General features: G+C 39.6%; 3 protein-coding genes across 5 annotated transcripts in view; all 3 read left to right on the forward strand.

Moving 5' to 3' along the window:
- The first annotated feature begins 512 nt into the window (after nt 1-512).
- On the forward strand, nt 513-29,441 carry ttll4 (tubulin tyrosine ligase-like family, member 4). Its single transcript, XM_022219245.2, has 21 exons — nt 513-656; nt 4,040-4,643; nt 5,789-6,152; nt 7,234-7,372; nt 8,249-8,307; nt 8,392-8,455; nt 13,051-13,169; nt 14,143-14,253; nt 15,198-15,274; nt 15,354-15,548; nt 16,675-16,757; nt 16,837-16,965; nt 18,268-18,390; nt 18,478-18,576; nt 21,102-21,236; nt 22,613-22,750; nt 22,831-22,927; nt 23,023-23,233; nt 23,732-23,799; nt 23,883-23,953; nt 24,797-29,441. The coding sequence occupies exons 2-21, from the start codon at nt 4,347-4,349 to the stop codon at nt 24,978-24,980; spliced, it is 2,763 nt and encodes a 920-aa protein (XP_022074937.2). The 5' UTR covers nt 513-656; nt 4,040-4,346; the 3' UTR covers nt 24,981-29,441.
- A 3,029-nt stretch (nt 29,442-32,470) lies between these two features.
- On the forward strand, nt 32,471-46,973 carry prkag3b (protein kinase, AMP-activated, gamma 3b non-catalytic subunit). 3 transcript variants are annotated; one of them, XR_007946817.1, is made up of 13 exons: nt 32,471-32,770; nt 35,999-36,068; nt 37,709-37,848; nt 37,953-38,034; nt 41,116-41,174; nt 41,310-41,355; nt 41,460-41,514; nt 41,602-41,728; nt 41,814-41,979; nt 43,033-43,070; nt 43,326-43,472; nt 44,105-45,337; nt 46,549-46,973. XR_007946817.1 is itself a non-coding variant. In XM_051959205.1 (13 exons), exons 1-13 carry the CDS (start codon nt 32,687-32,689, stop codon nt 46,578-46,580), a joined length of 1,137 nt encoding a protein of 378 aa, XP_051815165.1. In that variant the 5' UTR covers nt 32,472-32,686; the 3' UTR covers nt 46,581-46,973. The 3 variants fall into 3 exon arrangements, 2 of the variants coding, with proteins under 2 accessions (XP_051815165.1, XP_051815164.1); XM_051959205.1 differs by having other exon boundaries at nt 32,472-32,770; nt 37,712-37,848; nt 44,105-44,198; XM_051959204.1 differs by having other exon boundaries at nt 32,474-32,770; nt 44,105-44,198.
- Nucleotides 46,974-53,461: 6,488 nt separating this feature from the next.
- The window catches only part of fer1l6 (fer-1 like family member 6), a 37,205-nt gene continuing 22,331 nt past the window's right edge, over nt 53,462-68,335 (forward strand). Inside the window, 22 exon segments of the mRNA XM_051959394.1 lie at nt 53,462-53,540; nt 53,834-53,945; nt 54,044-54,098; nt 57,047-57,178; nt 57,261-57,323; nt 57,440-57,518; nt 58,236-58,392; nt 59,848-60,034; nt 60,121-60,222; nt 60,329-60,419; nt 60,502-60,619; nt 60,706-60,943; nt 61,039-61,168; nt 61,261-61,359; nt 61,362-61,470; nt 62,623-62,743; nt 62,854-62,954; nt 63,794-63,896; nt 64,704-64,823; nt 64,897-65,049; nt 66,235-66,406; nt 66,606-66,730. Of these exon segments, the coding sequence (XP_051815354.1) occupies nt 53,462-53,540; nt 53,834-53,945; nt 54,044-54,098; nt 57,047-57,178; nt 57,261-57,323; nt 57,440-57,518; nt 58,236-58,392; nt 59,848-60,034; nt 60,121-60,222; nt 60,329-60,419; nt 60,502-60,619; nt 60,706-60,943; nt 61,039-61,168; nt 61,261-61,359; nt 61,362-61,470; nt 62,623-62,743; nt 62,854-62,954; nt 63,794-63,896; nt 64,704-64,823; nt 64,897-65,049; nt 66,235-66,406; nt 66,606-66,730 (2,646 nt within the window).

Raw genomic sequence — 68,335 nt, forward strand, 5'->3', positions numbered from 1 at the left:
CCAAAACGACTTAAAATCTGCAAAAATGACTCGAAGCTCGTCCTAAACAACTCAAAACTCGTCACTAAAAACACGAAAGTTGTCCTAAACGCCGTGAAACTAAAGTGAAAATGAGCCCCAAGTATTAATAAATCCTACAAAATTTGTCTAAAAGTTTTTGTCTAAAATTTGCCAAAACCGAAACAACAAAAGACGCACAAAACACTAAAGATTCCTCCAATGACAAAAAATATGTATTTGGAAATAGTGGTAGTTATAGTACTGGTAAACTGGGAGAGTATAATAAAAAAATGGTAACAATACCACTACTACTACTAATAATAATAATAATAATAATATTTAATATAAGAATATTAAGAATTATTATTATTATTAACATTATTGTTATTATTTTATTTCATAACAATACTACTACTACTGCTGACAATAATAAATAGTGATGATGCAATGTTCCTGTCTGACCTGTGGAGGGCAGCTCCTCGTCTCTCTTTCATTGAATCTGCCTCAAATTGAGCCGCAGAAGAAGAATCAGCATCAATAGACGATCTTCGACGGGGATGTGTCACTCGGACCGTTTAGTGGTAAGAAGTGAGGAACTCTGTCGACTCGTTAAACCACCGGGGCTCAAAGTCCCCGACATTAACGGCACCGAGCAGGTACGAAAATGTTTGATGAACTGTCACAACGCCTGGTTTCACCATTTATCCTCCCGGTTTACCGATTTAAAAGCAGCCGACGGTTTGGCGTGGAACTGGTGGCTGTTGCTAAGCTAACCGAAGCGGTAAATAGAAACGGTCATTAAGCTAGCAGGAGCTAAAAGAGGCTTTTTTACTGGATGGTGGTGGTTTCAGGACAGGTGAGGCTCGTGTTCAGGTGAAATTACCTGCAGGAGACACTTAGCTGAAGCTAGCATGAAGCTAACAGCGTGTCTCTGTCAGAACACGTGAAAGTCCTCCATCAGCATCTGTGACAGAAAACCACCAACACCTGCCAACATCTGGGGAAAAACCTGTTAGATTCAGGTTAGTTAGCTCATCTAGCTCAGTGTTCAGGGTTCAGTTTACATCAGAGGGTAAAGAAGCATCCGAACAGCAGTTAAAAGCGAGTTACAGCCAGTCTGGACTGTTGTCAGCTTTAAATGTTGTTGTTGTTTGTTTTTTTTATTAAAATTAATCTTTTCTGGGATTAGAGATGTTGTTAGAATCAGCCAACCCTACTGTGTGGATTTTCCAGATCCAAACCAGTCTAAAAACAGTCTACAACTATCTCTAAAAGTAGCTAGAAAAACAATCTAAAAACTGTCTAAAACCAGGTCCAGTACTCGCCACCCAAGTCCAGGATTATGAGGACAGCTGAGGATGTTGTTCAGGTTAAACTAGCTGCATGTGACGGAGCTGATGTGAAGCTGAAAGTCTGACAAACCTGGAGAAAAATGACCAACGGCTGCCAACTTCTAAACCCTGGTCCATATTTCAAAACTAGTCTGAAAACACATTCCACACCAGTCCAAACCCAGATAAAATACAGCCCAAAACAAGCCTAAAGTCAGTCAAAACCAGGTCCAGTACTCACCACCTGAGTCCAGGATTATGAGGACAGGTGAGGATGTTGTTCAGGTTAAATGATCTGCATGTATATGTGACAGCTCCGACAACAGTGGAGGAAAACCACCAAGTGATGTCAACATCTGTGGACAAAATGTGTGAGTCAGGTTAGCTACCTTAGTTAGCTCAGTGTTCAAAGCTTCTATCAGAAAGCAAAGGAGCATCTGAACAGCAGTTAAAAATGAGTTACGTCGGTCTGGACTGTTTTCAGCTTCAAATGTTGTTGTTTTGTTCTTTACATTAAAATGAGTTTTATCTGAGATCAGAGGTGTTGTTAGGATCTGCCAAACCACAAATCCGTAGATTTTGGTGATCTAAAACTTATTTAAAGACAGCCAATAAACCATCGAACACCAGTTGAAATCCCGTCCAACTGTCCAACACCTAAATCCCGTTCTACACCAAGTCATGAACCAGCTCAAACAAAGTTTTCAGTCGATTTAAAACAAGCCTGAAATCAGTCCAAATCCTGTCCAAATCATTTCACATTCAAGTTCAAAACCAGGTCCAAAATGGAGTTCAATCCCAAGTCCAAACTAGTCTAAAACCAGCTGAAGAGACGGTCCGAAACTTGCCCAAAATGAGCATGAAATCAGTCCAAACAAAGTCTAAAGCATTTTTATCACCACCTGAGTCCAAAAAGGGCTGAAACAAATAGACCAAAACCAGTCTGAACTCCTTCAACACCAGCAGGAAAACCTAAACCAAGTCATACACCAGGCCAAGACCAAGTTTTGTTCCAGTCTAAAGCAAGCCTTGAACAATCTGTGTGAAAGAACGGAGAGGTTTTCTAAAATATCACCTTCTGTGTTTGGACTTCTGTTCACTTTTAGCTTCAATTTCTGTTCTGAAGACAGGATTATTTATTTTGATGGAAACACTGACCCTTATCTGCTGACTCTTCTTCTGTCTCTTCTCTTCTGCTTCTGACTCTTCTTCTGTCTCTTCTCTTCTCCTTCTGACTCTTCTTCTTCTGCTTCTGACTCTTCTTCTGACTCTTCTTCTGCTTCTGACTCTTCTTCTCCTTCTTCTGACTCTTCTTCTTCTGCTTCTGACTCTTCTTCTCCTTCTTCTGACTCTTCTTCTTCTGCTTCTGACTCTTCTTCTGCTTCTGACTCTTCTTCTGACTCTTCTCCTTCTTCTGACTCTTCTTCTGACTCTTCTTCTTCTGCTTCTGACTCTTCTTCTTCTGCGTCTGACGCTTCTTCTTCTGACTCTTCTTCTTCTGACTCTTCTTCTGTCTCTTCTCTTCTCCTTCTGCCTCTTCTTCTTCTGCTTCTGACTCTTCTTCTGACTCTTCTTCTGACTCTTCTTCTCCTTCTTCTGACTCTTCTTCTGACTCTTCTTCTCCTTCTTCTGACTCTTCTTCTGACTCTTCTTCTCCTTCTTCTGACTCTTCTTCTTCTGCTTCTGACTCTTCTTCTGACTCTTCTTCTTCTGCTTCTGACTCTTCTTCTTCTGCGTCTGACGCTTCTTCTTCTGACTCTTCTCCTTCTTCTGACTCTTCTTCTTCTGACTCTTCTTCTTCTGACTCTTCTTCTGACTCTTCTTCTTCTGACTCTTCTTCTTCTGACTCTTCTTCTTCTGACTCTTCTTCTGACTCTTCTTCTGCTTCTGACTCTTCTTCTGACTCTTCTCCTTCTGACCCTTCTTCTCCTTCTTCTGACCCTTCTTCTCCTTCTTCTGACTCTTCTTCTTCTGCTTCTGACTCTTCTTCTGACTCTTCTCCTTCTTCTGACTCTTCTTCTGACTCTTCTTCTTCTGCTTCTGACTCTTCTTCTTCTGCGTCTGACGCTTCTTCTTCTGACTCTTCTTCTGTCTCTTCTCTTCTCCTTCTGCCTCTTCTTCTTCTGCTTCTGACTCTTCTTCTGACTCTTCTTCTGACTCTTCTTCTGACTCTTCTTCTCCTTCTTCTGACTCTTCTTCTGACTCTTCTTCTGACTCTTCTTCTCCTTCTTCTGACTCTTCTTCTGACTCTTCTTCTCCTTCTTCTGACTCTTCTTCTTCTGCTTCTGACTCTTCTTCTGACTCTTCTTCTTCTGCTTCTGACTCTTCTTCTTCTGCGTCTGACGCTTCTTCTGCGTCTGACGCTTCTTCTTCTGACTCTTCTCCTTCTTCTGACTCTTCTTCTTCTGACTCTTCTTCTTCTGACTCTTCTTCTTCTGACTCTTCTTCTGACTCTTCTTCTGCTTCTGACTCTTCTTCTGACTCTTCTCCTTCTGACCCTTCTTCTCCTTCTTCTGACCCTTCTTTTCCTTCTTCTGACTCTTCTTCTCCTTCTTCTGACTCTTCTTCTGCTTCTGGCTCTCCTTCTTCTGGCTCTCCTTCTTCTGACTCTTCTTCTTCTGACTCTTCTTCTGCTTCTGGCTCTCCTTCTTCTGGCTCTCCTTCTTCTGACTCTTCTTCTTCTGACTCTTCTTCTTGAACGTTTACAGTTGATCTCCTGTGAAGAAGATTTAACCTCTAAGATCTCCAGAAGTTCACGTTTCATCCCGCTGTGTTTGAGAAGACGAGGGAGCTTCTTCATCAGCTGATGTTCTCGATCCTCCAGGACTTCATCTGGTATCTAAGCCCGGTTCTGGCTGGTCCTCATGTGGCTGTAGACCTGCTGCAGAGTCCGGCTGCAGGGATGAGTCCAGCTCAGGGTTTGTGGAGAACTTGTTGTTGGAGCTGACGTCTCGAAGTCCCTCCTGCCAAAGAAGCTGCCACCAGAACCCTCAGAGAGAAGAACCCAGGAGCACCATGCCCACCAACCAGTCGTCCCCCTGGGGAGACGGTCCGTCCTCCGAGTCCTCCGGAGAACCTGGAACCACCAAAGTGCCTTTCAGCCCCACGAAGGACGACACCGACGCCCGGACGTCCAACGGCGCCTCGGAAGACGACGGAGGAACCACCTGGAGCCGGATCACCGCCGTGCCTCACCTGGACGTCCCGGAGCCGACAGGAAGCTGCTCACCTGGAGGACGGAGTCAGCAGGCGGCAGCAGGCAACGCACCAATCAGAGGACGGCGCCCCCTGCAGATCGCCAACCAGCCGAAGGTGAGAGTTCAGTTCTGTCTTAAACCAATCAGCAGCCGTCTTAAATAATCAGTTAACGGGTTTGAACAGTTTTTTTTCATTAAAACCTCTTAAGTTCTGTGATTTTAGCTTCTTAGATGTGAATATTTTCTGGTTTCTTTCCTCCTCTATGACAGTAAACTGATCATCTTTGGACAAAACACGACATTTGAGGAACCTCTGATCCACATTTTTAATATTTTCTGACATTTTAGAGACCAAACATCTGATTGTAAGTTCATGTATAAGTAGTACATGGCGTTTTATTAATCTTTCTACTAAAAATCCAGTCTTTGGTCGACATTTCATCAATTTTTTTTAACATCAGTAGAATTAGATGTGTGGAAAGTTTGACAACGTTGTAGTTTTTAGATCTTTTGATGTATTAAAATGTTTTTCTGGACAGTTTTGGTAAACACGGACAGGTTTGAAGTTCTTTTAGTGTATTTTTGAGTCATTTTTGACTATTTTTGTGTCAATTTAGGGTTTTTTTTTTTTCATTTGGAATAATTTTTGCGTAGTTTTTGACAGATTCTGTGCGATTTTTAGGGTGGTTTTAAAATAATTATGGAAAATTTTAAAGTTGTTTTGGTCAAATATGCAGTCCTTGGTTGACATTTCACCAACTTTTGAGGCTCAAACATCAGTAGAATCTGATGTGTGGTAACTATAGCCAAACAAGGTTCCAGTTTTAGATATTATGATGTATTAAATTGTTGTTCTGGACAATTTGGGTAATTTTAGACAGGTTTAAAAATGTTTTGGATGATATTTGGTAATATTTTGAGTCGTTTTTGACCATTTTTGTGTCATTTTGTAGTTTATGACAGATTTTGGACGATTTTAAAGTTATTTTGGATGTAAATATGCAGTCTTTGGTCAACTTTTCACAACTTTTAAGGCCTCCTGACATCAGTAGAATCTGATGTTTGGCAAGACAAGGTTCTAATGTTTTAGATATTTTGACAAACTGTTGACCTGAACTCATTGGTAGGACGTAGTTTCTGACTTCTGTCTGAATTAAATGGTCTGACTGGACAGTTTCTGCTTTTGTAATCTGATTTGATGGAGTTTCCAGAATCTTCTAACTGTCCCCTCTTTTACGTTTTCCTTGTTTTGTCCTGAAGCTGGAGGCTGCCGACTCTTCGTCTCCTCCTCTGTGCCTTAGTAAAAAAGACTCCTCCAGCCTCAGCTCTAAAAAACCTGAAATAAGAAGCACAAGAACGAGAACGAAACGGAGGAACCACTCGGCCAAACTCACCACTAAACGCTGTCAGGCTCAGAACGGCAGCTCGATGGGAAGCAGAAGCTCCCAGCTGCTGGCCAGAGGTGGACCTCCGGCTGGTCTACCTGCTAGCAGAACCAGCAGAACCAAACAGGACAGTCGGCGTTGTCTGGGAGGACGGTTCGGTCCAAACGGCCTCACGCCAACTGGGATCAGTGCCGGAGTCGGTGGCAGTCAGGAGGAGACGCCAGCAGCTGTTACTGCAGGTAAACTGGTTTATTTAACATATTTAATGGGAGGTTAAACCCAGAATGTAAGAACATCAGGTTACAGGAACAGACGAGCTGCTGAGAAATGGACAGAAAGACAGGAAAGTTAACAATGTGAGACACAAAATGTGACACAAAACAACCTAAATAGGACACAAACAGCCGTTCTAAATGACCACAAAGAGATCAAATTAACAATGTGAGGCAGAAAATGACCTAAAATAGAAATAGTGGTTACAAAAAGATGCAAAATGATCAAGAAATGGGGGGGAAAACGACCACAAAGAGACAAAATCATAACATAGAGATGCAAAATGGCAAAAGTCAGACAAAAATGTTCCAAATAAAAAATAAGATGTCAAAAATATGGAAAAAAATGAACACAAACTTACAAAACAGAACATACAAAGTGAATAAAATGGAAAGAATGGTTAGAGAGATGCAAAACAAGCATTAAACTGGAACAAATGCAGCCAAAAAGAGACGCAAGACGACCGCAAAGAGACGCAAGACGACCGCAGAGAGACGCAAAAAGAGCATAAAGAGACGCAAGATGACCGAAATGGAGCAAAGAAATAATTACAAAGAGCAAAAAATGACTAGAAGTTGTTGCCATTTTGTGGTCATGTTGCACTTTTTGTTCCATTCTTAAAACCTTGTGTGCATCTCTTTGTTGGTATTTTGTCTGGTTGTTTCTTTTGGTCTCATTTTGCATCTTTTTACGGTCGTTTTTGTTTCTGTTCGGCACATCTTTGTTGTTTTCTGTTTTTGGTCATTTTTTTGTGTTGGGTTAGCAGTACGGTTGGAGCAGTTCAAAGTAGTGAAAACATGGGGGGTTCAAAAATAATGGATTATTCCTGCAAGTGCTGATGTAGAACTTTCCTCCTCGGTTTTCTGATGAGTAAGAATTTGGTCTGCAGCTCTCTGGTGAGGTGAAATGAAATACTTTGTGTTTGTGACAGACTTAGGGGCAGAATAGTTTAAAGGAATCAGTTTTAAATATTGCAGTGAGCTAAAAACGGGTTGCGTCAAACCTCCAACATGTAAATTCTGCCTGATTCTGTCCTGCTGCCTCCAGATGTGACCTCCAGCTGTGCAGCAGAACCTCTGGGCTCCGTCACCTCCCAGATCTCTGCCATCCATCTGACCAGGAAGGACCAGCCTCCATCCCCGACCCCAGAGGACGGTCTGCAGGCCCAGAATCAGCCTTCTGCTGGGTGAGGAAACGGACTTCAGCAACCAGAGACAATAACAGGAAAATTACGCAAAAATGACCAAAAAGAGAAAAAAAATGTTCCAAATGAGACTTAAGCAACTTTGAAAAGATCCAAAAATGACAAAAAAATGACGTGAAATTTCCAAAATGAGACAAAAAATGTTCCAAATGAAACAAAAACAACCTTGAAAAGATCCAAAAAGTGACACGAAATGACCAAAATCAGACAAAAAAGATTTCAAATGAGACATAAACAACGTCAAAAAAATGCAAAAATGACCAACAAGTCACACAAAACGACCAAAATCGGACAAAATTGTGCCAAAAGAAACAAAAACAGCTTCGAAAAGATACAAAATAATCATAAAACGACCAAAACGTGACGCAAAAAAATAAAATTTAGACAAAAATTATTCCAAATGAGACTTAAGCAACCTTGAAAAAGTGGCACAACATGACCAAAATTTTCCCAAAAGACACAAAAACAACCTTAAAAAGATCCCAACAATGACACAAAATGACCAAAATCAGACGAATTATTTTCCAAGTCAGACGAACTACGTTGAAAAGATGCAAAAATGACGCAAAATAACCAAAATCAGACAAAACAATTTCAAAATGGGAAAAGTCACCTTGAAAAGATACAAAAATGATGCAAGTTTTCCAAAATCAGACAAAAAAAGTTCCAAATGAAACAAATACAACTTTGAAAAGGTGCAAAAATGACCAATAGGTGACACAAAATGACCAAAATCAGATTAAAACATGTCCTTAATGAGACAAAACAACCTTGAAATGACCAGAAAGTGATCAAATGGCTTCAGCTTCTTTCACTGGACTGATTAAACCATTTTTTCTCCTGGTTGGTTCCTTTCAGTCTGGACTCGGTGGAGGAGGAACTTCCTGATGAGCTGGAGAACGCCTGCAGTGACGACGGTAAAACGTTGAAACACCAGATCAGACTCTGAGCTGCTGTTGATCGCTTTAATGTGTTGATTCCATCGATTGGTTTGTTTCCAGATGGTTCCTACTGTTCGTCCATCATCGGCTCCTCGTCCACGGCTTCAGTCGCTCAGCTGTCGAGGTGAGAAACCAGCCAGACGCTGTATTTGTCTTTATTTACTTTCTATCTAGACATAATCTTCGTCTGATTAATGGAGATAAAAATGATTTGAATCCAGAAAAACAAAATGCTTCAATCTTTGGCTTTGTTGAAATTAATCACTGTCTGTCATCGAAAACATCTAAAGAGCCGACAGAACGATAAAAAATGACTCAAAATAACTAAACTTTGGATAAAAAATTATGAAAATGTGTCCAAACTGGCTAAAAATTCGGCAGAAATGAAGTTTCTTTTGGACAGTTTGGATGCGTTTTTGTCATTTTTGGTGAGTTTTCTGTTGTTTTATCCAAGGTGTGGTTATTTATGTCAACTTTTCAGTCATTTTAGGCAAATTTTTTTGTTGTTTTGGGTGATTTCTGAGATGTATTTGAAAAGGTTTTTGGACACATTGCGGTGAAGTTTCTGTAGCAGTTTGGACACGTTTTGTGATTTAGCAAGTTTTGGACAAATTTTTGTGAAGTTTTGAGTCACTTTGGCAAATTAGTTTTTTTATTTTTGGTTATTGTTGAGACATATTCGACCAGTTTTTAGGCAGTTTGGGCACATTTCTGTCATTTTTGGTGTGTTGGACAGATTTTGTGTGTTTTGGTCCAGTTTTTGTCTTTTTGGAGTCAGTTGGGGCAGTTTTTGAACCGACTGGACTTTTTATTTCCCCTCATGTTGACAGGTTTCAAGTCATTCCAGATTGTGTCATTTTATTTGAGTTTATATGTAGTTTAGACATTTTTTTGGCAATTTTTTGTTTTGTTTTAGACAAATTTATGTTATTTTGGCAAAATTTCAGGTCATTTTGGGCAATTTTTAAAGCACATCCAGCACGATTTCAGGCAGTTTCAACGCATTTGTCATTTTCTCTTGTCAGGTAGGAAAATTTTTCTTCTCAGCAGGTTTTAGTCATTTTGGTGAAGTTTCTGTAGCAGTTGGGATTTTTGTAATTTGTCAAGTTTTGGACAAAGTCAGATTATTTTAGTGAAATTTGGAGTCACTTTGGAATTTTTTTATTTTGGGTGATTTTTGGGACGTATTTGCCAAGTTTTAGGCTGTTTGGACACATTTTTGTCTTTTGTTGTGTTGTTGGACAAATTTTGTGTGTTTTGACCACTTGTTTGTTTCTACAGGAGTTTAGACACTTTTTTTTAAGTCGACAAGTTCTGGACAAATCTGGTTATTTTAGTGAAGTTTTGAGTCACGTTGGGCAAAGTTTTTGCCATTTCGGGTGTTTTTTTTTTCAAACGTGTTTGACAACTTTTTAGGCTGCTTGGACACATTTGTCTCTTTGTGTTGTTGGCCAAGTTTTGAATCAGTTGGGGGCAATTTCAGAGTCAAAGTTTCTTAATTCAGGCTCGTTTCCAAGTCATTCAAGGGAAGGTTGGAGTCACATCAGGTCGTTTTTGGTGATGTTTGAGACATATTTGTTGTTTTTTTTTCATGTTTATTGGACAAATTTGGGTTGTTTTGTCCACTTTTTTTGTCATTTTGGACATTCATTCTGATGAAGTTTCTGTAGCAGTCTGGACATGTTTTGCACTGATTTAGTTTCGAGTCTCTTTCGGTTATATGTGGTGATTTTTGAGATGTATTCTACAAAGTTTTATTCAGTTTGAATGTGTTGATTTTTGTCATTTGTTGGAAGTTGGACAAAAATCTGTCCAGGACAACTTGAAAGTCGGCCACAGCTTCTTGAAATTTGTAGGGCTGGACCCGAATATCCAAACATTCGTTCGCTACGGCGGTATCCGGATATTATTTTTGGTATCCGAATATTCGCGCTCCCCCCCCCCCCCCCCCGGATGTTACCGTGCGGAAAGAATATGCGGCGTTAGTCTTCCCTCCGCCTTCGGCCCACATCTGTTTGGGAATTCTTCAGTTTAACTGAAGACAAAATGAAGGCAAAATTTGGACCCGGGAGACCAGACGAACGGATCCGACTATTCAGGCTGTCTCCACCACAAGCGCCCCCCCCCCCCCCCCCCCTGTCGGACGTTACGGGCAGAACAAATATTCCGTTATTCGTCTTCAGTAGGGCCTGAATATTCGGAGGGCAGAAACCAGTACTCGGGCCAGCCCTACCGTAAACCTTCCTCTGGGTAGCGTCGCTGGGCTTCCTGCTCGTCCTCCCACTCATCCTCCTGCTCGTCCTCCTGCGTTTCCATTCTGTCGGCTGCTTTGTTGAAGCGGCTGAAAGCAGCAGACTGTGGTGGAAAGCTCTGCTGCTTTGTGCGTCCACATTGTTGTGGCGCTGCGATGGCCTCACCGGTAGAACTCCCCACTAAAGGTGGAGAACGGGCCGTCCACGCAGCAGTGAGCAGCTGGAGAACATCTGGAAACATCAGCCCTCCATCCAGCAGACATGACGGTCATGTGAGTGTTTGAAGGCTCATCTCCAGCCAGGATTCAGCTTTTAACCACCGCTTTTTACTCTTAATTACGTTATTCCACCTTAAATAATCTGCGACCGTCTGCTCGATCGTCTCTCTTCTGATTTTATCAAACTGTAGAGATTTAAAATGGTGTTTGTGACGTTTTAGATTGAAGATTGTCATTAAAAACTGCCTCTGGACCAACTTTAGCAGCTTTTCTCACTTTAAATCTGAGTCTGTTTGAACGACATCATCTGAGGAATTAACGATAAAAACCTGAAATTTTCTCTGTTTCTCATCATGACATTTATTCAGAGTCTGTAATGTTGGACAATTAGATCAAATAATCTCTGATTATGGCTGAGCTGAAGAATGAAAGTATTTTTATACAACTTTGAATCCTTGTGGACGAGTTTTGAGTAATTTATGGCAAATTTTGTCCCATTTTTATGTACAAATTTACTCTGATTTTGGGCGCTTTTTGATTAATTGCAGGTCAGTAAGGACAAGAAACACTTAATTTTCCTGATTTATATCATAAAATATGGATATTTGTAAAGATTTTTTTTCTTTCACTGAAATCTGAGTCTGTTTGAACGACAACATCTGAGGAACTTTTAAAGATAAAAACCTGAAATTTTCTGTTATTTCTCATCATGACATTCATTCAGAATCTGGATCTTTAACCCTCGTTTTAAAGTTTGAAAATGTGAGAAAAATGTATAATTTCACAGTGAAACTTCTGATGTCCACATTTTCAACATTTTTGGTGAATCTTTGAACATTGTTTGGTAGGGAGAAAATGTTCAAAATGTTTAAGAACATTCACATAAAAATCAACCAACATCCAGTGAACTTTGCTGGATTTTGGTTGATTTTTAAGTGAATGTTCTTATGGAAAATTTTAGAATTTTTACTGACGCATGGAATCACTTTAGAGATTTTTAGGATTTTTTTGGGAATATTTTTAAATCATTTTTAAAAATTTTTATAAGAATTTTATTGTCAAATTTGGGGGATTTTTTAAAATACGACTTTTAAGGGAAACTTTTAAGGAATCATTTGAATTTTCTTCCTGAAGGTTTTGCAAATTTGGGAAGTTTTTTTGCTGAATTTTTGGATTTTTTTTCAGACAAGGAAACAATATGTTTTGTGTGACTTGTGTCATTTGTCTTACGTTTTTGTTATTTGTGCTTCCTTTTTATCTCGCTTGTGTTTTTTGTCTATTTTTTTGTCATTTTGTTATTGTTTGTCTCCTCTATGTAATATTTTTGTCTTTTTTGTCTGACTTTTGTCGTTTCTCATGTTTTTCTTGTTTTTGTTGTTTTGTGTTTTTTGTCTAGCTTGTGTTGTTTCCTTTTTGTTTTGTTTTTTCCTTTTTATCACTGACATTTTTTGTAATTTTTTTGTTTCATGTCATTTGTCTCATTTTTTTCTCTCATTTTGTGTCTCATTTTTGTAATGCTTTGTCTTGTTTTTGTTGGCGTTTTTGTCTCGTTTTGCTCATAAAGTAAAATCCTCTGTGGTTCAGCTCCAGATGACTAAATGTTGTGTTTCTTTGTAGACACTCTCTGATCTGGAAGCTGTAATGTGGAAATGATAAACTGAGGCTGAATGTTGCTGAAACTGAATCTATTTTTCTTCATAAATTTCAAGTTAAAATATTTTGTAAAAAGATAATTCCTTAAATGTGAACATTTTCAGAATGGACTTATTTGCAGTAAAACAAAGGAAGCATGTGGAGCTGTGGTTATTTGTCGGTCATTCTGCTCTGATTCTACTGATCCAGAACTTCAGATCAAACCGGGCTGACTGTGGAACCTGAACTAGAATGAGTTTAACTCCTCTGTTGTTTATTGTTCTCGTCACGTGTTTGGTTTAACGCCTCACAGAAGCCTTTTTAAACGTCTGTTTAATTCTGAGGTGACTGGAGCAGAAGCTGACGTTAAACGAGGATTAAGATCCGCTCAGAGCTCCTCTTTCCTCTCAGCGTCGCGTTAATGGTTGAACTGGAAACCGGAGCAGCTTCCGGACGTTTCCGTTAAAGTGTCGCCGCCGCATTACTTTTTAATCCTGTTGTCAGATCCCAATTTGTTGGGTTTAATCGTGCCAAAGTGAAGCTGAGCGTTCGTAGTGGAAGCAGACACTCAGCAGGTTCCTTTAGCTTTCTTCTGCTCTTTGTTGCTTTTGTTCCAGCGTCGAGGAGCCGATGCTTCTGGAGGCTGAAGACGATCGAGAAGAACGAGCGGCGCTGGTTCCCAGTTTGTTCCCTCTCATCCCTCCAACGCTCTACTTCAGCACCGCCCAGGAGAAAGGTCAGGACCAAAACATTCAGTCTGAGCTCTGAGTGCAGCTTCTTACATGTGAACAATTCTGCTAAAACTGAACATTGATGCACAGTTTAAGTTAGATTTAACTTTACTGATGACATGAGATACTAAGAAGATGTAAAAAATGAACAGAAAGGGATGGAGAAGTAACAAAGTAATGCCAGTTAAACAGGAAGTGATGCATAATACACAGAAAGATGTGAAATGAACAGAAAATGATGTCAGATGAACAAACACTGACTTAAAATGAACATACAGTATTGCAAAATGAACAGTGATATAAAATGAACAAATATGTGATGCACATTAAACGAGAAGTTATGCAGAATTAACAAAAAAAATGACCTAAATTGACAAAAAAGTGAAGAAAAATGAACAAAAAGTGAAGAAAATGAACAAAAAGTGAAGAAAAATGAACAAAAAGTCAAGAAAAATTAATAAAAAGTCAAGAAAAATGAACAAAAAGTGATACAGAAAAGCCCCAGCTGATGTGCAAAAAAACTTAATATGTGTAAAGGGAGATGCAAAATGAGCAGAAAGTGACACAAAACAGCCCCAACAGATCATGTGAGATGCAGAAAAACACGAAGACGGTGAAAACTGGATGCAAAATGGCAGAAAATGAACAGGAAGTGACACAAAACGGCCACAACGAGATGCAAGAAACTACAAAGACGAGGGAAATGAAACGCAAAATGAGCAGAGATCAGAATAAATCCAACTAAATGTTGTTTTACCAAAGATAGTTTATGAGCTGAAGATGTGTCACTCTGTGTCGTTGCTGAGTGTTTCTGTAGTTCTCACACATTTTCTACAGAAAAAACAAAACCTGCCCAGAATAATTAAAGACTGTCGCTTCATTTAACCGTAATTTAGTCACCGTACAGTGTGTTAATGTTGTGTTCCAGTGTGTGTTAATGTTGTGTTTTTGTGTTAACGTTGTGTTGTTGTGTTCCAGTGGAGCTCCTTCCTGCAGACCAGCGCCGGCAGCTGAAGTGGAAAATGAGCAGCGTCACTCCGAACGTCGTCAAACACACCGTCGGCAGGTCGCACTTTAAAACCACCAAGAGTGAGTCACACACAGACACACAATCAGGTTTTAGTTACACAACAACATGTTGAAGTGTTTGTGCAGAAACACTGATGACTTCTTTGACATCACTGAGTTTGGACTCCACATTTGTGTCTCTTTCTGTGTGTTTGTTTTCAGCGATTTATTTATTTTTTTGTATATGTTGTTGTTGTGTCTCTGTTTTCATTGGTTTTTCACAGGTTTGTGTTGATTTTGTGTCTCTCTTAGTCATTTTTAATCTTTCTCTGGTTGTTTTGTGTCTTTGCGGTCATTTTGCATCTTGTTTTTCTTTTTTTTTTTTCCTCTTTCTGCTGTTTTCGTGTCTCTTTGTCATCGTTTGTGGCTCTTGGTGTTTGTTTTGAATAATTGCGTGTGTGTTCGTGTTAATTTTGTGTGTCTTTTAGTCATTTTTAACCTCTTCCCGGTCATTTTGCGTCTGTGTTTTTATTATTTTCAGTCTTTTTCACTGCTTTCTGCCTCTTGGTGTCCATTCTGTGGCTGTTTTTTTTTTTTTATCCATTTTTGATCTCTTCCTGGTCATTTTGTGTGTTTTTGTTGTTGTGTCTCTGCATTGGTTTTGCATGTGTGTGTGTTCTTTTTGTGTGTCTTCAGTCCTTTTCAATCCCGTCGTGGTGTTTTTGTGAGCGTTTTGCTTCTGTTTTCGTGTTGGTTTGTGTTTGTTTTGTGTCTCTTCTCGTCATTTTCAATCTCTTTCTGGTTGTTTTGTGTGTTTTTGCTGTGTCTTTGTCCCAGTTTTCTGGCTGCTGCTGTTTGTTTTGAGCAGCTTTGTGTCTGTTTGTTGTTGTTGTGTCTTTGTTTGTCTTCTTTGTGTTAACTTTGCGTCTCTTTGCAGTCGTTCATTTCCGCTCTCAGGATCATTTCAGTGTAAAACAAAGAATCTGAGCTGGTCCTGGCTGATAAAAATGTGTTTGTTGGTGCAGAAAGCCACGACTGGCTGGGCTGCTGGGGTCACCACATGAAGTCTCCGAGCTTCAGGACTCTGGGAGAACATCAGAAGGTGAGGATCTGCTTTTAGACGTCTCTCCTGGAGCCCAGAGTTCCAGCGAACAGCTTTTTAAATCCTCGTCTGTCTGTAGCTGAACCACTTCCCAGGAACCTTCCAGATCGGCAGGAAGGACCGGCTCTGGAGGAACCTGTCCAAGATGCAGGTCCGCTTCGGCAAACAGGAGTTCAGCTTCTTCCCCAAAACCTTCATCCTCCCTCAGGACATCAAGCTGCTCAGGAAGGCGTGGGAGGACAGCGGCTCCAAGCAGAAGTGGATCATCAAACCGGTAAGGAAAGGCCTCTGGGTGGAACTAATCTCTGCATTTTCTGACCTTTTTAACGTCAAGAATGTCCCGTATGATGAGAAAAACCCAGATTTTTATCAGTTTATTGGAACAACGCTGTGAAGACAAACAATGTTGAATTAATCTGAGACGACCAAAATGACTGAAAATGATCCAAGTTTCATTTTAAGGCTGCAGATCTACAGGTCTAGAATCATTGTTGTTTTCTTTCTTTATTTTTGTCCAAAATGACTGAAAATTAGTTCAAAATGATTTAAAACTTGTGCAGAGAGAAAAAGAATGTCCAAAATGATCAGATTTGTCCAGAATTTCCTCATTTTTATCCAAAATGACTCAAACTTCTCCAGGCGTCCTGGAGTTTGTGGCTTGTAGGTTTACAGGCCGTTTTCTTCTGATTAAAATTCCAAAAAGAAATTGTAAAAGTATCAAATATTTGACCAAATGACTTCAAATTAGTCTAAAATGACTCGAAACTTGTCCTGAATAATTGAAAAACTGTCAAGAGCGGTCAAAGCTGACTGAAAGCTTAAAAACGACAAGAAAAAAGTCAGAAATGATCCAAGTGTGCTGTCTTCAGGTTTTATAGCTCTGTTTGTTTTTGCCCAAAATTACTAAAGATTTAAGCCAAATGATAAGGAAATGGTCTAAACTTCCAAACAGCTGTCCAACAATACCAAAGATTTGTCCAAAGTGACTAAAAACCTCAGAAATGACAAAAGTTTTGTCCAAAACGATGCAGAAATGACAAAATCGCTCAGAACTAGTCTGGAATGACACAAAATGTCCGGAATGATTAAAAACTGTCCAGAATGACTCACAAATGGTCCAGACTGATTTAAATTTGTCCCAAATTACTTAGAATTTATTCAGTCATTTAAAAAATGACTAAATATGTTTAAAATGATTGAGAATAATTTTAAAAAATGTTTAAAATTGATGAAAAAAACGTCCAAAATGATCAAATATTTGTCCAGAATGATGCAGAAATTGTCTGTTTTCTGTTTATTTCTCCATATTTTCATGTCATCTTTTGTTTTCCAGCTGTTTTAGTGTTTAGTTCCTTCTTTAACTTGTTTTTGGGTGTTTTTTTCTTCCTGTTCTGGACCAGCCGGCCTCTGCCAGAGGAATGGGGATCCAGGTGATCCATAAGTGGAGCCAGATGCCTCGGAAGAGACCCCTGCTGGTCCAGAAGTAAGATCCTCCTCACTGCTGTCGCTTCTCCAGAAGCTGAAGCCTTTTCATGGAGCTAAAAGGTTCATTGTGTCTGCAGGTATCTCCACAAGCCCTACCTCATCAGCGGGAACAAGTTCGACCTGCGGATCTACGTCTACGTCACGTCCTACGACCCGCTCAGGATCTACATCTTCTCTGACGGACTCGTCCGCTTCGCCAGCTGCAAGTCAGTTTCCATCGACTTTAGAGTTCTCCACCACAACTCAAAACAACCAACATGATGAATAACAAACAAAAGACTGAATATTTGTCCAGAATAAGATCCAGAATGACAGAATATCTGTCCAGAATGATGCAAAAATGACTTGTAATTTCTTTAAAATGTGTCCAAAATTGCTCAAACGAATGACGCAGATTTCCAGACTGATTTTAAAAATGTCCCAAATGACAAAATATTTCTCAAACAATGAAAAATGACTAAGAATCTAAGAATTTGTCTGTTGACTCACAAATTGTCCAAATTTACTGAAAGTTTCTTCCAAAGTACGCAAATATTGTCCAGAATTAAAAAAAGAATTCAAAATGACTTGAGATTTGTCCAAAACTACACAAAAATAACTTATAATCTCTTTGAACTGTGTCCAAAATCCCTCAGACGTGTCTGGAATGAGACATAAATTATCCAGAATAATGTAAATAATGTCCAAAATGACACAAAATGTCTCAAATGAGATAAAACTTTGTCTAAACTGACACAAAAACTTGTCTCTAATGACATAAATTGACCAGAATGATTCAAAAATTATCCAAAATTATGAAAAGTTTTCAAAATGATGTAACATTCATCCAGAATAATGTCTAAAAGGACAGAATATTTGTCCAAAATGACTTCAAAATGTCAAAAACTGGCTCATAATTTCTTAAAAATCTAACATTGATCAAAACTTGTCTGTGATGAAACAAATTGTCCAGAACAGTTTCATAAAATGTCCAAAATGACATAAAAATTTCAAAACTGACACAAATTGTATAGAATTGCTCAACAATTGTCCACACCTCAACTATGCTTCCAAAATTGGAAAACAAATGAATTGACTTAATATTTGTCCCAAACAACACAAAAATGACTTAACATTTGTCTAAAGTAGCTTGGAATTTGTCTGCATTGACTCAGGTTGTCCAGAAAGATTCAAAAATGTCCAAATTTACTTTAGTTTGTTCACAGCTGCTCAGATATCGTCTGACATGATAAAACATTTTGGTAGTTATTGAAGATTTGTCCGAAAGGAATGAATATTTGTCCAGAATGGCTTTAAATTCATCTAAAACGACGTGCAGAACGACCTGAAATGGTCCAAAATCCAATAATTGTTGCTCCTTTAAAGATCAGTCTGCTTAAAAAAGTCTGAATTTACCTAAAATCAACTCTAAAAACATCCAGAATTACTTTAACGTCAGAAAACAGCAGCTGTTGAACGACCTGAACGTGGACTCTTTGAATAATAACGGTTTATTTCATCTTCTGCAGATATTCGTCTTCCATGAAGACTCTGAGCAACAAGTTCATGCATCTGACCAACTACAGCGTCAACAAGAAGAACTCTGAGTACCAGAGCAACAGCGACGACAAGGCCTGCCAGGGACACAAATGGTGCCGCTCTGGAACAGATGATAGACTCTGCTTCTCTGTAGCATAAATAATAGACTCTGATTTCTGCTGCTGTTTGTCTGCTTTCAGGGCTCTGAAGGCTCTGTGGCACTTCCTGGGTTCTAAGGGAGTCAACACCTCGCTGCTCTGGGAGAAGATCAAAGACATCGTCATCAAGACCGTCATCGCGTACGTCTAATAGTCTGGTTAAAGACGACTCAAAATGACTAAAAACATGTCTGAAGTGACAGAAATGATCCCAAAATGTCTGAAAAATGGTCCAAAATTACAAATGTTGGTCTAAAATTAGTCAAAAAATGTAACTGATCATAAAACTTTGTCTAAAATGACTTGAAACATGTCAAAAATACCAGAAATTATCCCAAAATGTCTTAAAAAAGATCCAAAATACCAGAAATTCTTGCAAAATGTCTTAAAAATTGCCCAAAATAACAAATGTTGGTCTAAAGGTGAACAAAAAATGTCATCAATAACCTTTTTTTTCTCTAAAATGACTTGAAATGTGTCCAAAATGACCTGAAAGTTGCCTGAAATAACAGAAATGATTCCAAAATGTCTTTAAAATTCTCCAAAATAGCAAAAGTTGGTTCAAAATTAGTCACGTTTTTTTATTACTAACATTTTTTTTGTCTGAAATGACTTCAGACGTGTCCAAAACAACCCTAAAGTCATCTAAAGAACCATAAATTCTTCCAGAATGTCTTAAAAAAGGTCTAAAATTTGTCAAAAAATCTGACTGTTAACAAAACTTGGTCCAAAATGTCTTGAAACGTGTCCGAATGACGCAAAACGTGTCCAGAATAACAAAAATTCTTCCAGAATGTCTTAAATTGCCCAAAATAACAAATGTTGGTCTAAAAGTAAAGAAAAAAATGTCATTAATAACATTTTTTGTCTAAAATGACTTGAAATGTGTCTGAAATAACAGAAGTTATTCCAAAATGTCTTTAAAATTGTCCAAAATTAGTCACATTTTTTATTAATAACACATTTTTTTGTGTAAAATGACTTCAGACGTGTCCAAAGCAACCCTAAAGTCGTCTAAAGTACCATAAATTCTTCCAAAATGTCTTTAAAAATGGTCCAAAATAATAAATGTTGGTCTAAAATTAGACAAAAACTTTGTCTAAAATGACCCCAAATGTGTCCAAAATAACAGAGATGTTCAAAATGAGTTTTTTAATGAACTCATTGGCTGCCAGCCGTTTTCAGAGCAAAGAGCCCCTACTGCCAGAGTTTTAAGAATTTTGACAGATTTTTCAAGATCTACAGAATATCAAGTTTTAAAACTACATAAACATTGAAACTATCGAAAGAAAGTGTAGATTCTCTTCTTTCATCAGGAAAAAAAAGTTTGTTTCTAACATTTTCGGTTCTAAAGTTATCGGCAGCAGAACATAGGGTCGTTTCAGCAAAAACACCTGTTTTTGACCAAAAAACAGAGATAACGAGCTTTTTCTGCAGAGAGGCACATCAATCACTTTGATGCCAATATTTTTTGGTTTAGTGACATCCCACACAACTGGACAGTTGTTTACTCATATGAAACAACAAAAACAACTCGGAAAAAGCATTCTGAGGTCAACTTTTTAACCTTTTGTTAGCTTAATCATTTATTTACAAACAAACAACACAAGTCAACATTTTGGTTCTGAACAATACATCTTACAAAATATAAACAAAATATTTTTAGGTGTGTGTCTGTGTGTGTGTGTCTGTGTGTGTGTGTGTGTGTGTCTGTGTGTGTGTGTGTGTGTCTGTGTGTGTGTGTGTGTGTGTGTGTGTCTGTGTGTGTGTGTGTGTGTGTCTGTGTGTGTCTGTGTGTGTGTGTGTCTGTGTGTGTCTGTGTGCTTCCTCTAAACTCATCTGACTCGGCTTCATCAGATGAGCTCAACAGAGCGGTGGTGGCGAAACAGAAACCGAAAACTAGCGCGGCTTTGATCGCCAGCTGCTGTTGGTAACGGTGCTTTTTGCTGTCGCCCCACCATGGTCACTGTCTTTGTCATTCTTTTGGCCCACCGCAACACTCTCACGTTCCAAAACTCCAGGATTTACACCGACAAGCTCCAACAGACTGTCCTGCAGCCCCCCCAGTCCAAAAACATGATTGACGTCTATAGACGTCATTGGCAGCGAACGAGTTAATAACCTTTGTTTTCTTGAATTAGCTTGAAAAGTGTCCAAAACAGCCCAAGAGTGTCTGAATTAGCAGAAATTAATCCAGAACGTCTCAAATGATGAAATATTGGTCCAACATGAAATCAGTTTGTCCAGAATTAGTTCCTGAATGTCCACAGTAACAAAAACCTTCTTTTAAAATGACTTTAACTTTGTCCAGAATGACTCTAAACTCGTCTATAGTGAGTCAGAAATGAAATCCAACATGACCTGCAGTCGTGGATGAAAGTATTGCTACCTGTGGAATTCTTCCAGAAAATCCACCATTTCTCCCACAAGTTGTTGTAATTACAAATGTTTTTGGTGAAAACGTGTTGATTTCCTTGATGTGCATTAAAAAAAAGCCAAAATGACATAATTTTACACTAAACTAAAAAAAGTTTGTCTTTACAATTTAGGCAACAACATGTGCAATGAAGCCAAACAGCAAAGAATGATGAAACATTCATTAAAAGAGTAAATGTGAAATCCTAAATGAAGAAGTCGGTAATGGTGTGTGTGTTTGCTGTGGTCAGGTCTGAGCCGTACGTCTACAGTCTGATGAAGGCCAACGTCCGCTCCTCCTACAGCTGCCACGAACTGTTCGGCTTCGACATCATGCTGGACGAGAACCTGAAGCCCTGGATCCTGGAGGTCAACATATCCCCAAGGTGAAGGATGGACGGATGCTTCAGTGATCCTTTACAGGACAGACACACCAGCACACGCTTCATCAGATAACTAATATACTGAAGACGTTAGACCACAAGCAATGAAAGGATTCTTGTGCTTTGTAAAACCACACAGCAGCTGCTATGACAGACGTCCTGAACCTGTCAGATTAGCACCCTGCTGTGATGGTTCTCTGCCTGAAGATGCTGCTGGTGGTCGGGTTTCTCGTTCCTGAACCCGGTCTGTTCAGAGTTTCTGCCACAGCAGAAAACAGAGCACTGGTCACACTGGAAAAAACAGGACAAAAAAGTTATTTCAAGGAACTTTAACTGTGAAAAAATCTGCCAATAGAACAAGTGAAAAATGGCTTGGTAAGATTCTTGAAGTAAGATCTGATATTTAGAACATTGAGACCTTAAAATTAGCTGGGAAATTTATTTTTAAGCTTTATTTTACCAGGATTGTCAAGCTTAGATGTCTTAACCCTCCTGTTGTCCTCATTTACCAGAAAATATTGTTCCCTTGTCTGAAAAAAAATCCAAAAATTCATCAAAAAATTCCCAGAATTTATAAAAATTTGCAAAATCTTTAGGAAGAAAATTCCGTAAAAATTTGAATTTAAAAATAATTTCCAACTTTAGCAAGAGCTTTCTTTTTTTTTTAAATCTAAAAATTGTAAATATTTTCTAAAAATTATTAAAAATCTTCAAAAAATCCTAAAAATATCTAAAATGATTCTATACATATAAATAAAAGTTGTAATATTTTCTTTAAGAACATTCACTTAAAAATCAACCAAAATCCAGCGAAATTCGCTGGATTTTGGTTGATTTTTATGTGAATGTTCTTAAAGAAACATTTTTTTAACGTTTTTTTTTTTTCTCCACCAAAAATTTTTTAAATTTCCTCAAAAATTTTGAAAATGTGCAAGTTTTCGCTGTGGAAATATATTTTTTTCACACATTTTCAAACCTTAAAACGGGTCAATTTTGACCCGCAGGACGACACGAGGGTTAAACCCATTTTAAATTTTCAAGATAATTTCAAGATTGTTTGACGTAACAAGATATTTAAGAAGCATTTTCCTAAAACAAGTCCCTCTATCTGCTGAAATGTCGCTTGTTGAGGGAATTTATCTTAAATCAAGTTGGATGAGACATTTAGACTAAAAATAAGACAGACTTGGTGAGATTTTGAGTTTTTGCAGTGCAGCAGGGGTTGGCAGATGCTAAATGACCTTATCCTCCCTCAGAAACAGTCAGCTCTGTCCCTTCCTGTAATTAAACAGATTGAAGTTAGTGCAGAAGAAGAATCCGGCTCTGATTTATTTCTTCTTGGATCAGTTTTTGACCCTCGTCCTGCTGTCTGTCTCCAGCCTCCACTCCAACACGGCGCTGGACGTGGCCGTTAAAGGCCAGATGATCAGAGATCTGCTCAACCTGGCCGGCTTCAGGATTCCCTCCAGAGACGACGTGTTGACGCCCTGCAGCAGCGCCTCCAGCTCCACCAGCAGGTGAGGAGGAGCTGCTGCACCTCAGTGAGCACCGTCCAGGTCCAAACAGGAACTGGATTTAATGTGTTTTGTGTTTTTAGTTTGTGTGGAGGAGCCAGAGAGAGAAGTAGATCCGACCTGTCTGCAGACGAGAAAGTCAAACGAGCTTTTTACCTGACGCAGCGCTACGCCGACCAGGTAAACAAATACGACTTCAAACTGACACTCAGCATCAGTATCCTCAGAAACAGGTGAAAGAAATGAGAATGTTTCTGTCCCGGTGTCTCCTTCAGGACTTTTTCGCCTCGGTTTTGGACGTTTTGACTCCGGAGGACGTTCGAGTTCTGGCCGAGACCGAAGACGAGTTCAGTCGCAGAGGAGAGTTCGAGAGGATCTTCCCGTCGCCGTCGTCGTCTCGCTACCTTCGATTCTTCGAGTGTCCGAGATACCTGAACATCCTGCTGGACCAGTGGGAGCAGAAGTACTGGAACAACAGGACCAAATGTACGTAGGATGGGGGCTTTTCTGTTGTTCATGTGGCCCTGTGACTGCTGGAAAAGAGACAAAATCACCACAAAACGACACAAAATTACCACAAAGAAAGATAAAAACACCACAGAACCACACAAAATTACCACAAAGAGACAGTAAATCGCCGCAAAACCTTCAAAATTATCCACAAAATGATGCAAAATCACCACAAAGATGTAAATTACCACAAAAAGGCACAAAATTTCACAAAAAAGTGCACGATTACCACAAAAAGACACTAAATCGCCACAGAAAGATGCAAAAGTTACCATAAAAACAATGCAAAATCGCTACAAAAGGGTCCAAAACCACCACATACAGACAAGTTACTGCAAAAAGATGCAAGATTACCTCAAGAAAACACAAAATCACCACAAAAAGATGCAAAATCCCCCCAAAATGGAACAAATTGACCACAGAGAAACCCAGAATCACCATGTTTTATACTTTCTTTGTGTGTTTTCTGTGCAGCTATCTGTCTGCTGAGGATGCTGTGTCAGAAAGGAGTCCATCTGGGAACCAGTGATCCAGCTCACATGGTGATTCGTCTGATAAATCAGAAAGAAAACAAAAGAAACGAAGCGAGCTGATTGTTTTAAGCCTGTTCTGTTTGTCTGTCCAGTGGTCCAGGTGCAGCTCCATCTCCAGGGTTGAAGGCCACAGACCAGAACCTGTCAGCCCATCCAGATCCAGGTAAACAGCTGACCGGTGCAGAAGGTTAGGGAGTGACTGGAATCTACTGAATATACCGGCTTTTGTGTTGGTTTAGAACACCGCTCTAATTAGACTGTGGAAAAGGTTGGACAGTGTAAATAACCTTCTAAGAGCTTCTGGTTCTTTGGTCACTCACCACAGGCTTAAACATATTTGGATCTCGAAATTAATACTCAGATACCACCGTCACGACCGAATATTCAGGTCCAAGCCCTATTATTTAGTTAGTTGTTTTTTGTTTTTTTTTGTACTGTAACTGTTTACATAGTTGTATTTCAGAATAAATAGTGCACATATTGTTAAAAGGTTAATCTATGTCCTTTTCCATGTCTTTTACTGATTGTTAGTCAATATATGTGGACCATGTTGTAGTCAGATGGAGAACCTACCACCACCTACTGGCCTTTATTGGTATTACTATAATCTGTAGTCTGAGTTTGTGAAGGCAGAAATCTGAATGTCTTATTAGTTAGCGAGATTGTACCCCGACTCCCACCCAAAAGCAAAAAAACTCAGGATTAGTTTTAACTTTAAAGCCTGGATATCTATAAAGTAGGAATCAAACCACAGTTGGAGATTTCTGAAACTCAGTTTGGACTATTCAGAATAATACCAACAGACACCACTTAACGGACACTTACGATGCAGTCTTGACACCCTTGACCAGCTAGATTTATTTGTTTTTTTGTCTAGATGAGTCAACATCCCAGAGCTTCCACACTTGCTGCCGGGTTAAACATGACTTTAAAGTTATGTTCAATATTGTAGGATCCATATTTCTAAGTGTGAACAGCAGATGAACCCTCCTGTGTGGTTCTGCAGGGTGGTGGTTTCTCTTCGGCACCGCTCCCACCACGACGATGACGGTTCGGACCAGGAGGTGGCTTCGGTCTCCAGCCTTCCAGCCTCCCCCAGTCCTGGATCCAGCGTCTCCAGCAGTGCCTGTACCAGCCCCCCGCCCAGCCCCGCCCAGAGCCTGCTGCCTCAACAGTTCGCCTTGCTCTGACCGGACCGGTACCACAACAGACACAACGCTCAGGGTCTAATCCAGCCTCACCCTCCTCACAAACACTGATGGCAAGGACGTACAACAGCGAATACACACTGAGATTATATGCATAAAGTGGCTCTTTTCTGAGTTCAGGTTTACTGCCACGCCAGTGAGCATATCACATTTCCAGAACCAGACTAGTGTTCCTAATAAATATCGCTAACATGCCAAGCACTGTTCATTTTGTCGAAGAGGTTCTGAGCTTTTACGTGGAGTGAAAATCATCCTGCTAAGACTTGAACCACGCCGGAGATGCCCGATCCTTCCCAGAGACGGCTTAGTTAGGTTTGTGATGCAGTGCAGAGTTGTGGGTTTACCTCGTTAACATTTTTTAGGATTTGAACGTAGTCGTTAAGGCTGCAATGAACAGAGGTTAGTGCTGCTGGGAAAACGCCAACACAGAGAGCATTTATCCTGCAGAAATGTTTTAGTCAGTGCAATCAAGAAGTTTAGAGACTGCGCCTATAAAAAAAACTGCATCAGATTTAAATGAATGAAAATCCCTGGTGACACAGTCTCCCAGTGCTCCTGGAAGTCCAGCTCTGTAAACATGCCAAGCTCTGTCTGCGATGAGCTGAATCCCCTAAACAGCGACTCCAAATCTTTTTACTTTTTGGGATAAGGAAGAAGTCACAGGGAGAGCAACAACTGTGTTGGCGCCCAAAAACTTGTGGAGCTGAACTCTGAATCCAGATATCTGCTGCGTCATACTGACCAGTTACAGATATCTGGTTTAGTTTGGACAGAATATTAGCTGCAAACACCACTTATCAGGTACTTACAATGCAGTCTTGACTTCCCTTGCAGAAGTTTTACTCCAGATTTCTATAACATCATTCTGTCCAGTCACAACCATAGCTGGAGATGTCTGTTATTGTGCTTTGACTGGTCATAATATTAGCTGCAGACACCACTTATCAGACACTTCGAATGCAGTTTTTACATCCTTTACCAGACATCTTAACATTATATCAAACACTGCAGAGTTGGACTGTTATGTATGGTACAAAAATGGTCTATTAACTAGTCATATTTACTGTCAGGCACTTGTAAAGCAGTCTTGACATCCCTTACAGAAATTTTCTATAACATCTTTCTGTCCAATCAAAACCATAGTTGGAGATGTCTGTAATCCAGTTTGGACTATTCAGAATGGTAGCTGCAGACACCACTTATCAGACACTTAGAATGCAGTCTTTAACTATGTATCAAACCATAGTTAAGATGGTTATGTGACCAGTTTTTCTTCTTTAGCTTGGATTATGTCCTTAAGGCTTTTCATCTCCTCTTCAGAGGTGGTCTTCATGTTTTGAAATGAGTCTTTTTCCTGAGAAATCTCTATTTCTTTCTGAGCCAACAAGGTTTCTTTCGCCTTGCTGTGGAGTTTGACTGTCATGTATGGTATAAAAACTACATAGTAACCATCATATTTACTCTCAGACGCCACTTATCAGGTACCTATCGTGCTGTCTTGATGCCCCTCACCTGTTGGGAAAAATGGCTGCCATACACAGTTTTGATTGCAGTGCCATAGTATGTTTGAAAATAGCTCACCGTAGCTTCTGATGTGACCGCAGATATCCACAATGTTAGTCTGATGAGTCAGATTTAGGAAGTTTGTAAGAACATGCCAAGTACACGCATCAAGAACAGTCCCAGAACTTTTCGATCACGCTCAGTCCGAGCTAGCTGATGGATGGATTCCAACAGTTATTCTGCGGTTTGTGTGTATGCAGGGTTTTCTCACAGTATTACTCCCAAGTACTTCAAAAACCACACAACCTTTTTGCTTCTAAACCACGTGCCAAGATCCAGAGATCCCTCCTGCTGCTCTCCGGCCTTAAACTGTGAAGAACTGGGTTTCCATGAAGCAGTTGCTGAACAAACCTGCAGGTGTTACACTGGTGCGACAGTAAACAACACTGTGATTCCTCTTTAAATCAGACTGTTTAAAGGCGTTTAAAGGACTGTTGTCATCACGTTCCTGCCTTACGGACTGTAGAGTGAAGAAAATACGACGGAGGGACGAGGATTGAGAGAAGCTGCTCTAACGACACATTTCTGACTTTCTTCCTTCTGGCTGATGGTGTTTCTGCTGTGTTTAACAAACCTTCAGTGTGTTCTAGATGATCAGACGTTTATTCCTTGTTCGACAGCGCATGTTAGGAGACAAACATAAGAGTTAATATTGCAAATATTTCTGTTTATCTCAGAGCAGTTTTTTAAAAAGGAGCTTCTCTGTGATGCTTGTTTCTACACAAAATATAGGATTTATTGAAAGCTGCCAAAATGCAAGTAAAGCACCAGATTTAAAAGATAATTGTGGTTTATTTTAGTGTGTTGTGCTTTTTTTTGCGAACTTTGTATTCTGCACCTCCGTTGTAGAGGTTCAGACCAATAAAACGGCATCAATTTATGAGATTCAAGTTACATGACTTGTCCAAAATAACCCAAAATGGTATAAAACGAGTTCATAACTGTCCGCACTGACCCAAAATGTGTGTATATTGAGAAAAAATTGCCCGAAATGTCAAAAATTAGATTTTAATTGTCTACAAAGGTCAAAAAACTGTCAAATGACAAAAATATGTTGTAAAAGACAATGAAAATTGTCCAGAATGGCCCAAAAGTTGCCCCAAAATGCGTTGTAATTGTTTAGTATTATGCACAGCCTGTTTTGAAATGACTCAAATTGTCCAAAATGTCTTGACACTTGTCCGGATTTGCTCAAAACTTGTCCAAAATCTTTACAGTGTGACTGAAATGAAACAGAAACGACCCACCTGGAACTGTTGAGCCATTTTGGACCATTTTTTTAGTCAATTTTTCAAAACATTTTGGACAATTTGAGTCAGTTTGACCAAATTTTGGGTCATTGTGAACAGTTTTCAACATATTTGGAGATTTTCTAACCGATATCTGAAGTGATTTTTGCCAAATTACTGAATTAAAAAGTGAAGCGAAGAGTACAAAGTCGTCAGCAAAGAGACGTAACGGAAACATTCAGAAATAAACCAGAATTCTCTTTTAAACCCTGAAAGCACCACTTTGCTGCTCAGATGTAAAGTTCCAGAGTTCTTATGGTTTCCTCAGGAAAATAATTCCACAAATCTCCACCTGCTGTGAGACAAACTTGAAGTGTTCGGGTTCATCTTCTCAGTGTTCATCTCAACAACCTGACATGAAGCTGGTCGGAGCTCAGAAACTGTCGCAGGAAATCGTCTTTTTCTGCTCATTTTGAATATTTTAAATCATTCAAAGTTATTGCAACTTCATGTTTGCGGAGAAATGATTCAAAGATTTTCAATTATAGTGACGCAAACGGTACAAAAATAGGAAGAGTGAATGTGAACGCATTTTCACTCAGTAAAGGACAAAACAATGGCTTGTTAAGAAAAGTTTTGGTGGTTGAGTAATCGGTCAGATATGACGACATATTAGAGCCTCTGTAGTTAAAAGAACAAAACAAATAAATCAAACTAAAGGATAAAACTCATAATTTCTGAGAATATGCATGTTTTTGTGAATTTAAAATGATTTTTTTGGTCACAAATTTAAACATTTTTCCATCTGAGAATTTGCAAATTTGTAAATTTGGGAGTTTACTCTCAGAATTATTTTTTTTTCACAAATTTATACCCAATAATCTTGAATAATTTTCAGTTTTCTTGTAAATTTGTGTTTTTCCTCATGAATTTACATCTTTTTCCCTCCCTGGCTCCATTAAAAATATCCCTACTGTGAACACAAATGTTATTAACCGATTAAAAGGTCAGTTTCAGAATATGCAAAATATTTCTTGTGAGTTTATTTTTAGACAGTCTTGAGTTTTTCACGTTTTATAATTTTAAAAATTCTGAATACGCACATTTTTTTCTAGAAGTTCTCTTGAAATTAAATTCACAAGTTTACAACTTTTTACAGGCAAATCTAGTAATCTTCATAATCTCTCAATATGCAAGTTTTCTTATCAATGTATCTTTTTTCTTGTAAATGTAATATTTTCTTTAAATATTACCCTCCCTAGCTCAGTAACACTGACTCTAATATGCCGTCATATTAGCAGAACATTGACACACAAACAGACCATTACAGCTGATTTTCTGAGTTTTTTTCTACTCAACCCATATAAGATTTGGTATTTGTCTTAGACTAACTGAGCTGAAATCAGAAGATCATCTCGTTGGTCAGTGACTCTTTCTCTGCTCCTGATCCTCGCTGCCGTCTTGTTTGTTTGCTGCTTTTCAGAGTTTCTATTTGACAGTTCTATGACGCTGCAGTTTGTTTTTTCCACCAGTGAAATGTTCTAAGTGCAGATATTTTTACTAACGGACAGCTGTCACATTTCCACGTTAAAGGGCTGTTTACAGTGCTCAGGATGACAATTCTAAAATAAAAACATTTGTGGTAAAAGTCTGGCGATGGCTCTTTATTTGAGTGAATCAAATGGTGAGTTTGTTCCACATTCCATTTCTTCACATCATGATGCTGCCACCACCATGCTTGTGGATGGTGTGTTTTTGTGATGACGTTCAGTGTTTGGTGTCCATCAAACATATCATCTACTCTGATGGACATAAAGCTCCATCCTGGTCTCCTCAGACCAAAGAACCTTCTTCCAGGTGTCTTCAGTCTCCACATGTCTTCTGGTGAACTCTAGTCCACATTTAATTGGAGATTTTTCCAAAAAAGTCTTTCTATTTGTCTCCATAAAGCTTTGACTGGTGAAGAACAGACAACAGTTGTTGGATGAACAGTCTCTAACATCTCAGCTGCTGAAGCTGGAACTCCCTCAGAGGAGTCATAGGAGTGTTGGTGGCCTCCCTCACTTGTCTCTGTCTTCCACGGTCACCAAATTTTCTAAGACTTAACATTTTATGACTAGATTTTGCCGATGCGTTTTTAAGGCTTTCGTGGCCTTTGTCTAAGGTTTATTCATTTTGAGTTTCAGTTTTCATTTGAATATTTTCTTTCTTCCAATAGTGGCTTTTACTTTTTTAACACCACATTTTTATCTTTTCCTTCAATTCTGATGACTTTGTGCCTGTATGTTTTATTTTGCAGCCTTGAAAAGCACTTTGTAACCTAGATCTTAAAAAGTGCTCTTTATATAAATAAAGGTTGGTGTTATGATTTACAACAACGTTCCTGACCACCTACGGAACATTTACACACAGCTTGGATGCAGTTGCTTTCTTAATGCATTTCAGCGATATTCAGTTGTCAAATAGCAACATTGGATTGATTTTAGTAACTTAAATGTACTTGAAATGTGCATTATTATCATGTTGGGACTTGCTGATCAATATTAAATGACTGGATCATTGAGGGTGAGGGAAACTTGATGAGTACATCTCTAATAACTGCCTGACTTGAACTTCCACAACATGAAGGTTCTACAGTTTCTGACAACCAGCAGCTTGTTTGACTTCAGAGGAATTTGCACTGACTTCCTTTCAACTCTTAACCTAAACTTCATCTAACCTCCAAAATGTCACGCTTTATGTTGTGGAGACTCTTTTTGTCCCCTAAATGAGGACAGGTCCTCATAATGTGACTGTTTATATACATGCATGTCCTCACAACATGAGTAATACCGGTGCACAGCCTCACATTGCTGAGAAGATTCACTCTAGAAACGGTGTGAGGGTGAAGATGGAAACCCAGCAGGGATTTTCTGAATGTGTGTCAGGACTCCGTAAATAGTTGTAAACTATTAATATCTAAGCTGTCGTCTCTCAGCAGCAGACCCATTCGGATACCTGCTTTTATTACTAGCACAGCGCTGAGAGTCGCGGGTCCAACCTGTAGAGTGAACTTTCTAGTTTAAGGTCAACCAACGCCTCCTGAGATGTTTCAGGATCGCATGACGGCAGATGTTAGGTTTGGTATTTAAATAATCTCATTTTCATTCCAGCATAGAGGCTGTTCAACATTCATAGCTGCTATTTACATTTTAAACTCAACAAACGGAGTAAATGTTGCCGTTCAGCGGCTGCAAGCAGAATGTTAAGCAAGATATAGTGGAAGATAGTGTGTCTATAAATAGAAAGTGGCCCAATGAAACTTGAACGTCTCACACAGTAAAAGCAGCAGAGCCTTACAGCTGCACCAGTCCCATAAAACCAATAACATTAAAACATGCTAGCTATGCTATGCTAACAACATTTTAGCGAATGCCACGTCTTTAAACTCTGAGGTAATATGATACCAATAATCCTCAAACCAATTATTGCTGATAACGGTGTCAATGACATGACGACCCTGTTACTCCTCCATCACCTTCACCCAAGTCCACTAGATGGAAACCAAGTTAAGGGGTTCTTCATCTAGTGATACCCACCATTTGGAACCGTCCAAGGCCTGCTACGAGAACGCATCATGATGCTGCCACCGCCGTGCTTCACATCATTAATGCTGCCACCTCCATACTTCACATCATGATGCTGCCACCACCATGCTTCACATCATAATGCTGCCACCTCCATGCTTCATGTCATAATGCTGCCACCACTGTGCTTCATGTCATGATGCTGCCACCACCGTGCTTCATGTCATGATACTGCCACCACCATGCTTCACATGATGCCGCCACCACCGTGCTTCACATCATGATGCTGCCACCGCCGTGCTTCACATCATAATGCTGCCACCTCCATACTTCACATCATGATGCTGCCACCACCATGCTTCACATCATAATGCTGCCACCACCATGCTTCATGTCATAATGCTGCCACCACTGTGCTTCATGTCATGATGCTGCCACCACCGTGCTTCACATCATGATGCCGCCACCACTGTGCTTCATAGTGGAGATGTTTGTGATGATGCATACAGTTTGAGACTACATCACTTGTACATGTTTCAACTGTGAGAAGTGTTCCTGTTGAACCTTTATCAGGGTTTTCAGCCAAGTTCATACTCCAGGATAGGTTCTTCTGAGTGAGTCTAGTCGTTTAATTTCAGAGAGGACACTTTGTCCTTGTGTAGTAGCAGTCCAGTCCTGTCCAACATAGCATAATGTAGCACATAAAAGGCTAACATAACATTCTGTTTCCTACATTGAAGTAGAGGTACAGTGGATTAAACACCTCAATAGAAAAATAACGTTTTCATTCACTGAGTTTGGAAAGTGATTTTCCATGTCGGAGCTACGTGTCCGTGTTTTCTTAACATGATTAGATTGTATATACTTTACATTCTTGACCGTTAGTGTTTACAGGAACGTCCTTCAGTCCAGTCAGTCAGGACTTCAGCTGATTAGACGTTATTGATCAGGCCTGCTGTCACTTCCACTCAGACGGTATGGTGCTGGAGACGAACTCCGTCCTTTGGCTTCCCTGAAGCTGCTGCTGATAAAGAGCTCGTAATGTCTGTCAGCACACAAACATTTTAGAGTCTGATTCCCCACCCTCCATGCTGAACCCACCCACTCTCCCTCTCTCCCTCTCTCTGAACGCCAAAGGCCTCTCGCCCCTCAGTCCAGATTTAGACCTCAGTCTTTCCCAGACATTCACAGCCAGCTGTCCAAAGCCGAAGCTGCCTCCTGGTTCTGAGCTTCCTCCTCGTCACTATGCCTCCGATCCTTCACCAGCCGACGTCGTAGCGCAGCCTCACCAGTATTCAGGTGTGTCCAAGTGCGGTGAAGTTGGGATTGGATGCCCAGCACGTCTCCGCTCGGTCTGGTTCCCCAGAGGCAGACCTCTGGCTCCTCTTGCCCAGACATGGAGCCTTTTGCAGAGGTAAGACCGACTCACTCCCGCCCCTCCTCATCCATCTGTTTATGTTGGTATGTGTTTGGACTGTAACTGAGAAGCTGCAAAGGACAAACACTGGGGATACTTTTACATCGCAGGTTTTGCCGCCCAGTTCTGTGCAGCTTCTGGATTTACTCAGTCTACCTTTTAAACCCTGTGTCCATGTTGACATGAATGAACTCAGAAGTTGAACTTGACTGACACTCGTTCACACCTAACATTAACATACTTCCTGGTGATCCGACCACCAGGTGTGAGCTCTGATCTTTGGAGGAAGTGTGAACCTCTTATGGACACATTCCTTCTGGCCAGTCTAGATGGACACCGAAGAACCACCTGCCCAGCTGATGTCCTCTACGTTCATGTTGTCCAATAGTGTAATCTGCTTGATAAAACAACAGGAGCTGGTATTATTATTTATTTATTATCTAATTTGGTTGGATTCATGGCTCCATAGTTGTTGGGCTGCTGGATATATAGTTTAAACAACGCTGCAATGAAAAGACAAACGTACTCAAACATATGCCACCGGCTAACATCTTGATTGGGCTAACAAAGCAGCTAAGATGATCTTGTTTATGCAAATTTAGTGGCTAAAAATATCTTGTTTAGGCTAACACAACAGCATACATTAGCCCTGTCCGAAATCGCATACTAACGTACTACATACTACATTCTCAATGCGTATATACTGTATACTACATAGTATAAGTATGATTAGAATGCCGACCGTTCACACTGTAGTATACTACTACGTTTCCCATAATGCATTTCAAACCTCAGACGACAAAAACCGGAAGTACGGTTATCAAATATCTCTGCTGAATGCCGACTTCAGGTCGATTTTACGCTAACAAACAGTCGCATAATTAATGTGGCAATTACAAGCCGGCACTCCTCATGCAGTTATTAGCCAGATTATGCAAATCGTTTCAGTTGTAGCTGCAGGCTACTGGAGGTAGCTGCTACTTGTTCTGTATGCAAAGCGAGCTGCTGCAACTAGCTGCGAGCATTCAGTAGTACGTTGTGAGGCGTCTGACAAATTTAAAACGTTGGTCAGAAAATGCCTATTTCTCAAATCTGTGGGGTGATTAGGATGACTACTTAACCACATAAAATAAAATAAAAATCGCCCCGGTCCGGCCACATATCCCGCGGAGGCTTGCATTTCGGTGGATAGCTCGCAAAGCATTATGGGGCAGTTGAGTATGACTAGTGTGGTCACCACGCATACTTGAAAATTTTCCGGATATAGTATACATCCGGGTATTTCTCGCGTACTCAGTCTTTTCATACTATCTAATGTGAACGCACTACATACTTATTTTGACGTCACACTTAGTATGAGTAGTACGTTAGTATGCGATTTTGGACACAGCCATTGTCTTTTTTTAGACTAATGTCATCGCTAACATATTTATTTAGGCTAGCATAGCAGATAATGTGATCTTGTTTAAGCTAACATAGCAGCTACCAAGATCTTGTTTAGGCTGTTGTTGTAGCTATCAGCATTTCGTTCAGACTAGTGCAGCGGCAAACATTATCTTGTTTAGGCTGGTCGCTAGCATTATCTCACTTTGACTAATGTTGTAGCTAATATTATCTTGATTGTGCTAACATAGCAGCTAACATTATTTTGTTCATGCTAATGTAGCAGCAACATGATCTTGTGTACAACTAATATAATGAGGGTTTTCTTGTTCAGGCTCACATAGACGCTCACATCATCTTGCTTAGACTAATGTAGTGGGTACAATAATCTTGTTTAGGTTAGCCAACAGCTAATTTTATCTTGACCAGGTTAATGTAGCAGCTAACATGATCTTGTGTGAAACTAATATAGTGGGTAACTTTTTTTTTTTTTAGGCTAAAATTAAGCTAGTACAACTGTGCTTATGCTATTGCAGTGGCAAATGTTAGCTTCTTAGACTAATGTAGTGGCTAAGAATATGCTTATACTAACATAGCAGTTAGCATTATCTTCTGGAAGCTAATATAGCAGCTAACAATCTTTTTTGATACAGGGGTTAACATTTTCTTGTCTAGGTTAAAATAGAAACTAACATCGACTTGCTTATTCTAATGTAGTGGTTAAGATTAACTACAACAGCTAACTTCATCTTGATCAGGTTAATGTAACAGCCAACCTGATCTTGTGTTAAACTAATACAGTGGTTAAAACTTCCTTATTCAGGCTAAAACAGAAGCTAGTATGACTATGCCTATGCTAATGTAGTGGCAAATGTAAGCGACAGACTAATGTAGTGGCTAAGCTTATCTTGTTTATGCTAGAACAGTTCTTAACTTTATCTTAGTGAGGTTAATGTAGTAGCTAACCTGATCTTGCATGAAACTAACATAGTTGTTAATTTAAAAAAAAAAAATAGGCTAATAGAAGCTAATACGACTATGCTTATGCTAATGCAGTGGCAAATGTTAGCAACTGAGACTAATGTAGTGGCTACGAATATCCTATTTTTGCTGACATAGCGGCTAGCATAGTCTTGTGCAAGCTAATGTAGCGGCTAGCATGATCTTGTTTGTAAATAATATGATGACTGTTTTTCATTCAGGCTCACGTAGAAGCTAACATCATCTTGCTTCGTGTAATGTAGCTAATATGACCGCACTTATGCTAATGCAGTAGAAAATGATGGCTTCTTAGGCGAATGTAGTGACTGTGAATATCTTGTTTAAGCTAATGTAGCAGCTAGCATTGTCTAGTGCAAGCTAATGTAAGAGCTAACATGGTCTTGTGTGAAATTGATATAATAGTTGACGTTCTTATTTAGGCTAAAATAGAAGCTAATACAGCTCTGCTTGTGCTAATGCAGTGGCAAACGTTAGCTTCCAAGACTATTCTTCTAGACGATCTTGTTTATGCTAACACAACGGTTAACATTATCCTGTTGAAGCTATAGTAGTAGCTAACAGTACTTTGTTTATGTAGTGACTAAGACGATCCTGTTGTACTAACATATGTTTAGCTACTTATTTCTGTATTTTTCCTGCTTTTACTCAACATTACAATATTGTGTAGCATAAGAACATATTTTCCATTTTTGGACTTTTAAAATGTGTTGCTGGTTCTGTTAGCCTGTTGAGCCTCGGAAGTCAAATTTAAACCAGAGAATGTGAAGTGTAACTGTGTGAATATTTAAATTGGTATTTTCCAAAGACTAAACTAAACTGTTGGGATCTTTCTTCTTCCAGGTGCCTTTATTTGAGATGGACGAGGATGAAGAAGACAAGGAGGAGGATGTTCTCTCAATGAAGAGCAGAGGTAAAGAACCGAACAGATGTTTGGCTTTTGTTCATGCAGCTGAAAACACGAATGAAATTGTCTGACACTACGTTATTAAATTAATTCTTCACACTTGATGATAAAGATACTTTTTAAAAATTTTATTATTACTTGATTATTTTGATTATCTTGATTATGATCTGCCTTTTTTGTTTTGTTTTGCAAGTGTACGGACTTTTTAACTCCTTATGAGTTTAGGATTGTCTTAGGATCATTTGATAAAGTGCACAAGACAATCAGCACTACGTAGACACAGACACCAAGAGCACCAAACTTCATTTAAAATATTTCCAATTTCAGACGTATTTTATTCATTCATTGTGTAGCTGCACAGACATCAGTAGTATCAGACTTAATTCAAAATTTGGACAATTTTAGCTGACATTATGAATTATTTTCTGTTTTGTCAACAAATAAATACTCGTCTGCACAGACATCTATCATACTAAACTCCTTTTAAAATATTTCCACTTTCAGACTTGACTTTTATTTAGTCCTTGTGTGGCTGCTCAGACATTCGTAGGACTAGACTTCTTTCAACATATTTCTAATTTTAGACTCGTCTTGAGAAACGTGGCTCAAACTTGTCCATGTTTGGTCATCTGGTACCAACTCACTCTGAAAAAAAGAGACAAAAAATGACAAACAAAACAGAAACAAATCAGAAAGTAGACAAACTTTCTCAGAGTCTACAGAGGCTGCAAAAATGTAGATAATTATATATTTTATCTGAAATCTCCAGTTTTTGCAGTGTTTATAGCAAATGGGGACATTTAGAAAATATTTGACATGTTGGTTCCAGGTATTTTACTTTTTATTTTAAAAGGTTTCTTTTTTAAAAAAAAAAAAAAAGAAATAATCAAACAAATGCACATTCTCTCTCTCTCTCTCTCTCTCTCTCTCTCTCTCTCTCTCTCTCTCTCTCTCTCTCTTTAAGATTTATGGTGTTTAAACTGTTGTGATGCGACAAAAGGGCTCCAAAAGGACAATTAACTTCCAAAATAACTTGGGTCAAAATTTGTCCGAAGTGACTTAACGTTTGTCCACAACAACTTGGGACGTGAGAAAAATTACTCAAGAAATTTTTTAAAATGACAAATAGTCCAAACTAGTATAACACAACTTTAAACTTCACCTATTTAATCAAAGTTTGTTCACCAGGATATAAAAAAATGACAAAACTCTCTAAGCTGCCTAAAAACTAGACGAAAATGACACAAATCTGTCCAAAACAACATAAAACAACACAAGAACTTAGCCAAAATAACAAACCATTGCCCAAAATTACCAGAGTTTGGCCAAAACCTGACAAAACATGTCCAAATTGCCTAAGAACCTAGCGAATACGTCCCACAAATTACCCAAAATAACAAACAAAATGACCCAAAGTGACTCGAAACTTGACCAGAACAACCAAAAATCGTCCTTAATGACACAAAAATGTGTCCGAGCTGCCTAAAAACTTGTTGAAAATGTCTAAAAAGCCAGAGTGAAGGAAAACAGCCAGAACCAGATACTTGGAGTTCAGAGTTTCTGCTTCTGTTTTTTGTGAAAATAAGCTCCATCCATCATCAGACTTCATTCAGCCTCCATAAAAACTCTGTGTTGTGTGTCTGCAGCAGGTTGTACGGACGCTGCAGCGCCCCCTGCAGGCTCAGACCCCGACACCTTCATCTACATGAAGTTCATGAAGAGCCACTGCTGCTACGACGCCATCCCCACCAGCTCCAAACTGGTCATCTTTGACACCTCGCTGCAGGTCAGAGATCTAGGAACGGTTTTAGTTTATGGAAGTAAAGACTGTTGGTGTGTAGACTGATTGTGTTGTTGTGTAGACTGATTGTGTTGTTGTATGGTTGTCAGGTGAAGAAGGCCTTCTTTGCGATGGTCGCTAATGGTGTGAGGGCGGCACCGCTGTGGGACAACAAACTCAAGTGTTTTGTGGGTGAGTTGTGTTATTTCTCAGCAATGAAGGTGTTCGGTGCAGGAATGAATGAATGAACGTCAGAATAAATTTCTGGGAAACACAAAATGACCACAAAAAGACACAAAATGACTGACTACAGAGGCATGAAATGACCATAAAGAGCCACAAATTAACCTTAAAGAGACTGGAAATGACCAAAAAAAGACCATAAAGAAACGCAAAATGACAAGAAAGAAACGCAAAATGGCCACAATGAGACACAAAATTACCACAAAGAGACATAAAATAACCACAAAGAGATACAAAATGACTGTAAAGAAATGCAAAATGACCACAGAGACACAAAATGACCACAAACAGACTGAAAATGGCCACAAAGAGACACTACTATGATGATACCAATAATGAAAATATTCAAAACAACATAAAAGCATCAGATTGTTGTCAGCTGTGTAGAAAGTTAAACCCCTGAGTTTCTGATCCGGTGTTTGACCCACTTGGGTTCCTCATGGTGTTTTCAGGTTCATGTTCCTCAGAGCTGATCGGTTACAGGAAACCAGGTCACCACTGTGTGTTGTGTTACTGTAATTAAAACCAGTGTTAAGTGCCTCTGTAACACACTTCACAGACACACAAATAATTTAACACCCTGAACTCCAGGCGGCTGCTGGCTGTTTTTTCTCTGGAACTCAGAGAAGTCAGACCACTGTAGCACCAAACTTCATTCAAAACGTTCCCCGTTTTAGATTGGATTTTCTTCACTTATTGTTTGGCTGCACAGATAACTAGAGTGCCAGATACAAACCATCAAAGCAAACACAGACAGTCAAGCAAGACAGAGGAGACAAGTCAGAGCGGTCGATTAAAATAAATAGTAAAAATGATAAGTTAAATGAATCATTAGCTAGATTAGCACACAACTCAAACAAGGAAGTAGGCAGTTTAAAAATTAAAGGATAAGATAGAAGGTTAAAGTTAAAAATTAAAAGTCCAAAAATTTGAGAATTTAACATTTTTAAACCTCCATGGAAACAGAACAACATGAAGAAAGAGACCGAACTCAGAAATGACACAGAACGACGGAAATCAGATCAAGTTATTTGGAGCAAATTTTGAGTCATCATGGCCGAGTGTCAGGTTCTTTGGTCCATTTGTTGCTATTTTGGATGGTTTTTGTGCCATTGTCACCAAGTTTTTATGGAACTTGAACCTGTTTTTGTCTTTTTTCAAGCCATGTTGCAGAAATTTTGGTTAATTTGGCCATTTGTTTTCCTTTGGATAAAATTTAAGTTGGCTGGGGCAACTTTAAGTCAAATAGGACAGGTTTTTCAGATTTTCACAAGTTTTCGGGTCATTTTGGACGTGTTGGTTTCATTTTGCTCAGTTTTCTTTCATAATCAGCAAGTTTTTAGGCACTTTTGACAGCAGTTTGTTGTGTTTACACATCCTGTTGCACACATTTTGGTTATTTTGGCCAAATTTTGACTAATTTGAGCAACTTTTGAGTCTTTTTGTCAATTTTGTGATAATTTTTTGCCAAATTTTTGTCATTTTGGACAAAATGAAGTCGGCTGGAATGATTTTTAAATCAACTCAGACAGGTTTTCCAGATTTTCGCAAATTTTGAGTCATTTTGGACAAATTCTACTCTACTCCGAGCTCCCTCCGGATGTCTGAGCTTCTCATCGAATCTCTGAGGCTGAGCCCAGCCACCCTATGGAGAAAGCTCATTTCATTTCATGTTCTTTCGGCCAGTACCTAGAGCTCATGACCATAGGTGAGGGTTGGAACGCAGATGGACTTGTAAATCTAGAGCTTCAGCTTGCAACTCAGCTCCCTCTTCACCATGACGGTTTGATGCAACGCCAGACCTGCCAACCTGTACGCATTTTGCGTAGCAGGTACGCAATTTGACATCAAAATACGCTGGTACGCTCCGCCTCATTAAACTACTCAAAAAGCTGCAGACATCTGTGAGTGCTGTTAGAAATGTGGACGTGCAATACTCATGCCTGACATCACGATGCAGCAGTGTAGTGGTGCAATTTCAACCAATCATCATAGAGTAGCGGAGAATAACGAGTCTGCAGAACCCTTGTTGGCCCGCTCTCTCCTGTCCTCTGCCTCCCTCCGCCTCTCTCCCCGTTCCCTGTGCCCCCACCCGCAGCAGCTGGCGGTTAAAACGGTACAAGTGTGTGTGTGTGCGTGTGCGTGTGCGCGTGCGCGTGCGCGTGTGCACGCGTGAGTGTACGTGTGTCTTTTGGCAAATATGTACTGTTAATAACGTTACTTTCACGTTGAAAGTACCATGTCATATCGCGGAAATAAGCACCGAGAGTTTTTTTTCCTATCGACATGAGCGCGAGCTGTGTGTGTGCGTGCATGCGTGTTTGCGTGTGCGTGTGCGTGTGTGAGATTAAGTGGTACGCAAAATATTTCGCCAAGGTTGGCAGGTCTGCAACGCCTTCATTACTGCTGACGCTGCACCAATCCTCCTGTCTGTCTCAAGCTACATTTTCCCATCACTCATGAACAAAATCCTGAGATACTTGAACTCCTTCACTTGGGGAAGCAACTCCACCCTTACATGGAGGGAGCAATCCACCGGTTTCTGGCAGAGAACCACGGCCTTAGAGGTTAAAAATTAATACTCCAGATTTTGATTTGTTTAACTGAAGAACGTTCTGAGCTGTCCAATGGTTAATGTCATAAAGACAGCAGCTAGGTCTCCTGGAGGAGCAGATCTCAGCAGAAGGTATATCTGTATGTCATCTGCATAGAAATGAAGGGATATATTCTGGCATTGGATTAAAAGACCAAGGGGGAGTAAATAAATAGAAAATAAATTTGGACCTAAAATTGAACCTTGCGGTACACCGCAGGTAACGGGGTCTGAAAATGACCACAAAGAGGCACAAAAAGACCAAAAAACATCAGTTCTCATGAAGCTGTGGAAACATCTACAGTACCAGACTTCATTTAAAGTGTTCACAGTCTTAGTCGGGAGCATTTGTCATTTAAATCCTTTATTGCACTAAAGAGAAAGAACAAAAGAGTTTACTGTGTAACTGATGACTGATCCATGTTTACTGTTTGCAGGAATGCTGACCATCACCGACTTCATCAACATCCTCCATCGCTACTACAAATCTCCTCTGGTGAGCTGGAGCCGAACTTTAACTTCAAACTAACATTAAAAGTCTCTAATTCTGCAGTCATTTGGACAAAAATATCAGAAAGACCACATTTACCGCCAACAGCTGCTCTGATCTGACGTTTGTTTCCATCTCCAGGTTCAGATCTACGAGCTGGAGGAACATAAGATCGAGACGTGGAGAGGTCAGAACCAAATAACCAAAATGTTTAATCAAGAAAAGACTATTTCATGTTTTTGAAGTATTATCTGCATCGACTTTATTTTGCTTCTGAATCTCTGTTTGCAGAAATCTACCTGCAGTACTCCATTAACAGACTCATCAGCATCACGCCGGACTCCAGGTGACCACTGAGTTGTTCATTTAGAGGTGCAAACTGGAGCGTTTAGTTAACATTTGGTGTTACGTAACATGTTCTCCTCCTCCTCAGTCTGTTTGATGCCATCTACTCCCTGCTGAAGAATAAGATCCACCGGCTGCCCGTCATCGATCCGGCTTCAGGGAACGTCCTGCACATCCTGACACACAAACGCATCCTCAAGTTCCTCCACATCTTTGTACGCCAACACTGCAACACAACTTCTGGAATAATATACGATCTCCTGCTGCTGTTTGAATTTAAATCCCGTTGTTCTCCTGCAGGGTTGCATGATTCCCAAACCCAGGTTTCTGCAGAAGCGGATCAACGAAGTTCCCATCGGAACCTTCAAGGAGATCGCCACGGTTCAGGAATCTGCCTCTGTCTACGACGCTCTGAGCATCTTTGTAGAGAGAAGAGTCTCAGCTCTGCCCGTTGTCAATGAGGAAGGTATCAAACCTTTAAATACGCTTTTAAAGTCTCGTTATTATCCACTGTGGTTCTTTTTCTCTGGAATCTAAAGTCTTAAACCTCCGTAGAAACAGAGCAACATGAAGAACGACACACAACTGAGAGATGGCAGAGTTAGAATGACGGACTAAATGGATAAAATCTGACTCAGCTGGAGCAATTTTTAAGTCAAATAGGACAGGTTTTCCATATTATTGCAAGTTTCGAGTCATTTTATACAAGTTAGTTTCACTTTCGATGATTTCTGAGTCATTTTGATCAAGTTTAGATGTGCGTTATCATTTTTGGTAAACTTTGTTTATTTTTGGACAAATTTTGTTTATCTGGGCCAAGTTTCCAGTCATTTAGACAATTTTTTTGTTATTCTGGGTCATTTTTCAGACACATTTGCCAAGTTTTTAGGCAGTTTGGACAGTTTTTTGGTTGTTTTGTGCATGCCATTGGAAACATTCTGGTCATTTTGAACAAAACTTTAGTTGTCTAGGGCAATTTTTAAGTCAAATAGGACAGGTTGTCCATATTTTTCGCAAATTTCGAGTCATTTTGTACAAGTTAATTTCACTTTGTGTGATTTTTGAGTCATTTTGGTCAAGTTTGTAAACAGGTTAGAAGTGTTTTTGTCACTTTTGTTTCGTATTTGGACAAAGTTAGTGTTTTGGCCAACCTTCAATTCAATTTGAGTAAATTTCTGTTATTTTGGGAGACATATTCACATTTTGTGTTGTTTCTTTCATGCTGTTTTTGTCAATTTGGTCAAATTTTGAGTTGTTTTGTTCCAGTTTTTATCATTTTTTACTTTCTGTCAACTGAAAACTTTCAGAATTACATTTTTTGGGTAAATATTTAAATGAAACATGTAGAATAAAGTGAATTTGATTTAATATGATTTTAAGCTCAGATTTGGTTAATTTTCCTGATTCAGTTGCGCAACACCAATAATGCATTCAAGGATCATCAGAAAATTTGGTCAAACTTTACACCACTTTTTTATGATCAGACTCCAATCCTTTGACTCCTGTATCTCCTCTACAGGTAAAGTGGTGGCGCTGTACTCCAGGTTTGATGTCATTGTGAGTTTATTTTCACTCTTTCTGTTTGCACCCATTCTAATCTCAAAACGCAGCATTAGAAGCATATTAGCCAAACAAAGGTAATAGGCTAACATGGTTAGCTTCAGGCTAATCCAAGTCCCTAAATGGCTTTAAAAAGTTGACTATCTGCAGATCTATAGACGATATGAGCGATGCCTGTCTGTAACTGTTTTAATCTAAAACTGAAACCAGCAGCAGAATCATGATGTTTTCTGGGTTTTTTATGATGTTAAGAACTTGGCAGCCCAGAAGAACTACAACAACCTGAACATGACGATGAGGGAGGCCGTGGCGTCCAGAGCCGGGTGGGTAGAGGGAGTCCTCAAGTGTTACCCTCATGAAACCCTGGAGACCATCATCGACCGCATCGCAAAGGCCGAGGTAACAACAGATACTCAACACAGACGCACAAAACAACTGCTAAGAGGTGCAAAACCACACCCAAAGCACAATACAACCACAAGGAGACACAAAACTGGTGCATAGAGGGACAAAACTCCTGAAAAGAGACAAAAAGTTACAGAAAAAAGACACAAGATGACCACAGGGAGACACAAAGAGACACAAAGCCATCAGAAGGAACACAAAAATAACGCAGACACAAAATGACAACAAATAGACACAAACTACCACAAAGAGACACAAACTCACCACAAAGAGACACAAAATGACCACAAAGAGACACGAAATGACCACAAAGAGACACAAAACGACCACAAAGAGACACAAAACGACCACAAAGAGACACGAAATGACCACAAAGAGAGACAAAATGACCACAAAGAGACACAAAACAACAACAAATAGGCACAAAACAAGCCCCGTCCTTGTTGAGGTGTCTCCTGGTGCAGTGATGCTCTGCTCCCAGAGCTCCTGCTACATCACTAACTCTGCTCTATAGACATGCAGTGCTGTGGATGGTTCAGATGGAGCTGATAGTTTTTCCTTTTCCTCCCAGACTGTAGCTGAAGCTGTCGTAGATGATTCATTGTGTCCAACTGCTTGTCCTTCAGGTGCATCGGTTGGTGTTGGTGGACGCTGACGACGTGGTCAGAGGGATTGTGTCTCTGTCTGACCTCCTACAAGCTCTGGTCCTCAGTCCTGCAGGTATTGATGCTCTTTACTCCTAACGCCAACCCTTCATCCATCCATTCCTCTTTCTGTCAGTCCTCTGGACATCCATCCGTCTACCAGTCGACCTCCAGAGTTTCATCCAAGTCTTCGTTCTCCTGGAGTCCACAAGTCTTCTCCTAACTCTTTCAGCTGTCCTTTAGTGCTTCTACCGGGAATGATCATCCTGATTACGTCCCTGAAACCTCCTCATCAACTGTCCACCTCTTGAAGTCTTCCAACTCAATCAACAAACAGAAATCGACCCCTTAAACCTCCAACAAAACTACAGCTGCAGGTGACAGCATCTTGACCAACTTCCTAATAAACAGCCAACTTCAACCCTCATCTGAAGTTCACTCCATCCACCAAAGCAACACAAAGTGCCCACAGCAAGACAAAATGACCATGTAATGACACAAAACAACCACAAAGAGACATAAAGCTTCTTCAAATACATGCAACCTGACAGCAAAGAGGCGCAGTACAACAGCAAAGACTCACAACTGCTGTAAGGATTTACAAAGTGACTACAAACAGACGAAATACAACCACAAAGAGACACAAAATGACCACAAGGAGACACAAAACCACCGCAAGGAAACAAAAATCAACCACAAAGACACAAAGAGACACATGGCAATTGCAGAGAGACTCGAAATGACAATAGACACAAAATGACCACAAACGGAAACCAACCACAAGGAGACACAAAAAACAACCTCAAAGACGCAAAGAGACACAAAGCAACTGCAGAGACTCAAAATGACAACATACAACCACAATGAGACAGAAAACAAACAGACACAATACAACCACAAAGACGTAATTAAACTACAAGGAGACACAAAACCACATCAAGAAGACAAAATCGACCTCAGACACAAAACAACCAGAAGATGAAAAACACCCACAATGTGAAGCAAATCGACCCCAAAGAGAAGAAAACCAAGCACTAGTACTTAAACTCAAGAGTTCAGCGTATGAGTGAACTCCTTCAAAATAAAAGCTCCAGGCGACACCCTCAGCTGGTTGTGAACTTCCTGTTTCTGGTCTACTTCCTCCACCCAAACTAAACCTCCAGTCTGAACCGAGACTTCAGCGTCTTCATCCTCTGAAACCAGCTCACCTGTCAGGTAGGAAGGCTGCCTGTCCGAGCTGCTGCCTCCTCTGGTTCTCCTGTGGTTCTCCTGTGGTTCTGCTGTAGATCCATACCAGGATCCACTCAGGAGAACTGCTGTAATTACTGTGGAACTGGCTTCTATTTTGCATTTTGTTGTGAAAAATGTAAAGCGAATGTGTGTCTGTTTCTAAATTCCAATGCAGCATCCGAAGTTTGGACACATTTAAAGGTTCTTCTGTGTTTTTACTGTTTTTTACAACGTAGAACCAAAATGATCAGAACTATGACATGAAGCAGAATTTGATAGATTGGATTCTTCACAGTAGCCACAGTTTGCTTAGATTAGAACTATTTTAACACTGCTGTGCAAAAATGACCAAAAGGAGTCACAAAATGACTGTGAAGGGACACGAAACAACTGTAAAGAGCCACAAAGAGCCACAAAATGACCACAAAGAGATGCAAAATGACGACAAACAGACAAAATACAACCCCAAACATGTAAATTGACCACAAGGAGACACAAAACCACTCCAAGAAGACAAAAAATGACTACAAAGAGACACAAAATGACAACAAGGAGACGCAAAATGACTAAAGAGACACAAAATGTCCCTGGAAAGACTCAAAACAACTGTAGAGACACAAAATGACCCCAAAAAGACACAAAGAAACACAAAACAAATGCAAGAAGACACAAAATGACCCAAAAAGACACAAAATGACTACAAAGAGACATATAATGAGCACAAAAATACACAAAACCAACAATTGTTCAGCATACACGAGAACTCTGATGTTTTATGGTTTTGTTCACTCCATATTTTCATTGGTTCTTGGTCTTCGCTGTAGAAAACGGCATAAACACAGATTAAACCCTGAACAACTGAATGTTTGTGCGTCATGTTGACAGATTAAACTTTAGTTCCACCTCCTCTGGCTGCTTCTTCATCACATTAATGATTCTTTGTTAATGTGAGGGTGGAATTAAACCAGACTCTGCAGTGAGCATGTGCAGGAAAGTTACAACTGATTGTTCAACACTGCCTGCAGTTCAACCTGAAGCCTCAGTGTTGGAGAGTCAGCTGTACCTTTGAAGCCTGCGGGTTTGTTTGGAGGTCTAGAGGGTTGAAGACGTCACATTTTACAGCCACAGAATGTCAGAATTAAAGCAGATTTATTTTACTCTATTTGTTGTTGAGTTTAGTTTTTCATCTTTTTCAGATATTTACCAGCGACGATCCTTTGAAGACTGAAGAAAACCAGACGGAGGATAAACACTCAACAGAAACAGGGCTGTGATTTCAATCCAGAGGAAGAACATGAAAAACAGGAACTTTTCTCCTTCCACAGCTCAGCAGGACTAATAATAGACTCTTTAATGAGAGACTTTGCTTGAGGTGAAACTCACTTGAGCTGTAGTTGTGGAACTGAAGATCCAGAGACTTTAAACTGAATCTGAGGTTGTTTTTAAAGCTGTGCTCCTCTGAAACTGAGTTGATTCCAGATCGGTCCTTCAGATTCTGAAGAGCCTAGAACAGAGATGACATTTTTGTAAATGCACTGATGCTCCTCTTACTGTGAAAAATAAATGCCTTGCTGTGTTTTCAGTCATTGCAAGAAATAAACACTATCTGTGTAGAGTCTCAGTCTTTCAGGTCATGGTAACTGTGGAAACTTCAGTAGAAACTAACCAGACTTCTCTTTTAGAAGTTTCTTCAGTTGTGTTTCACCATGCTGGATGTATCTTCTGACAACTTCCTCCTCTGTGTCCAGTTTTTGCTGCATTTGTTTTAATCTTCAGTTCTAAAGAAGCTTCTTGGATAAGAGGTTAAAGTGCTAATCCTCCTTCTTCATTATTCCATTTACTTTGTGGAAAGCTCCGGTTCCACAGAGCATGATACTGCCACCACCATGCTTGATGGTAGGTTTGGTGTTCTTGGAGTTGAAGGCCTCACCTTCTTGGCACAGTTTTGTCACTTTGTGGTCGTTATACACACGTGGACAAAATTGTTGGTACCCCTCAGTTAAAGAAGGAAAAACCCACAATTCTCACTGAAATCACTTGAAACTCACAAAAGTAACAATCAATAAAAATTTATTGAAAATTAAATAATCAAAAACAGCCATCACTTTTGAATTGTTGATTAACATAATTATTTAAAAAAACAAACTAATGAAATAGGGCTGGACAAAATGATGGTACCCATAACTTAATATTTTGTTGCACAACCTTTTGAGGCAATCACTGCAATTAAACGATTTCTGTATTTGTCAGTGAGCGTTCTGCAGCTGTCAACAGGTATTTTGGCCCACTCCTCATGAGCAAACAGCTCCAGTTGTCTCAGGTTTGATGGGTGTCTTCTCCAAATGGCATGTTTCAGCTCCTTCCACATATGTTCAATGGGATTCAGATCTGGGCTCATAGAAGGCCACTTTAGAATAGTCCAACGCTTTTCTCTCAGCCATTCTTGGGTGTTTTTGGCTGTGTGTTTTGGATGGTTGTCCTGTTGGAAGACCCATGACCTGCGACTGAGACCAAGCTTTCTGACACTAGGCAGCACATTTCTCTCCAGAATGCCTTGATAGTCTTCAGATTTCATCGTACCTTGCACACTTTCAAGACACCCTGTGCCAGATGCAGCAAAGCAGCCCCAAAACATTACTGAGCCTCCTCCATGTTTCACCGTAGGGACAGTGTTCTTTTCTTCGTATGCTTGGTTTTTGAGTCTATGAACATAGAGTTGATGTGCCTTACCAAAAAGCTCCAGTTTGGTCTCATCTGTCCAAAGGACATTCTCCCAGAAGCTTTGTGGCTTGTCAACATGCATTTTTGCAAATTCCAGTCTCGCTTTTTTATGAGTTTTTTCAGCAGTGGTGTCCTCCTTGGTCGTCTCCCATGAAGTCCACTTTGGCACAAACAACGACGAATGGTGCGATCTGACACTGATGTACCTTGGCCTTGGAGTTCACCTGTAATTTCTTTGGAGGTTGCTCTGGGCTCTTTGGATACAATTCGAACGATCCGTCTCTTCAATTTGTCATCAATTTTCCTCTTGCGGCCACGTCCAGGGAGGTTGGCTACTGTCCCGTGGGTCTTGAACTTCTGAATAATATGAGCCACTGTTGTCACAGGAACTTCAAGCTGTTTAGAGATGGTCTTATAGCCTTTACCTTTAAGATGTTTGTCTATAATTTTTTTTTCGGATGTCCTGGGACAATTCTCTCCTTCGCTTTCTGTTGTCCATGTTCAGTGTGGTACACACCTTTTCACCAAACAGCAGGGTGACTACTTGTCTCCTTTTAAATAGGCAGACTGACTGATTATGAGTTTGGAAACACCTGTGATGTCAATTAAATGACACACCTGAGTTAATCATGTCACTCTGGTCAAATAGTTTTCAATCTTTTATAGAGGTACCATCATTTTTGTCCAGGCCTGTTTCATTAGTTTGTTTTTTTTAAATAATTATGTTAATCAACAATTCAAAAGTAATGGCTGTTTTTGATTATTTAATTTTCAATAAATTTTTATTTATTGTTACTTTTGTGAGTTTCAAGTGATTTCAGTGAGAATTGTGGGTTTTTCTTCTTTAACTGAGGGGTACCAACAATTTTGTCCACGTGTGTATGTCTAATGTTCTTGTTTCAAGTTGTTTTGTGCCTTGTGTTTTGTCTGGCTTGTTCAAGTCATTTTATGTCTCTTTGGAACAGTTTTGTGACCATATTGTCATTTTGTGTCTTGTTTTGGTGGATTTGTGTGTCTGTCACAGGTTTATCACTTTGTGGTCATTTTGTGTCATTTTTTGTGTTTTACGTTGTTTTGTGTCCCCCTTTTCTTATTGTGTGTCGTATTTTTGTTGTTCAATGTCATTTTTGTCATTTTGTCTTATTTTTGTTGTTCAGTGTCATTTTGTGTCTTGTTTTTTTTGTCTGTTCATGTCGTTTTATGTCTCTTTGGGAATTTTTTTTTTTTTGCCATATTGCCATTTTGTTTCCCTTTTTTGTTTTGTGTGTTTTTGTTGTCTTATGTCTTTTTTGTGATTTTGTGTCTTGTTTTGGTGGTTTTCTATGTCTTTCTGATGCTTTTGTGTTTAGTTATTCTTGTTTAAAGTTGCTTTGTGTTTCATATTTGTCATTCTGTGTCTTGTTTTGTGTCCTTTTTGTTTTTCTGTTTTGATTTTGTTGTTTTGTCTCATTTGTTGTGCCTTGTTTAAGTCATTTTATCTCTCTTTGGGACAGTTTTGTTACCATATTGCTATTTTGTTTCTTGTTTTTGTTGTTTGATGTCTTGTGTTATTGTGTATCTTGTTTTTGGTGGATTTGTGTGTCTGTGGCACAGTTTTATAACTTTGTGGTCATTTTGTGTGTAATTTTTCTTGCTTTATGTTTTGTGTCTCATTTTTATCTCATTTTGTGTCTTATTTTGTTGTTTTGTGTCTTTCTTTGTCTGTCCTGTTCATGTCATTTTATGTCTCTTTTGGAAAATTTTGTTGCTATTTTTTTCTCATGTTTTTTGTTTTGTGTGTTTTTGTTGTCTTATGTCTTTTTTGTGATTTTGTGTCTTGCTTTGGTGGTTTTCTCTTTCTGACGGTTTTGTCATTTTATGGTTGTTTTGTGTTTAGTTTTCTTGTTTTAAGTTGCTTTGTGTCTCATATTTGTAGTTTTGTGTTTTGTCTTGTTCTTCTGTTTTGATTTAGTCATTTTTTGTGTATTGTTCATGTCATTTTGTGTGTCCTTGAGGTCGTTTTGTCTCCACGTGTCGATTTTGAACTACAGTCTCTACAGACTTTTTCTGTAAGTGAAACACCAGGCTTGTTTTCTTATGTGACATGAATGTAGCAGGATTAGTTTGTTCTGTGAGATAATAGATCAGGAGTATCTGTGATGCTCTGTCAGCTGCTCTGTTTACCAGGGGAGGGTTTGTTAATTCTGCCAGTTTCATACATCCTGGTCACATGATGATCAGTCTCCATGCACACAAACACACTAACTGAATAAACAGCTTCATGTTAACCTGCAGGTGATGAGAAATGATAACCGTGCTGCTGCTGAATGAAAAAACTGTGAAACCTGCAGGAAAAATAAGAACTGAATGTAAACACATGAAGACAGATTCTGTCCTTGGAGCCGGTGTTGGTCTTTGAGGCAGGATGTGAGCGTACATCAGCCACATGTTCTTCACTTTTACAGCTTCATCCTCTGAACAAACAGTGGAGCTGCCAATCGGCTGCTGCTCAGCTCTCAGTCTGATCCTAGGATGCATCGCTGCAAAACCACAAACTGAGCAGAGACGCCGGCTTCTGACCGACGATGGATCCCAAGCCCAGGTAGAATCTCATTTTAACTGCTCTTTCTAACTGAATGTATGTAAAGTCTCAGAATTTTCAATCCAAGCCAACAAAAATCCTCTAAGATCCACTCTACACGTTGCAGTTTTAGACTTGTGTCTGCTAAATGGTGTCATAGATCACCAAAATATGAGTCTAGGATCGAAGAAAAGCCTCTGAGATCAACTCCACACATTGAATTTTTTGTGTCTGTTCAGGGACATCAGGACTGTGTTATAAGTATCTGCTAAGTGATTGTTCAATGCTGTTCCAGTTTGACAGCCTCTTTTTTTTTTTTTTTTTTTTTTTAAATTTGGCGCTCTTGGTCTTTTCTGTCCAAAATCTGAGTCTAGGATTGAGAAATTCATTGATTAGAGATGGGAAGACTGTTTGTTTTTAAGTTATCTGATTAGGGATGTGAAGAAGTGTTTGATAAGTGGCTAATATTCTGAGTAGTCCGAGGTGAATTCCAGAGATCTCTAACTGTGGTTTGCCTGGTCAACATGATGTAGCTGATGTTTGTATCTGCAAGTTTCCATCTATCTGTAATTAAATGCATTTCCTTGCGTTGAACACCAGGGGGCGCAGTCTGTATAGTATACAGATTTATGGACATGAAGCAAAACTATGTGGAACTGAGATGTTAGACACCAAAGTAACTGGTTAAAGTTTGGAAGAATGTCACTTTTTGTGGTAAAATACGAATCTTTTGTGATATATTCGAATCCATCATCTGGGTTGCCATGGTGACAAACCCCGCCCCATGTAAAATGTGACTGGTTGACTGAAAATCAGTGACAGTGAAGCAGCAAAACAGCCGGTAAAGGTATGTTGAAAAGAAACTCCAAACAAACAGAATCTGACGGAAAATACCTTTAAAAGCACTAAAGGTTGAGTTTAGTTGTCGGTGCTTTTAGAGACACATTGACTCCAGTGGAAAACATTAAAAAATGACTGAAGTGAAGCTCTTTCTGTTTATTTGTATTATTGATGCCAAACATTTTCCACTTCAGGATTTGTTGTTCTACCTGTAAGACTGTGCAGCGTGAGAAGACTCTGTGAAGAGAAGGCCAGCTCCCTTTACTCAAACTAACTCTGAAACCACAGCTGGTTAAACATGAACACACATAATGTCCATGCGGAGATATTAAAGACTCAAACTGGATCCAGGTTGTTTATTAGAGGAAACGGCAGCACAGGTAGAAGGATGTTTGGACAGTCGTGGTAAACGATGCACAGAAACGGTGTTTTACGCTGTAGTTTGCAGTAGTTTGTGTTCAGGTGGTTGTTAGAGAAATCAAACTTGTGTGGATGTGATGGATCCTGTGGAGAGTCCAGCAACTCAGCAGCGGTGAGCAGTTTTAACACCTCGGGATGTTAGGTTGTTAAGTTTAGAATATGATAATCAATGCAGAAAATATACAAAAAAAACGTAAGATTTTTCATTTTTACGATTAATATTTCAGTCAACAGTGTTTATTTCTGTTTTAGTTGAAAATGAGTGAGCAAAAGATTAATAACAGTGTAGAAATAATCAGGAAAAAATAAGATTTCTACTGCAGAAACTTACAGAACCATGTAATTATCCTTTCTTTTGAATTTTTTTTGACTTATAGTTTAACTGACTTAAGTCACTGTTATTTTATAAAGAACATGAAGAGGAGTGCTTTTCATTGAAGGAATAAGCTTAAACATTAAGGCTAAGACCCTATAGTATTATATATAATAAAAAATACCTTACAAATTTAAATGTTTTTCATACATTTTTCTTACCACCATGCTAGCATTTTATTGCACATAATTTTCTAAAATGTTGAATACGATGTCGCTACACTCACAGATTATATAGACTGATTTGAAATGGAACAGAAAGCATTTAATTCTTGCCTATTTATGTTGTGTGAAACAGTAATAAATATGCATTTTACTTATTAGCTCAGATTTGACTAAAGTTCTATTTATAAATATAGATGTTGACAGCTAGGTTCCATCCTCAAAAGAAAATATAAGAGCAGATTATACTAACATCTAAAACATAGATGTCAGAAGGAGTTAATTTATTTAATAAAGTGTGCAGATGTTTTCCTTTCTGTGCTCGCTGTGATTGTGTGTGACGCTCTGTGTTAGCTCAATTTAAATTGATGTGAAGTTTTTCATCTTTGTACAGAAGTTTGGGCTCACTTAGAAATGTTCTTATTTTTGAAAGAAAATGTTTTTTTTTCCAGTGGAGATAACATTAATCCAGTGTAGACATAGTTAATGTGGTAAATGACTATTGTAGCTGGAAACAGCTGATTTTTAATAGAATATCTCCATAGGGGTACAGAGGAACATTTCCAGCAACCATCACTCCTGTGTTCTAATGCTACATTGTGTTAGCTAATGGAGTTGAAAGGCTCATTGATGGTCAGAAAACCCTTGTACAGTTATGTTAGCACATGGATAAAAGTGTGAATATTAATGGAAAACATGAAATTGAGTGACCCCAAACTTTTGAACAGACACATTTACTCAGGATGTTCTGATCAAGTTTTTTTTTGTCCCGATTTGATCCAAGTCAATAAATATTTACTACTGACTAAAGCCCAACAACATTTTCTTAGAGAATACACACTTCAAGCACAGTAGATCAGCTGTAGTACCTGGTACTTTACTGTTCAACTCTAGAAGGCAGACAGTTGCATGGTTGTGGTGCCCTTTTTTTGTCTCTTTTTTTGTCATTTTGGTCATAAATCATTGGCTGAATGGTCTAAATTGATCAGGTAATATTGTTTGTTTCTTCTTCTGCGAGCAGCAAAGGTAAGATGATGTTTGGTCTGAAAGTGAAGAAGAAGAAGAAGAAGAAAGTCAACAGTGACCTGGTTCTGGCAAACAGAGGAGCTGTGGGTGAGGCTTTTTGAAAACACACATCTACAGCTGGATTTACTCCAGTTGCAGACGAACCTTTGTCAAACAGTCACATGTTTCTGTGTTTACAGTCACTGTGGGTCATTCAGGTTTAAACATCCTATAAAATGATTTTAACCTCTTAAAACCTATTTAATATTCACCTGTTCAAACAGTTTAAAGCAATAAAATCAGCAAATCTAAACCGTTAAACTGAAGACATACAGGGTGTGGCCATAATAAAATGACTCCGTTAAACTCAGTACTGATGTGTTTGGATGTTTCTGCTGCAGACAGTGAGATGGAGGCCTCGTCTGAAGCTTCTCTCCTACAGGATGGAGAAAACTCTGAGGAGCAACCAGGAATCTCTGCAGTCAGAAGCAGAGTCATACCAAACACTAAGAGGTGGGAGCTGAGTTTAGGACCTTTTGTAAACAACATCAGACATATATGTTTGTATTTCTGTGTTAGATGTGGCTGATCTGTGCACTGAACCTCCACAGGTCCAAACTGAAAACTCGAATCCAGGACAGTGAAGGAAAACCACAGAGCTTCCAGGTAACAGAAAAGAATTCAAAGAAATATTCACCGTCCTTGGATGTTTTCCACATTGTTTCTCAACATTAACTCGTTTTAATTTGACTTTTTTGACAAAAATATACCCCATTAAAAGATTCTTTCATGTCAAAGTGAAAGCAAATTAATTCCAATTAATATAAAATGTGAAATAAGTGATTCCATAAGTGTTCACTCAGTGATTGTAGAATAAAGAGTCCTGGATCTGAAGGTCCAGTCTCTGGTGGATCAGTTCTCCTGGATAGAACTGCACCATGAAGAATAAAGAACCAAGAAACTCTGAGAAAAGGTTGTTGAAAAGCATCAGTCAGGACGATAAAAGAACATTTAAAGTTCCTGAAGATCTCTTGGAGTCCAGTTACACACGTGGACAAAATTGTTGGTACCCCTCAGTTAAAGAAGGAAAAACCCACAATTCTCACTGAAATCACTTGAAACTCACAAAAGTAACAATAAATAAAAAATTATTGAAAATTAAATAATCAAAATCAGCCATCACTTTTGAATTGTTGATTAACATAATTATTTAAAAAAAACAAACTAATGAAATAGGGCTGGACAAAAATGATGGTACCCATAACTTAATATTTTGTTGCACAACCTTTTGAGGCAATCACTGCAATTAAACGATTTCTGTATTTGTCAATGAGCGTTCTGCAGCTGTCAACAGGTATTTTGGCCCACTCCTCATGAGCAAACAGCTCCAGTTGTCTCAGGTTTGATGGGTGTCTTCTCCAAATGGCATGTTTCAGCTCCTTCCACATATGTTCAATGGGATTCAGATCTGGGCTCATAGAAGGCCACTTTAGAATAGTCCAACGCTTTTCTCTCAGCCATTCTTGGGTGTTTTTGGCTGTGTGTTTTGGATCGTTGTCCTGTTGGAAGACCCGTGACCTGCGACTGAGACCAAGCTTTCTGACACTAGGCAGCACATTTCTCTCCAGAATGCCTTGATAGTCTTCAGATTTCATCTTACCTTGCACACTTTCAAGACACCCTGTGCCAGATGCAGCAAAGCAGCCCCAAAACATTACTGAGCCTCCTCCATGTTTCACCGTAGGGACAGTGTTCTTTTCTTCGTATGCTTGGTTTTTGAGTCTATGAACATAGAGTTGATGTGCCTTACCAAAAAGCTCCAGTTTGGTCTCATCTGTCCAAAGGACATTCTCCCAGAAGCTTTGTGGCTTGTCAACATGCATTTTTGCAAATTCCAGTCTGGCTTTTTTATGAGTTTTTTTCAGCAGTGGTGTCCTCCTTGGTCGTCTCCCATGAAGTCCACTTTGGCTCAAACAACGACGAATGGTGCGATCTGACACTGATGTACCTTGGCCTTGGAGTTCACCTTTAATTTCTTTGGAGGTTGCTCTGGGCTCTTTGGATACAATTCCAACGATCCGTCTCTTCAATTTGTCATCAATTTTCCTCTTGCGGCCACGTCCAGGGAGGTTGGCTACTGTCCCGTGGGTCTTGAACTTCTGAATAATATGAGCCACTGTTGTCACAGGAACTTCAAGCTGTTTAGAGATGGTCTTATAGCCTTTACCTTTAAGATGTTTGTCTATCATTTTTTTTCGGATGTCCTGGGACAATTCTCTCCTTCGCTTTCTGTTGTCCATGTTCAGTGTGGTACACACCTTTTCACCAAACAGCAGGGTGACTACTTGTCTCCCTTTAAATAGGCAGACTGACTGATTATGAGTTTGGAAACACCTGTGATGTCAATTAAATGACACACCTGAGTTAATCATGTCACTCTGGTCAAATAGTTTTCAATCTTTTATAGAGGTACCATCATTTTTGTCCAGGCCTGTTTCATTAGTTTGTTTTTTAAATAATTATGTTAATCAACAATTCAAAAGTGATGGCTGTTTTTGATTATTTAATTTTCAATAAATTTTATTTATTGTTACTTTTGTGAGTTTCAAGTGATTTCAGTGAGAATTGTGGGTTTTTCCTTCTTTAACTGAGGGGTACCAACAATTTTGTCCACGTGTGTAAATCCATCATTAAGAAATAGAAGGAAGATTAAACATGAATAAATCTGACTAGAGCAGGACGTCCTCAAAAACTGAGAGATTGAGAGAAAAAAGAGACCAGTGAGTGAGGCCACCAAGACTCCTATGACTCCTCTGAAGGAGTTCCAGCTTCAGCAGCTGAGATGTTACAGACTGTTCATCCAACAACTGTTGTCTGTTCTTCACCAGTCAAAGCTTTTTGGAGACAAAGAGAAAGACTCTGATGGAAAAAGTTCCAATTAAATGTGGACTAGAGTTCACCAGAAGACATGTGGAGACTCTGAAGACACCTGGAAGAAGGTTCTTTGGTCTGAGGAGACCAGGATGGAGCTTTATGTCCATCAGAGTAGATGATATGTTTGATGGACACCAAACGCTGAACATCGTCACGAATGCACCATCAACACTGTGAAGCACGGTGGTGGCAGCATCATGATGTTCCTCAGCAGCAGGTCCTGGAAGGCTTGTAAAGGTAGAGGGTAAATGAATGCAGTAAAGTCTAGAGAAATCCTGGAGGACAACCTGATGAAGTCTGAAGAGAACAAAGACTTGGAGAGGATTAGTTTTCCATTCAGACGATGAGTTGAAACAAACAAAGATCTTCAGAAATAGTTTCAAGACAACAAGGTGGAAGTTCTGGAGGCCAAGTCAGAGTCCAGACCTCAGTCCAAAATTCTGTTCACTCAGGATCTCTGTGGAACCTGACAGAGTTTAACAGTTTATAAAGAAGAATGAAGTAAAACTGCACCATCCAGATGTTCAAGATGACTGAAACCAACAGGATCAATGATGGACCTGAATTTAAAAGTTCATCTACTAAATATCGACTTGAACGGAGTGAATACTGATGCAGTCACTTATTTTATTGACAGAAAATCTTTTCCAGTGGTGTTTCATTCCTTATTTGCCCTACAGGTTGCCATCAACATCACCGAAGCGAGGCAGCTGGTCGGAGAAAACATCGACCCCAGCGTGGTAATCGAGATTGGAGATGAGAAGAAACAGACGACGGTCAAAGAAGGAACCAACGCTCCTTTTTACAATGAGGTACCTGAGAAACCCACCTGAGATATTTATTCTGAATACAGTTGGCTCATTTAAAATCATCCCACTGTTTTCTGTCCATCAGTATTTTGTGTTCGACTTCTTCGCCCACAAGGAGGTCTTCTTCGACAAGGTCATCAAGCTGACGGTGGGTGACGGACTGCATACAGGCCTTAAATTATAATCTCAGACCTCCACTGTCCTGTTTCTGTTTGGGTGTAACACTTTAAAGTGTTTATTTGGTCTTGTTTTTTCCCTCTGCAGGTGATGCACTCAAAGATGTTGAGGAGTTTCTGTGTCGGATCCTTCAAGCTGGATGTTTGGACGGTCTACAAACAACCAGGTAGCTCATCTGTCTTCTGGTTTCGGCCGGTATACATCTCGTTTCTGACAGTTTTGTCCTTGTTGGTTTTCTTTTTGTGTTGTCTTTGTCATTATTTTGTCTCCTTTCTTTAGTTTTATGTCTCATTTTATGTCCCGTTGTTGTTGTTTTTGGTCTTGTTCGTGTCATGTCTGTCTTTTGCTTTGTTTTGCGTCTGTTTTTTTTTTTTTTTAATTTTGTGTCTTCTGTTCTTAGTGTTGTGTCTGGTTTTGGTTGTTTCATGTCTTTGGGATAGGTTTTGTATCTTGGTTTTCAAATTTTGTGTCCAGTTTTGTCATTTTGTGTCTCTTTGTCTCTACATACTGTAGATATTTTACCGTTTCCAGTCTCTAAAAAGATGTATCTTTCAACCACTTGCTTCCTCTGTATGCTACTTTTTTAATCCGTGCTGCATATATTTTATTGATCCAGTAGGTTTTGTTTTTCTTGTAATTATTTTGAACAAGTTTATGTTTTTATACATCATTTAGAAATGGAAGCAATGTGTAGCATGAGAAAATCTGACTAGAGCAGGACGTCCTCAAGAACTGAGACACCTACGACTCCTCTGAAAAGACTAAGGAGGGAGGCCACCAAGACACCTATGACTCTGGATAACTTACAAGACGTCAAACTATTTGCATGTCTCCATCCTCTCCTCTCGACTCCTCTCCCCGTTCTGACTGTGTCTCCCTCCAGGTCACCAGTTCATCAATAAGTGGGCCATGTTGACCAACCCTGGTGACATCAGCACCGGGGTCAAAGGTTATGTAAAGTGTGACATCAGCGTCTCGGCGAAGGGCGACGCCATGCAGCCGGGACAGAAGACAAGCGACGCCGAGGAGCAGATAGACAAGTATGACATACACGTCTTCTACATGTTGGTTTTTACGTGTTTCTGCTGCCTAGAAGCAGGACGGGTGTAAAAAATGTAATGCCTAACTGTTTATTTAGCATCTTCGTTAGCAGCACCCTAACATGGAGCCAAATGTTTGCAGCAAAGCCATAAGTTTGCAAATAAAAATTGGCCAAAACCTCCAGTAATCGTCTGGTAAAAAGTCTACCAACATGCCAGTTCATGTTGACCAGAGAGAGCATTTCTGACAGACAGTCAAAGTAAGACTCTATGTTTGCAAATTACACCTCAGAAGTCATTTCAGAGATCAGAAAGATTTTCAGTGAATGAAAATCATGATTTTTAACTGCCGTAAAAGCTGTCCAGAAAAGATAACAAACTCTTCCAAAATAACTGTAAACCTGACATAAAATTTGTCCACAATAATTTGACAAACATGATACAAGAAGTTGTTTAAAATGACAAAAAATGACCAAAATATCCAAAATTTGTCCAACATGATGCAAAAAAAATGACAAAAATCTGTCCAAACTGCCTAAAAACCTTGTGACTTTGTCTTGGAAAACTCCCAAAATAACAATAAAATTACCCAAAATGACTGGAAATTTCTTCAGAATTACTTGAAACTTGCCCAAAATGAGTGAAAGCTTTGAGACAATAACCAAGATTCATCCTTAATGGCACAAAACTTGACAAAAAACATTTCCAAACTGCCTGAATACCTTCAACTTTGAGTCGGACATCACTCAGAATAAAAGCAAAATTGCCCAAAATGACTCTAATCTTTTCCAAAATAACCAACGTTCATCTTTAATGACTCAGAACTTGGCAAAAATGTGTCCAAACTGCCTAAAAACATGTTGAAAATGTCTCAAAATCATCCAAAATTACAAAAAGTTGGCAGTCACTCAAAATTTACTCCAATTAAGTATTAAATGTATTCAAACTGCCTATAAACTTGTCGAAAATGTTTCAGTATTGCCCCAAATAACCAAAATGTGGCCAAAACGGCACAAAATTTGGCCAAAATGAAAAAAATATATCTAAGCTGTCTAAAAATCTTGCAAACATGTCTCAGAAATCATTCAAAATTACCCAAAATGACTCCAGATTTGTCCCGAATAACTTGAAACTTTGCCAAAATAACCAAGATTCATCCATAATGACTCAATACTTGCCAAAAAAGTGTCCAAACCGTCTAAAAACATGTTGAAAATGTTTCAAAATTGCTCCAAATTACTAAAAAGTCCATGTTAAAAACACACATTCAATCCAACATAAAGTCAATAAAAACAACCAGAAGATGCGCTGTAATAAACTACTATGAAAATATGACCCAGTTCTTACAGTAAAATGTGGTTAAGAGCTGTAGAAGTGATGCTAACTGTCCAGTTCCTGGGCGGTCTCTGCTAGAACCACTGAGGTTCTCCTCGTTCTCCTGCTGTCTGTCCTCAGGAACCTTCTGATTCCGGACGGTTTTCCGGCCGAGCGTCCCTGGGCTCGGTTCTGTGTGAAGGTCTACCGAGCTGAAGGTCTTCCCAGGAACAACTCCAGCATCATGGCCAACGTCACCAAGGCCTTCATTGGAGACAACACGGCGCTGATCGACCCCTACGTGGTGGTCGGCTTCTTCAGACAAGTGGTGGGCTCAGCCTTCTTTAATGTTCTTGTGGTTCTTTGGTTTTTGAGGTTTGTTGAGCGTCTGGATCCGTCTTTAATCTCCTCCAGGGTCGAACCTCCACCCAGAAATCCACTGCAGACCCGGTCTGGAACGAACAGATCGTCTTCACCGAGATGTTTCCTCCTTTATGCCAGAGACTGAAGATCCAGGTGAATATTTAGAGGAGAAGCACAGTTTACACTCAAAAATGAAAAAAAATCCTTAAATAGGTTGTTAAAAAGTTTCAGTGTATCTTTGTGTATAAATCCTCCTCAGGTTTGGGATGAAGGCAGCATGAGTGACGTTGCCATAGGAACGCATTACTTTGACCTGAGGAGGATTTCCAACGAGCAGGACGGAGACAGAGGTGAGGAGGGCAGGAGGACAGGTGAGCAGGAGGTGGAGGACTGAGGGCTTCATCATGGTTCCTTCTTCTTCTTCTCCTTCAGGGTTCCTGCCGACCTTCGGCCCGGCCTGGATCAACCTCTACGGCTCGGCCAGAAACTTCTCTCTGGGAGACGACACCGTGGAGCTGAACGAGGGCATTGGAGAGGGCGTGTCCTACAGGTAGACCAATCACAGCCAGATATCCTCATTATAGACCAGCAGGTGGGCTGTAATGAACTCACCTGTTGTTGTTGTTCTGGTGTTAGAGGCCGGGTCTACCTGGAGCTGGCAGTGGAGATCCTGTCAGGAGGAACCGGATCAGAGTCCAAACTGAGCCGGACGATGAAGCCGCTGAAAGAGGTTAAAGCTGGAAAGACTGGAGGGAAAGAGGTGAAGACAGGAGGAGGAGCAGCAGCAGGAGGAGGAGGAGCAGGAGGAGGAGGTGAAGAGGACAAAGGAAAAGCTGCAGGAGCTGAACTTCTTCCTGTTGAGCCTCCTCCAGCGGTGAGAAAACAAACAAACATCGGGAGTATGAGTCTGATTAAAGGTGTTTTTGAGGCTGTGAAAGTGAAATTAGGGAGAAAAAAAACACAGTAAAGCCTAAATGTTTGATTGTGCAGCTGGATGACGACAACAAGGAGAGTTTTCTGCTGTTTGGAGTTTTGTTTGAAGCCACCATGATCGACAGGAAGATCGGAGATCGACCAATCAGCTTTGAGTTCTCTCTGGGTGAGTCACTTCCTGCAGGGTTCTTTGTTATTTAAGTTCTGTTAGTTCCTCAGGTTCTCCTCCAGCGTCACGTCTTCATGCTGTTCCTTCAGGTAACTACGGTAACGTGCTGGAGTCTGTAGCTCCGCCTATCCACCCCAGTCCCGCTGTCTCTCGCCGGAGAAAAGATCTGGACTTCCTGGACACGTCCTCCCCCTCCAGCCAGACGTCCCCCTCCTGCCCAGAGAGCCTCAGGACGCCTCGTCCAAGACGTCCAGGTCAACGACGACGCCGGAGAAACCGCTGATCGTCGAGGGCAACAGGTCGAATCCCGTTGTCGAAGTTTACATTCACACTAAAATCAGAATCAGCTTTAATCTCAGTCTGATTATTTGTTTACGTCAAGTGTCGTAAAGGGGAACTTGTAGTAATTTTTGGTAACAATAGCATTATCAATCAATAATCGATTAAGCTTTAACATGAATGAAACACCAAAGACATTGTTACCAGCAGCAACGTGTGATTTTTGCCTGGTTTTTGCGTAGAAGTGACAAAAAGAACAGTATCTTGTTAACATAAACTTTGTTTTGAAGCCGTTAGCTTTGGTCAGAGGTCATTAACGACCACAGAAGACTCAGTCATGGTGTCCACTGTTAGCTAAAACCTTAAAATAACATTATCTTGTTAGCATAAACATTGTTTTGAAGACGTTAGCGTTGGCTGGAGGTCATTACCGATCACAGAAGACTCAGTCATGGTGCTCACTGCTAGCTAAAACCTTAAGGTAATATTTTGTGACATGCACATCCTTCGTTTTGCGCTTTAACAGTACTATATTTTTAACCTCTTAAATAATTCACAGCAATTAATAAATTTGCCACTAGCATCCCAAGAATCCATTAATCTGTTCCATACATCACTGTGATGCTGTGATTCTGTCCTGGTTGATCTCAGTTTATCTTAAACACATTAACATTGATTAAAGGTCATTAACGACCACAGAAGTCTTTGTCATGGTGCCCCTTTACTAGCTAAACTCCCACAATGCTCTCTGCTTTCCACCATGAACTTCCTGCAGTTGACTCCTCTGGTCTCTACAGTATTAAACAGTAAGAGGCTCCACCTGGTGGAACTACCAGGTACTACAGCTGATCTATGATACATTTACTAACAGGCATGTAGAGAAAACAGGTTTCTTCTGTCTTTTCCTGTTTTTGTGCAGGAAGTGATCTATTTTAACAGTTATTCTCACCTACTTGTGTGCAAATGTTCCAGTAAAACAGTCATTATGTTAAGATAAAGCTCCACTGAAGACAGCTGTGGTTGATTTAAAGAAATACAAAGAGGTTTTCCCAGAGTAACAGTGAGGTGCAGCAGACCATTCTAAAGCTCTGTGGATGGTATGAATATGTCATGGGTATTGTTCTGTAAAGTTCCCTGTATAATGCTGTGTATAACTGTGAGTGTATCTTCAGGTACTTCATGTATTTGCCGCTGGAGAAGCAGAAGCCTTGTGTTCATGTTGTGAGTCACTGGGAGGACAGAAGCTACCGACTGTACAACTCCAACATGCTGGACAACATCGCACGTCTGTTTGTACGTCAACAGGCTACTTTATTTAGCTAAAACATGGCATTAAAAAGTCTCTGTATGATCTGTCCTTTATAAACACACCTCATACCTGCATCAACGTGTTTTCTGTCCAGGAGGAAGGAGTCAGCAGTGCAGCCGAACTGCACAGAAAGTCGGATCCATCATCAGAGTCGCTGCTCAGATCCGTCCTCAGTGAATTCTGTCTGGACGCCCGGTACTGGAAATAAAACCACTGGAGAGGAAGTGGATGATTTAGTGCATTAATCTTACATTTAGTTCACTGGTCGTCCCGATGTTTAGAGATTTTTATTGAACAAGTTGAGGTTTAAACTTCTGTTCTGAAGTTAAAAGTTCAGACTTTTCCACATTTTGCTCACGTTATATCTGATTTATTTGCTTTTATTTATTTTATTTATTTACTCAATGCAGTGGAAATAGCATTTTTATGTTTTTTATTTTACAAAATCTGAATTTTTAAAAATATGTTTAGTTATATTTCTAACATTTTTATTTCTAAAATTATTTTTTACGCATTGATTACATTTTTTGTGTTTGATATATTTGACAATTTTTAAAAATATTTTTAATTGAGAAAAGTTTTTTAAATCTATTTTTCAATTTTTTATTTTTTCGTGTTTTTAAGATGTTTGATGTATTTTCGATATTACCTAACATGTTTGAATTATTTTTTTAAAAATCACGTTTTTTATCAAGAAAATATTTTAATTATTTTTATGAATCTGATTTTTTTCATCTAACCTGCAGTGAAATCTGTTCAGTGATTATCCAGGATCTCAGATTTAAAAAAAAAATCTTTATTGACCATAATGTGGTAAATTTCTGACTTTCCCGCACTAAGCTATTTTTTCTGATCAAATGTAGTTTAAAATGCCGATGAAGCTAAATGTTAAATGTTCACAGTTTTACAGTCTGTGAACATGTTTGTTGACATTTTTACAGACTTTTCCTGCAGTGATGATTTTAAACTGAAGCAGGATGAAGCAGTCTGTAACCATCTCTGTGTGTTTCTGTTGTGTTAAATGTGTGTTTCAGGAGTTTCATTGCAGCAGCCGAGGTGAAGCTGAAGGCCGAGCTGAAGTCAAACTATTTGACTCAACTGGACAAGAAACGTCTGACGATGTGCAAACAGGAGCTGGTAGGAAACCATCACCGTCACTGGTTCTGTTCAGGGTTTGACCTGAAGCCTCTAAAACACACCGAGGTTCTTTATGTCTGACAGATTTATGCAGTAAAATATTTTCATGCTTCAAGTTTTACATGTTCAGAGTTGGGCTAAATCATCAAACATGCATGACAAAAATGTGTCCAAACTGCATAAAAACTTGTCAAATGTGCCTCAAGAATTGTCCAAAATGACTCAAAACCTGTGCAGAATTTCTCAAAACTTGTCCAAAATCACTTAAAGCTCGGCCAAAATAACCAAAGTTCATCCTTAATGACACAAGACTTGCCAAAAATATGTCCAAACTAGAAACATGTTGAATTTATCTCAAAATCACAAAAAATTGCCAACGAAACTTGGCCAAAATAACCAAAATTTGGACAAAGCGACACAAAATTTAGCAAAAATGACAAAAAAAAATGTCTGAACTGCCTAAAAGTTTTGCAAATTTGTCTCTGAAATCTTCCAAAATAACAACAAAATTACCCAAAATGATTCAAAGCTTGGACAAAATAACCAAAATTCATCCTTGATGACGCAAAACTTGCCAAAAATGTGTCCAAACTGCCTATAAAGTTGTTGAAAATGTCTCAAATTTGCCCAGGATAATCTCAGTTTGGCCTAAGCGACACAAAACTTAGCAAAAATGACTAAAATATGTCCAAACTACCTAAAACATGTTGAGTATGTCTAAAAAAAATCACCCAAAAAACAACAAAATTACCCAAAATGGCTCTAAATCTGTCCTGAATTCCTTAAAGTTGCTGTATTGTGTTGCAGGAATCGATGATCGGAGAAGCTCAGTCCACCGTACAGAAGAAGAGGAAAGCCGGAGGAGTGAAAGAAATGCTTCAGGAGGCGACGAAGCTCACTCAGAAACTTCGCTTCCTGGTGGAGGAGGTACGACAAACACCTGAACACTGGCTAGTTTGGTTTATTCACCTCCAGCCTCATCATAATCTCGTTCTTCCAGCCTCAGCACACGGTTCCCGACACGTTTGTTTGGCTGCTGAGCAACAACAAACGAGTCGCCTACGCTCGACTTCGGACCAGAGACCTGCTGTTCTCCAGCGACCAGGAGGCTCGAGGAGTCGACTGTGGGAAGATCATAACGCTGTTCCTGAAGGTGACACAAAATGACAAAGAAGACACAAAATTACAAAAATTAGACAAGAAAACAACATAAAACATCAACAAACACAACAAAGTGACAGAAATGAGACAAGAAAACCCAAAACAGAACATCAAAAACAGACAAAACGACAAAAATTAGGCACACAATGACAAAAAAACCCAACACTGAATCATAAATCAACAGAAAACAAGCCAAAATGACAACAGCACAAAACGCGACAGGAAATGACATAAAACTGACAAAACAATCCAAATGAGACAACCAAAAAAACGCAACAAAAATGACACACAAAATGAGAGGAAAACCAAGACAAAAACAATGAACAGAGGAACAAGTTGTTGGAGATCCATCCAGCATGGTGAAACATCTTTCTGCACATGATGAGCAGAGGAGAGAGGAAACGTTTGAAAAGGCTGTCAAAATTTAAATATTTATGTTTAAAGTCACCCAAATTTGGTCCAAAATTAGATTAAACCAAAATAAAACAAGATGCAAAGAGACAAAATTATAACAGACACTTAAACTAAAATGTTACAAATGTCTAAAGAAATTGCTCAAAATGACTTGAAGCTTGGCCAAAATTCATCCTTAATGACACAAAATTTGACAAAAATGTGTCCAAACTGCCTAAAACCTTGTCAAATATGTCTCAAAAACGGTGAATTGACAAAATGACTCAAAACTGGCCCAACATGATGCATAACTCGGCCAAAATAACCAAAATGTGGCCAAAACAACAAAAAAAACTTTTAAAAATGACAAAAATGTGTCTAAACTGCCTATAAACTTGGCGAATATGTGTTGGAAATCACCCAAAATGATAACAAAATTATCCAAAATGACTCAAAACTTGCCAAAAATTACAAAAATGTCTTCACACTCCCTATAAGCTTGTCATTCTGTCTTAAAAGTCATCCAAAATGACTCAAATTTGCCCAAAATCACTTAAAAACTGGCCAAAATAACCAAAATTCATCCAAAACGGCATGAAACTTTCCAAAAACAACAAAAAACTTGACAAAAACGTGTAAAAACTGCCCAAAAACATGGTGAGTTTGTCTCAGAATAACAACAAAATTACCCCAAATGACTAAATTGACAAGAAATGACAAAGACGGGGCAAAACTAGCCACAACGAGACACATTTTGAAATCTAAAATGTGTCTTTGAGTGCAGCCTCCAGGGAAGCGTGTCGCCGGTTTGTCCGTCCAGGCGAAGCTCGATGTGTTTTTGTGGTTCGGATCTTGTTCGGACTCGAGCCACATGTTGGACAACCTTCCTGCAGGGCTCAGTCCGACCACCGGGGGCGCCGACGCCAGCAGCCCTCCGACACACCTGAGCTGCACAGGTGAGTCAGTATTCCAGCCAAACGCTCTCTACGGGGAGTTTAACGATAATTACTTGTGCTGTGACGTGATATTGACCACACTTAGTCTTCCAAAGTCAAGTTCCACCAGATCACACTTTTGATTGGTGAAAAATCTGGGTAGTTTAATTTTTGTTGTTGTTGTACGTCTCCTTTAAACTCACTGTTTGTGTGTCTACAGAACAGCATCAGTTCCAGTTGCGTTGCCACATGTACCAGGCTCGAGGTCTGATCGCCGCCGACAACACCGGACTGTCGGACCCGTTTGCCAGAGTCACCTTCCAGTCGCACAGCCAGACCACCAACGTAAGTGTCTGCAGCTTCTTGGTGCGTTTTATGTCATCGTTTTTATTTGTAAATCAGAAATTAAACAATATCACCTTAGCATGTTGTTCACGCTTTGCTGTCGTTCACGGACGCTCGCTAAGATGTGGATGAAATGAGGGCGTTAATGTTTTGGGAGCGCAGAAGAAGTCTCCGTTAGCTTCCAGGGAGCGTTATAAGTGTTGCAGGAGCACTGGGAGCAGAGCATTGCTGCACAGTGAGACTACATGAATACTTCCTCCATCACTGCTTCTTTGTGTTGTCAGATCATCAGTCAGACTCTCAGTCCGACATGGAACCAGTGTTTGCCGATGAGCCGCCTGCTGCTGAGCGGAGATCTGCAGAACATCCAGGCAGAACCTCCTCGAGTCCTGGTGGAGGTTTACGATGACGACGCTCTGGTACCGTCACACTAAAGGGATGGTTCGATCAAATGAAGGGTTGGTTGGCTCTGTAGACTGAATCTCCTCTCTCTGACCTCAGGGTAAAGCTGAGTACCTGGGCTCCACGGTGGTGGTACCGGAGGTCCAGCTGACCTCAGACCCGTACAGTCCACCCACCCTACAGTACAGTCCTCTGCACTGTGGCAGCCAACCAGGAGGAGACCTGCTGGCTGCATTCGAACTACTGCAGGTCAGTACCGGTTAGCTCGTATGCTAACAATGTAAGACGACGGGCTGAAGATAATAAAGTCTCTCGTGTTCAGATCCCAGAGTCTGGACTGCAGAGTCTGCCGGAGTTAGAGGAAGAAGACGGAGGCGTCTTCACGGTTCCTCCCAACATCCGGCCGGTCCTCAGCACCTACAGGCTGGAGGTTCTGCTGCTTCAGTGTGTCTGAAATAATCTGTAGTTTATATTTCTTATAGTTAAAACCTGTGTTTTCTCTCCTGCAGGTTTTGTTCTGGGGTCTGAGGGAGCTGAAGAAGGTTCAGTTTCTGTCTGTTGATCGGCCTCAGGTACAAAACACAAAAACACAACATAGATTACACAACTTTACAGCTGATATTACTGTTTGTATAGCCGCTGCACTGGAGGAAAATAGAGTAGAAAAGGAATCTATGTTCCCTATTTATTACTTTTAGCTAACTATTTTTACTTTCAGGTAACTATTTATTAGTTTTAGCTTACAATTAATTACTTTTAGCTGACAATTCTTTACTTTTAGCTAACTATTTATTACTTTTAGCCAATTATCTATTACTTTCAGCTGATAATTCTTTACATTTAGCTACTTGTTTATTACTTTTAGCCAATGATTTTCTTATGTTTATCTCACTTTTTATTTTCAGCTTTTTGCTACTTTTAGCTAAGTATTTGTTACATTTAGCTAATATTTATTACTTTTAGTCAACTGTTTGTTACATTTAGCTGACTATTTTTTAAAAACTTTCAGCCAGCTATTTTTTAGCAACCTATTTATGACTTTTAGCTAATTATTTATTACTTTTAGCCAATTATTTAATATTTTTAACAAACTATTTATTACTTTTAGCCAATTATTTATTACTTTTAGCGAACTACTTGTTGCTAATAGTAACAAACACAGTAACTGTTGGTGTTGGGGATCTCGTTGAGCCCACTCGGTGC

Source organism: Acanthochromis polyacanthus, chromosome 14 (assembly GCF_021347895.1).
Source record: "Acanthochromis polyacanthus isolate Apoly-LR-REF ecotype Palm Island chromosome 14, KAUST_Apoly_ChrSc, whole genome shotgun sequence".
NCBI classification, from domain to species: domain Eukaryota; kingdom Metazoa; phylum Chordata; class Actinopteri; family Pomacentridae; genus Acanthochromis; species Acanthochromis polyacanthus.

Excerpts from the sequence above, each read along its gene's own strand:
- prkag3b (XM_051959204.1), top strand. The coding sequence starts at position 32,687 with ATGCCCAGCACGTCTCCGCTCGGTCTGGTTCCCCAGAGGCAGACCTCT. Across the intron at positions 32,771-35,998 it reads ACATGGAGCCTTTTGCAGAG|GTGCCTTTATTTGAGATGGA; the intron begins GTAAGACCGACT and ends TTCTTCTTCCAG. Across the intron at positions 41,729-41,813 it reads TCAAGTTCCTCCACATCTTT|GGTTGCATGATTCCCAAACC; the intron begins GTACGCCAACAC and ends GTTCTCCTGCAG.
- ttll4 (XM_022219245.2), top strand. The coding sequence starts at position 4,347 with ATGCCCACCAACCAGTCGTCCCCCTGGGGAGACGGTCCGTCCTCCGAG. Across the intron at positions 6,153-7,233 it reads GCCAGCAGCTGTTACTGCAG|ATGTGACCTCCAGCTGTGCA; the intron begins GTAAACTGGTTT and ends TGCTGCCTCCAG. Across the intron at positions 16,966-18,267 it reads GTCCGCTTCGCCAGCTGCAA|ATATTCGTCTTCCATGAAGA; the intron begins GTCAGTTTCCAT and ends CATCTTCTGCAG.